This window comes from Dendrobates tinctorius, unplaced genomic scaffold (genome assembly GCF_039654945.1).
Source record: "Dendrobates tinctorius isolate UK_male_01 unplaced genomic scaffold, ASM3965494v1 ptg000173l, whole genome shotgun sequence".
Lineage (NCBI taxonomy): Eukaryota > Metazoa > Chordata > Amphibia > Anura > Dendrobatidae > Dendrobates > Dendrobates tinctorius.
Genome location: NW_027361840.1, coordinates 5,257,368 through 5,328,161, shown reverse-complemented (window position 1 = coordinate 5,328,161; position 70,794 = coordinate 5,257,368). Strand labels below are relative to the sequence as shown.

The following is a 70,794-nucleotide window of genomic DNA, read 5'->3' as shown; positions in this document are numbered from 1 at the left end:
TTTATTGCTGTTGATATTGGGGCCTATGGCTGCTCCAATGACTCTCAAGTTTTCAAACTGTCTGCCATGGGGCGTAAACTATATGGAAACACCTTCCAGTTCCCACCACCTAGACCGCTGCCGCAAACATCTGGTCCCCCTATGCCATTTGTCTGTGTAGGGGATGAAGCCTTCCAGCTGTCAGAACACCTTTTGAAACACTACTGTAGCAGAGGATTGACAAGAACAAAACGCATTTTTAATTACCGCCTAACAAGAGCAAGAAGAATGGTGGAATGCTCCTTTGGTATTCTGACAGCCAAATGGCGGGTCCTATTGACTGCGATCAACCTCAAGACAGAAACTGTGGACGAGGAGATCAAAGCTTGCGTGGTACTACATTTTGTTATGTGCAAGGAACCCATTTCCATTGAGGACTCGGAAGAAAGCACCTTGCAAGATTACCACAACATTACCAATCGAAGTTTTGTGACGGTGTCACGAATGAGGGACAATTTTGCACAATACTTTGTCACCCCAAGGCAGAATAGACTGGCAGGATGATAGAGTTTAATAAATTTCTGCCCTTAACCAAAGTTGTGTACCTTCTGTACCAACAGTATATACCTTTTCCAAACAAAGTTGGCTATCTTGTTGTCTATCTTGTCGTGGTTTAACTATTTTTACCTTTTGCCCACAGTTGTGTGTTAGGCAAAGTCTTTCACCTTTTAACCAAAGTTGTGTACATTGTTAGGAAATCGCCAACAAGATACCCAACTTTTGGTAAAAGGTGAAATACTTTGTGTAAAGCACAACCAGGAACACAACTGTGGGCAAAAGGTAAAATTTAATGACCTTTTACCCACTGTTATGTACCTTGTTTTGTATACCTTTTGACAGTTTGTCTACCCTGTACTTAACCTTTTTTTAAACCATATTTTGCCGCAGAAATAAAACACAGACAACCAGTGTAAACCAATAATTTAACTTTTATTGAAAACTTTTGTTTTTTATTAAACTGTAAATGTCCCAAAAAAATTTTCATTTTTATTTGAAGACACACATTTATAAGTTAGTGTAGTGTGGGGTGGAAATACTGCTGGAGGGGCTGCGGGACACTTCGACACTGGGAGTGTGTAGAGAGGACTGGGATCGTGGTGGGGAAGGAACAGTTAGAGGTGAAGGGGTGGAAAAAGCAAGAGAATGGGTGGACATGTGGGTAGCAGAACAGGTGGTGGGTGGTGGAGTGATGGGTTGGGCAGGGACTGGAGTAGCAGATGATGTGGTTGGGAAGTGGTAGGGGGACGGAGTTTGGTACGGGGAAGGAGCTTGGTAAGGGGCAGGTTGCTGGAAGTGGGGAGGTTGCTGGTACTGGGGAGGTTGCTGGTACTGGGTAGGTGTCTGGTACTGAGGAGGTGGCTGGTAAGGAATAGGAGGGGGAAGAAGGACAGTGGCTGGAGGGGGTGCAGGTCGAGGAACTACTGTGGTGGGAGGTGGAGGTTGGGAGGTAACCTGCTGTAGAGCACCGTGGCACGAATGCATTACATGCATCTGCTGGGTAGGAGATAGCATTGTCATGCGCTCCACAACAGACCTGAAAAAGGTGTGGTTTGGAGAAGATCTTGCTTCTGAATGCATTGTTTGCGGAAGTGTCTTCAACTCCAGAATGCCGGAGTTGAGCTGTTGAAAGCCTACGGAGATTTGCTCTGACAAGACTTTGAGACAGTTCTGGAAAGATGCATTCAGATGCAAGAACTCTGGGGCATAGCTCTTTTCCTGACCCCTCTGCCGCTGCCGCCCAGTACCCGCAGGTGTACTAGAGGTGGCAGGGGCAGAAGGGTGGGGTAAAGGGAAAGCGTTCTCCTCACCAGCAGCTTCATGTAATGTAGGTGGCCATGATGCTCCTGCGCTGGTGGATGGGAGAGATGGATCGAATGTGAGGGAAGGTTGGGAAGGTGCAGATGTGCCGGGGTGCTTGAAGTGTCCCTCTGTGCCGGTCTCCTCAGGGATCGCTGCAGAAGGGTCCAACCGTGCAGGCTCCCGAGTGCTGGTCACCGTGCTGTGGAATAAAGAGAAAAAAATTTAATTAATATAGTGACATGGCATGGCGCTGGCTGAAAAAAATTAGACATGTAAAAATTATTTTTTGACATGGGGTGTGTAATATTTACCTTCTGGTGACCATTGTCTCCCGGAGGAACGACAGGGCTCGGGCGTACCTGTACTTGCTCCTGCGTCCACCAGATCCACTCGGGGCCCGCATCTCTTTATTGAACTCCTTCTTGAAACGATCCCTCAGAGACCGCCACCGCTTCACAATTCTCTCCCCTGAAACAAGAAAGCACAAAGTGGTTAGTATACAACATCAGTGTTTCCCAAACTCCAGTCCTCGTGGTCCCCAGGGGTCATGTTTTCAGGATTTCCATAGTGTTGCTCAAAAGGAAAGCCTGAAAACATGACCCGTGGGTACCACGAGGACTGGAGTTCGGGAAACACTGCTTGACATCAAGCAGCTGAAACTGTATATACTTACGCTCTTGAATCTGGGCCCGAGCATCAAGGTCCTCCCAGCGGTCCACAAGGAGCGAACAGATTTCCTCCCAGAGCCGTCGGGTCACAATTAGATCAGCATGCCGGCGGTCAGCCATATTCCAAAGCGGTTCTTTCTCTAACAAGATCGATGAGGTGGTCCACATCAATCCCTCCATCCTCACCGTCAGAGTAGGGAGCACGCTGTGAAGGCTGTTAAAGAAAAAAAGAAAAATAGCATAATTAGCCTCCAGACTTAAAGAAATGAAATAAAAAGTGCAAAAAAAACAAAGCAAAAATATTATACTTACACGCTGGTGACCGCCGCGTCGCTGTCGCCGACGACCCTTGGAGGCACTGCGAGGACCTCTTGGCCGAGCACCAGATTGGGAAGACTAGAAAAGAAAAGCAAAAAAATTATGTTTGGATGTAGGCATATGTGTTTGCTGTGTGATATCTGCGCTACATTGTTTTCAATGTGTTGTGTGTAGTGTGATGCTGTGTTTCTGTATTTGATGCAGGAAACTTACCAATTGTGAGCCCACTCCAGGTGTCTGTCCACCCCTTCCTTCTTCATCTGGGAGTTCCTCTTCAGCTTGTGATTCCTGTTTTGAAATAAAAGCCAATGAATAGACATATATTACAGAGATGATGGATTTTGGAAATACAAACTTACCGTCAAACGCTGACGATGTGAGGGAGGGCTCCCAGAAGAAGATGTGGTGTCCTCCTGCTGGCCAGTCTCCACTCCTGCTGCTGCTGTTGCTGCTGCTGCTGCTGTTGCTGCTGGTGCTGCCGGTGCTGCTGCATCAATAGGGCGTCTTCTGCTGGTGAATAAAGAGAAACAAAGGGCCACTGAATATATTGATATTCCATGGCCCTAGTTTTGAGGAATGGGAGATTTGATAATTACCGTCTGTCATCTGCTGGTGGACTCCCCTCCGCATGGTCACCATGGTCCCTTCGCTCCATTTGGGGTGGTGGTGCTGGTGGTGCAGTTATCTCCTGCCATCTCCTGCGGCTGGCTCCTCTCTTGGGTGGCATGTTGGCTGTGGCTGAGGGTCCCACAGTCATGGTTTTATATATGTTTGCTGTGGGCAGGGCTACTGAGCATGCGCAGACCAAAAAACCGGATCCGGCACATTGCGGCGCTCATAGACTTTCATTGTGTGAAAAAGCCGGAAGCGCCGGATCCAGCGTGTACAGCTTTTTCGCCGTAGACAAAAAACGTTACAGTTGCCGTTTTTTCCAGACACTGGATTGCGACACATTGCCGGATCCGGCCAAAACCGGACGAAACGCATGACCATCCGGCGCGATCCGGTTTTCGTAAAAATAGCCGGATCGCGCCTGACGGCGAAAAACTGATGTGTGAAAGAGGCCTAAGCGATCACCTGGAGTGGGACGTCTGGTTTATTCATGGGTGGAAAGAGCAGGGATTTTGCCTTTACCCTCAGTAGGTCGGTAAGAGCTGTTTTTATTTAGGCTCTTAGCTGTGTATCTTATCTGATCTAAGCACCAATTCTTTTCATCGTACCCAATTTCTAGGGCCAGTTCGTCTTCATACATCAGGTGTACCTAACTGTGGGTCATAAGGATCCTAAAGTTGCTCCACCAGGGATTTCCATTTTTCGCTTCTTATTTATCTTATTGGCTTGGGGCTTTTGTACTTTTATGGAGAAGTGACCGATAGGCTATGTTCACACGTTGCATTTTTTCAGCTTTTTTTAAGGCAAATTTTCAGCTGCGTTTACAGTACCAGCAAAGTCTATGAGATTTCAGAAATCTCATGCAAGCACCTTATTTTTTTTTAATCTGAATTTTGTCAAAGAGCTGCATTTTTGCAAAATACAGCATGTCAATTCTTTCAGCTTTTTTGGAGCGGTTTTCACCCTTCGAAAGCAATGGGTAGTGCAAAAATGCTGCAAAAACGCCTAAAAAAAATGACGCAGGTGTCTGGTTTTGCTGCGTTTTTGCTGCCAAAGCCTGCTGAAGTTGAATTAGGTTATTTTTTTCTGCCCTAAACTTTATCAGCATTCACAAGAGACAAATGAACACTGACAAAACCGCAGTAGACAAACGCAGCAAAAACGCGTCAAAAAAACGAAGCAAAATCTGTTATTTTGTAGTTGCTTCTTTAATGCCAAGAGAGCAGGTTTTGCGTGCAGAAAAAAAATGCTGCAAAAACGACGCAACATGTGAACATAGCCATAGGGTCTGTACCTAATACATCGCCTTCAATGTCATGTAATCTTTGGTCTGTAATCTGGGGTTTCTTTAAAGTAATTCACAAATCATTACAATTATCTGCCTCTGTACAGGTATTATCTGGTGTGTTTGTGGGTATAAAGCAAATATATTTATCTGACTGTGTGAGTCTGGATGCTTGATTTTGATTTTTGCAATAACCATTCAATAATCTACAGAAATTTACTTGTACTGTAGATTCCTGTCCTTCAATAAATGTTATATTTGCTACAGGATACCCCATTCTAGTGTCTTTCCAGTAGGTGGGGCCCGAAGTCTAGATCCTCTGTACCCAACTCTGGGTGAAGGATCCAGTTCCCTGGAGGCACAAAGCACATCATGTGAATAATGTCATGCATTTATGTGTGTGTATATACTGTATATACACACCGCCAGGGCAACAAATCTCCTGGAGTGGCCTAGCCAGTCTCCAGATCTGAACCTCACAGAAAACCTTTGGAGGGATTTGAAAGTCCGTGCTGTCCAGCGACAGGCCCAAAACATCACTGCTCTAGAGGAGATCTACATGAAGGAATGGGCCAACATACCATCAACAGTGTGCGCCAACCGTGTGAAGACTTACAGAAAACGTCTGACCTCTGTCATTGCCAACAAAGGATATATAACAAAATACAGAGATGAACTTTTGTTAATGACCAAATACTTATTTTCCACCATAATTTGCAAAATAAATTTTCCCAAATCAGACAAGGTGATTTTCTGGATTTGTTTCCTCATTGTGACTCTCACAGTTGTGGTCGACCTATGAGGTCAATTACAGGCCGCTCTCATCTTTATAAGTGGGAGAACTTGCACAATTGGTGGCGACTAAATACTTTTTTCCCCACTATAAGTGTTGGGATTTGCCCGCAAGGGGAGGACTTAGTGAGAGAGACAGTGTAACAATGTAGCAGGGGGTGAAAAGAAGAGCCAAGAAACATGCTACATATCTGGGACCACCAATTAAATATTCAAAAGTGCAAAGTTTATTAGAGTCAACGCAACACCCAAAGATTAAAAACATTTAAAAACAGATCATGTGATACATACCCCATAATGTGGTCAGCTCCCCGGACATGAAAGCACCAAAATACAAAAGTCCATAAACAGGTAATATGATGATAATGATAATCCTATTCAATTTTTAGGATTATCATAATCGTCATCATATTACCTAGACATAGGCCTATTCACATAGACCCTTTCTCCAGTCTGGGCCTCCTGAATGAATCCATATCCTTTGGCCAAGTCGAGGTGCCAGACCACTCCGCTGGTCATTTAGCCAGCTACAACTCCCCCGCCGGGGCGCTTCAAGTCTCTGACAATGCAGCATTCCTGTCGCTTCTTTTCCCGGATCACACTCTGGATCCATTGAACCTCTTCTGCAACGGACCTCCGGGGCTCCTCCACATACGCAGCACTGGCACCGGCCAGAACAAGTGCAGGCCGGGAGGAAACAGGTGCCACCAACAACGGGGATGACGGTGGAGACGGGGCGCGACCAGAGAGGATGACAGAGCCACAGAGGGTGAAGAAACAGTGGTCAGGCCGGTAGGTCGTTCGGACAGAAACTTCCTACTCACTGCCACTGCATCTGTTTGTAAGAGGTTCATCGGATGCAGTGAACAGCAGGAGGCAGAGAAGGGGTTAACAAGGTTTACTAAGGCAATTATTGAATATGAGTTCAAGGAAATCTTCCGCGCAGGGAGGTGTTGAGACAGGCAGTGAAATATAAAATAAACACAATAAAAGTAAAAGTGAAGATAAGGACTTATCGATTGAAGATCTTATTGGAGAACGGTTGGTACAGTTCCCAACAGCGTTGTAGTCCATGAACAAAGTCTTTGCCTTTGTGGTGTAAAAATGAGATGCACTGTCTCCTGACCGTGCCAAAGTATCCCGCTGCGTTGGTCTTGGGTCCGTTTAACTTGGGTCCATTAAACTTCGGATAAAGTTCCTGCTGTGGGTCATTGAAGCGTGACGCGACACGCCGGGAGCATGATGTCGTACAGGCTGCAGGTATGACAAGGCCTCGTACAGAGTCACAGCCTTTAGGAAAGGTCGTTAAATCTGCTGCACTACCCGTTAAGGGTCTCGTACGTGGGGAGGAACTGGATACAGTACTCAAGTAGGGAACAGTCTGAAAAGGATTGGCTTCAGTGGCAGTAGATGAGGAGAGGGAGTCAACCTTCGTCCTGCTCTGCAGTCGCCTTCCCGCCAAGTCTCTCCCCTTCCCGCGCTCCTCTCCTTTTAAGTCCCCCATGCCCCCTTCGGTCAGGTGCTCGCGCTCTTCCCGCCCAGGCAAGTCAGGCACGTCAGGCAAGTCACCCCCCTGCAACAGTGGTGACAGCCCTGATCGTTCCGGCTCCAGAGCGTATTTCTGTCTGCTGGCACTATTCCTGTTCACCCCCTTACATGGTGACAGTCCTCCTGCGTGGCCATGGAATACAGGGATGGTGACCGCAGCAAATACCCTGCAGCTTCTAATGTCCTCCGGGCTCCTTCCGCTTCTCCAGTTCCGCGGGTTCCTCATTCTCTACTGGCCGCTTGTCTGACTGCCGGAAAGGATGCCATTCCTCAAACTCCTCCACCAGGCTTCAAAGCTCAGGCCGATCTCTGCCCAGGCCACGGATCGCCTCCAGTCCTGATGGCCAATGCCACCATGGAAAGATGTGCTGCGCCTCTCCATCACGTCCAGCAATGGCATTTCTTCCATTAACAGGTAGTCTCTCTTTGCCAGACTATTCCCGTTCGTGGGTGGAGTCACTTCCTGCTGCTCCACCCATTTTTCCAGACTCTGCTGCGAGGAAGGGAACTCTCTCTTCACCCACACCCATTTTGGGTGGGCATCCATCACAATGGGGTGCCGCCTTCTCTCTCCTGGCGCCAAATCTCTGGCATGACGCCAACGAAAGGCGGCACCCTCCGTCATTTCCACGCCACTGACCTCTGTCATCTTGCCAGTGTTCGGCACCATTTTACAGTCAGTGTCAGCTGCCATCTTTGACTCTCTCACGGCGGTCAACATTTCAAAATCATTGTCAACTCTTTCACGATGGACAACAATTCACAAAGCTCGAGAGTCTTCTCCATCAGCATCTCAAAATCACTTTCAGCTTCTCGTCTGGTTCCAATTGGGAAAGTTGCAGGGAACGCCATCTCAGCTACTCCCACCCTGGTCACAGACCCGTATCCTTCTCTGTTTGTCAGTCTTGGGGTTTCAGGGCTGCTGAATCGATCCTGCCGACTACGCCAAATGTAAAATGGTGGTACATGGTGGTAGTCGCGGGCGAGTCCACTAAGGCATAGTCAGTCCACTCTCCGGCCCCTTGCACATGAAAAGGCAGTCCTAGTCCCACACCCAGGTCACAGTGGGTTACCTCAGATGGATGGCTCCACTCCATGCCAAAATGGATGCACCACACATCACACTCTTTAGGGCCCAACAGTGGCAACTTGGTTTTAATGAAGGTGTAGTAAACAAAACGATAATGGTTTCTGATTTGTTCCAATTCACAGCAATGGCTGCAGCAGCAAAGTCCATAACTCCCAGGGAGATCCCAGAAGCTGAAAGTCTCTCAGAGGACACGTATACAGTCCTTGTGAATGCTGCCCAATGGTCCCCTGGCTGCTCTGTCCACTTCAGGGGTAAGGCAAGCTCCCAGCAGGAGAGCATATCCTGCCACAGGCATGCCTGCCCTGCCTCTGCTCTGGAGACAGGGACTTCCTGTCAGCTTGGAGGCTGCTGGCTCAGTCCCCTAAATTAACCCTATCTTTCCCTACTCCAAACACATCTATATATTACATGGTACACTGGTAACACATTAAAACATGGCAAACACAGCACATGCATTAATATACATAGCAAACATTACAGTACAACACGCATAAATGACCACATACAGGGAAGGAGAGAGGGAAGGCAGGGGAGCGTGTCTGCCACCTCCTTACACCAGGACTGTGCTTCTTGAATAGAGTTAGATAGATTTGGGGTTGTTAGAAGTGTGCATTGCTGCCAAGGAGTGATCCACAGCTGGAAGAGAAGAGACTGGAGTGAGGAATAGTGAGATCGTAAAGAGAGCTACTGAGAGACCTTCCTGAAGGCGATATCAGATGAGACGCCGAGTTACTAGAAACCTGAGAGCTTGCTAGTGCCAAATGTGATGGACCTAAGGAGGACTGAGAGCGTGGGACCAGCGGGGGTTCCGAGTGGTAGATCCAGAACGTCTATAGTGGTAGGACGTAGAACAGATGGGTGAGTAGCAAGAAACTCGCTCATCAGGACTGCGGCCTAGAAGCTGGGTTATGGTGACATACAGGCGAAACGATAAGCTGCAGAGCCCTGAAGTAGCCAACAGAGGAAGGATACAGTGTGAAAGAACCCTGCTTAAGGCTGTGCACCCGCTATCCCTTGTACATATCAAGTTCAGTAAATTCCCCATGTTTGAACAGATGTCTCCTGTATTATGGTAATCTGTGGAACTTGTGGTCCTGGCCAGCCAACACCATGTGCTAAAGGCGACCTACATGGGCGCAAGGCCCACACAACAGCAGCGCAAATGCAGAGACTGGTGGCAGGCTGGGGCGGAGGATAGCGTGCTGTGGGTATTTAGGAGATGTGGCTGGTAGGCGGCGGAGGTGTGCTGTACTCACAGGAATGGGGGGTGACCCGCTTCTTGACATCCACAGGCAAGAGACAGAGGCAGGAAATGTATTCAACAGGGTTTGCTTTTATTGGCCGCCCTTACGACGACCAGCACCATTTATGACAGATGGTTTACACTGTTTTACCACTGCAGACAGGCCCGGGCACCTTCACTTGTTCACTTTCTCCATCAGGCGTACTTCGTGGCTCTATCCACCGTGGCTGCCCTAGGCCAATCCACCACGGCGTTTCACCCTACAAAGTCCACCGTACACCAGACCCTCACAGGCCGTCTCTGCCTGTGAGCAATGTGCTGTAGGGTCACCCCCCGTTACCGTTTTCTGCTGTCAGAAAGTCTCTGAGGGGTCTCCTCTGTGTGACAGACCCTGCTTCTTTGTGAGCTCCCCTGGCTGACTGAAGCTTCTAGAAGCTCACCTCAGTATTTATCCAGTCAGTCCAGGTAGCCCCGCCCTCTGTCACCTGACAGTCACCTTCGCCCAATCAGAGTCACCTTGACCTCTGGCAGTTATGTAACCCTCATATGACAGTTACATAACCATTGCCGTCGGTGCTCTCCAGTGACCTCTGATGGCGGACTGCCACATGACACCTGCTGTCAATCACTCTGTCTCCTATTACAGACAGAACCGTACCCAGCTCAACCTCCCCACACTGACACCCCGCCGGGATCCACGCTTTCATGTGGCACGCCGAGATGTGACTGCTAGATATATATATTTTGTTTATTAATTGATTTGCGACTTCTTACAAGATGAAATTCTCCAAAGAAAATGTCACGATAATTCTTAGAAAAAATGTAGTGCTTTATTGGATTGTCCACCAAAAAGCATCATTGCAGTCAAATAGAAAATACGTGAAATAGAAAGAAATTGTTCATTTGTCGATAATTAGCTCATTAGATTAGTTGAAATTCACCCATCTTTTCCTGGATTCTGAATGGATATTTTTGTCTGTCCATGTCTATATCATGGCTCCAGATGTTGCAGGAATAGCAGGTGTCAAGCCTTTAGAAGCACATGTCAGCTGTGGCATGTAGACCCTGTAATGAATGAAGAGAAGAGCCCGCTCTGTGTCTCATGTGGTTTATGCAGTTGTGTGAAAAAGTGTTCACCCCCTTCCTGATTTCCGATTCTTTTGCAAGTTTGTGACACTTAAATGCTTCAGATCACCGAGCAAATGTTAATATTTAATAATAAAGCCCTTCATTTAAAAACTGCATTCTGTGATTATTTGTCTTATTTTTGGCTAATATTTATATTTGTTCGATCTAAAAAGTGTGAGAAACATGCAAAAGAATAGGAAATCAGGAAGGGGACAAACATTTTTTCATACCACTCTACACCAGGATGGGGGCATATATCAGGTTTGGAGGATATATACCAGCATCAGGAACATGTACCGGGATGGGGAACATGTACCAAGATAAGGAACATATACCGGGATGGGGAACATGTACCAAGATAAGGAACATATACCGGGATGGGGAACATGTACCAAGATAAGGAACATATACCGGGATGGGGAACATGTACCAAGATGAGGAACATATACCGGGATGGGGGACATATACCAAGATAAGGAACATATACCGGGATGGGGAACATGTACCAAGATAAGGAACATATACCGGGATGGGGAACATATACCAAGATAAGGAACATATACCGGGATGGGGGACATATACCAAGATAAGGAACATATACCGGGATGGGGAACATGTACCAAGATAAGGAACATATACCGGGATGGGGAACATGTACCAAGATAAGGAACATATACCGGGATGGGGGACATATACCAAGATAAGGAACATATACCGGGATGGGGGACATATACCAAGATAAGGAACATATACCGGGATGGGGAACATATACCAAGATAAGGAACATATACCGGGATGGGGGACATATACCAAGATAAGGAACATATACCGGGATGGGGGACATATACCAAGATAAGGAACATATACCGGGATGGGGAACATGTACCAAGATGAGGAACATATACCGGGATGGGGAACATGTACCAAGATGAGGAACATATACCGGGATGGGGGACATGTACCAAGATAAGGAACATATACCGGGATGGGGAACATGTACCAAGATAAGGAACATATACCGGGATGGGGAACATATACCAAGATAAGGAACATATACCGGGATGGGGGACATATACCAAGATAAGGAACATATACCGGGATGGGGAACATGTACCAAGATAAGGAACATATACCGGGATGGGGAACATGTACCAAGATAAGGAACATATACCGGGATGGGGGACATATACCAAGATAAGGAACATATACCGGGATGGGGGACATATACCAAGATAAGGAACATATACCGGGATGGGGGACATATACCAAGATAAGGAACATATACCGGGATGGGGAACATGTACCAAGATAAGGAACATATACCGGGAGGGGGAACATATACCAAGATAAGGAACATATACCGGGATGGGGGACATATACCAAGATAAGGAACATATACCGGGATGGGGAATATGTACCAAGATAAGGAACATATACCGGGATGGGGAACATATACCAAGATAAGCAACATATACCGGGATGGGGAACATGTACCAAGATAAGGAACATATACCGGGATGGGGAACATGTACCAAGATAAGGAACATATACCGGGATGGGGAACATGTACCGGGATGGGGAACATATACCGGGTTGGGGAACATGTACCAAGATAAGGAACATGTACCGGGATGGGGAACATGTACCAAGATAAGGAACATATACCGGGAGGGGGAACATATACCAAGATAAGGAACATATACCGGGATGGGGAACATGTACCAAGATAAGGAACATATACCGGGATGGGGAACATGTACCAAGATAAGGAACATATACCGGGATGGGGAACATGTACCGGGATGGGGAACATATACCGGATTGGGGAACATGTACCAAGATAAGGAACATGTACCGGGATGGGGAACATGTACCAAGATAAGGAACATATACCGGGAGGGGGAACATATACCAAGATAAGGTACATATACCGGGATGGGGAACATGTACCAAGATAAGGAACATGTACCGGGATGGGGGACATATACCAAGATAAGGAACATATACCGGGATGGGGAACATGTACCAAGATAAGGAACATATACCGGGATGGGGAACATGTACCAAGATAAGGAACATATACCGGGAGGGGGAACATATACCAAGATAAGGTACATATACCGGGATGGGGAACATGTACCAAGATAAGGAACATGTACCGGGATGGGGAACATATACCAAGATAAGGAACATATACCGGGATGGGGAACATGTACCAAGATAAGGAACATATACCGGGATGGGGAACATGTACCAAGATAAGGAACATATACCGGGATGGGGAACATGTACCAAGATAAGGAACATATACCGGGATGGGGAACATGTACCAAGATAAGGAACATATACCGGGATGGGGGACATGTACCAAGATAAGGAACATATACCGGGATGGGGAACAAGTACCAAGATAAGGAACATATACCGGGATGGGGAACATATACCAAGATAAGGAACATATACCGGGATGGGGGACATGTACCAAGATAAGGAACATATACCGGGATGGGGAACATGTACCAAGATTAGGAACATATACCGGGATGGGGAACATGTACCAAGATAAGGAACATATACCGGGATGGGGAACATGTACCAAGATAAGGAACATATACCGGGATGGGGAACATGTACCAAGATAAGGAACATATACCGGGATGGGGACATGTACCAAGATAAGGAACATATACCGGGATGGGGAACATGTACCAAGATAAGGAACATATACCGGGATGGGGAACATGTACCAAGATAAGGAACATATACCATGATGGGGAACATGTACCAAGATAAGGAACATATACCGGGATGGGGAACATGTACCAAGATAAGGAACATATACCGGGATGGGGGACATATATCAGGATGAGGGTTACATATCAGGATGAGGCACATATACCGGGATGGAGGACATACACTACCGTTCAAAAGTTTGGGGTCACCCAGACAATTTTGTGCTTTCCATGAAATCTCATACTTTTATTAATCACATGAGTTGCCAAATGAATGTGAAATCTCGTCCAGACATTGACAAGGTTCGAAAAAAAGATTTTTATCTGAAATAATGTAGAAAAATATATATATATATATCTTCTTGCACGGTTGAGAATCAAAAGTAAAGGCAATGTTGAATTGAGGATAAAATAAATCTTGTTTTTAATTATTCATTTCAAAAAGTGATTACAAAAATGAAGAAAAGTAAGTTCATGACATGCAGTAATTATTTGAAGAGAAAACGAGCATTGTTCTTACATATAGTCTTGAGCAGCTGTCCGGGTGTTCGAGAGTCTCAAGGGATATGAGATCTCCTGAACAAGAGTTAGACCAGCTTTATATACTATTCTGACCTATAAAGTACAACCACATATGGTGGCTTGCCACTATGTTCATAAGTTCTTCCATATTAAGTGAACCGTAGTTATTTTAACAATATGCATACAGTTATTTATGCATTACCTTAGTCTGAGATATTTAAGCCTAAAGTCTGAGATCTTTAGAACCATTCATTATCTCTAAATAGTCACATTTTGACAGCTTTGACTATTTTGACCTATACATTTGACAAGAGAGACAGCTGTGTGAGCCAAGGAACTCAGAATAACTCAGTCACTTCTCTAAAGTAAGCAAAGCCTGTTAGCTATTCTGTATGAGAGAATTAATCCATATATTTTTTTATTATAGAAATACTGATATTTTACAGTCCCCCCTGATTATGATTTGAGAAATATCATAATCAATCCTAACTCATTCTCTCACCATTCGTATCACATTCATTCTTTATTCTGAAAACCTTGTATCACATCTGCCCTGAATGTCATCTGAATTTTCAAACCTATTGTAAAAACAAAAATTAGATCAGAGAGTTATATTTTTTTCGTTTTAACATCTCTCTTAAAATATCATCTTCCTTTTTCATTTCTATCTTTATATTCTTATAAATTCTCCTAATTTTACACATAATAATTATTTGATATATTATACACAGCAAAACTATGATAAATAGAATAACAATCGGATTAGACAATACATTTCCTGCTGCCATTTTCGCTGAAGACTGTGACCAACTAGTTACAGATTTTCCTAAATTTCTCCACCATGATGAGCCTGACATACTCGTCCATTCATGTTCAATATCATTTAGATTACCTTGTTCATGTCTAAATACAATTTCAGCTTCTTTTAATTGTTTTGTCAGCAGATTTAATAAACCCTTGTCTTTCTTTATTTCATTTGTCCACAAATCCCAAGGGAATTTATTGACTTGTGACAAATTGAACTGGATCGGAAGGATTTTCAGACGTCTTGAGCCTATTGACGTAATATTAATACTTCCTTCCTTCTTTGTGAGAGTTTTAACATTTCCCTCAATACAATATAAACCCATTGTCAGATTTTCGACATGTACACAAGATGAGAAGAATGCAGAAACTGCTTCTCTTCCTGACATGACTTGGAAACAAGTTTTGTTAGCGCTTATTGGTGTCACCGGGTCATGTATCGTGTGGACATTCTCAACTCTGGCATGACAAGAAGTATGATTATGGAAACATGAATGATAAATGACTTTATCCTGTCCAGGTAGACACATTACCTTGGAAACAAAATTTAAGCATGACGAAATGTCTAATTGTTCAATGTTTGTACCATCAAATGCAAAATCTGTGTACTGTAATTGATAATATAGCAATTGTGTAGGGCTGACAGGAATTCCCAGAACACCCATAGGAACCAGGGTTTCTTCTCTTCCTGACACTGGAATCAGTGATGTTCCTACACAAATGTTCTGTTCACATCCTAACCACTTATTTACCCACAAATCTGTATGGTTTAACGCAAAGTTATATTCTATGGGCAAATTTCTTATTAGCCCTAAAGGGGTAATTCCACTTTGTAAGGCTTGTGCAATCATTTTCAGATTGGTGGAATATTCAATCTGAATTTCTAGACATGTTTTGGCCACTTGAGATTCCTGTTCACTTTCCATTAAAGCTAAAGTAGCATCTTGAAGATGTGATACAGAAGATCCCAATACAGTAGCAGTGTTCAAAACCATCTTTTCAAGGACTTGATTCAAGCTTTTCTGAATCTCTACCCCTTTTCCTCCAATATACCCAATATTTTCCAGATCTGATTTAAGTGTATGAATGTCCATAGTGTTAATTAAACTTCCTACTGTTCCTAATCCCCCCAAAATACCTTCAAACACTCCCCTCTTACTTCTAACCTGTGTTGAAGTTCTTTTCCCAAACCATTGTTCTATTCCCATCTCCATGTTAGTGAGATGTGGTTGACACTGGGGATATCTAGAAGAGATTTTCCAGTTAGACATGTTAAAGGTCCATACCATGGTCAGAAACACTCCATCTCGTAACAGAGGTTTAGTTTGGAACTGATTGATCTGAAAAGGAGTAGATGGTTGAAATCTTGTCTGTGTGCATACATTATCTACTGCTGACCATATATTTACCTTTACATCTCTACATTGTTTGTAGTTATATTTCGTTAAAATGCAACATTGGTAAGGTCCAGAATCCTTAGGAGATGGATTATCTACAGAAAAAATAAAATCCTTATTTAACCATCTCACGTTACCGGATTGACCTCTGTGTATAACATTTGTTGGACCATTTGAAAAACTTCCCAAAAATGATTTATCTTTGGTCCATATTAACAAAGATTCTGAAGGTAGCTCTAACCTCGTGTTGCATTTTAATAATAAAGGAGACATATTTTCTTGACTATATACTGCTTGTGGTGTAACCCTTACTTCTGGAGCTATAGTATTTGAAACTGTAAAAACTACAGATACCTGTACTTGTACTGGTTCTCTGGTTATCTGAAAATTCCATGTTTTTACCCAATCCTCGTCTCCTTCTGTAATAGAAAGAAATGCAGGATCTAAAACTTTCCCAAATAGTTGTGTCCTTAACCAAGCATCTGTTTTGGATGTTTCAACTTTCCCTTTTGCGATCATATCATTTGTAATATCTCCTGACCACACAGCTCTCTCTTCACCTCTTATCTCTATATTCCAGAATAACACATCTGTAGGACTACATTCCCATGTGCCTGTCTTATTATTGTGTATATAATCTCCTTGTAACTGTGTGAACTTCGTCTTAGGTCCTGTGGCTGCATGTAATATTATGTCAGTGTCATGTATAAAGTGTAGCTCAATACAGCATTTTGCACCAAAACCCATGCAAATGTTTCCAGTAATATCTACTGAATCGTCCGGTATGTCCTCATCTATTAAGCTTTGTAGATTCGTTCCTCTTGGTTTCCTTGGATGTAAAGTTCCTTTGAAAAGTTCCTTCACTTCACTAGTATTTGTTCCATGGTGTGAAATATCTTCAGCGTAGATCACAGTTGAAACAGTACAAAACAGCAGAAATGTGATTCCCATCAGATAGTAGCTTTTCCTGGGCAACGTCTTTTTCTCCTGAAGGATTGGTGTTGAATCCCTTCCGTCAAAGACGTGGAGTTTCATATTCCAGTTCTTATTGGAATCCATTTCTTCCTAAAAGAAATGCAGTATCATTATTTTGCAATATACAGTTTGCATTGATCAACATGTACCCACAATTTTTGTTGTCTGCGGGTATTTTTAACCACCTTAGATGCTCGTTGCACAAGAATCATCACTTGTCCCATGGTTTCGATAATTTCAAAGGGACCTTCCCAATTACTTTCCCAAGGTCCATTCTTCCTGAAAGTTTTAATCATCACTAGAGCCCCTTTCTTGAATTTGGATACATATGGTGGCTCCATTCTCTGCATTCTTGATGCAGCATGTGGAAGAATTGTTTTCAAATTTTCCTGCAACAATTGCAACCATTTGGACCTTGCAACAGCATCTTTTTGTGGTGTAGACAAAAATGGTTCATGAGGAAAAATCAATGGCATTTTTCTTCCTGTCATCAGTTCAAAAGGAGTAAACTGAGTTGTGGCAGAGGTTGTTCCTCTTACACTCAACAGTACAAAAGGTACTGCATCAACCCAAGTATTGCCTTTGTCCAATAACATCTTGGCAATTCTGGATTTTATTGTTCTATTCATCCTTTCCACAATACCAGCAGACTGTGGATGGTAGGGTACATGAAACTGTTGTCGTACCCCTAGAATAGCACAAACGGCTTGCATGATTTTTCCTGTAAAGTGACTTCCTCGATCAGAGGTGATCATTCTTGGGATCCCCCAAGTACAAAAGACATGATTAACTAATGCTCTAGCTGTAGACAAAGCATCATCTTTCCTGACAGGTAAAATTTCAACCCACTTAGAAAAAACATCTACTACAACCAATGCATACCTGAGACCATTTTTACCTGATGGTAACGGTCCAATGTAGTCGATTTGTAACGTAGACCATGGACCCTCTGCAGGTGCGATTCGGAGTAGTGGCGGTTTCTGTCCTTTTGGTCTTGGATTAATTTGGGCACAAATGAGACATGATTGAACAACACTTTGCACTGTCTCTTCCATCTTTTCCCAGTAAAATTTCTCTCTGAGAATGCCTAACAATTTTTGTTGGCCCAAATGACCCAAACTTTCATGATTGTATTTTGTGAACTCAACCTGTAGATGTCTTGGGACAACAGGATGCAACTCCCCGTTTAAGTCATGACACAAAACCCCGTTTTCACAAACAAAGGGAGGTTTTGGATCAACCCGGGAAGCAACAAGAGATGAGTCTTTTTCTTGTTCTTCCACAAAAGAAGGGATATGCGTGTCTGTTCTTTGAACTGCTGAAACCTCGAGCGGTTCAGGTTCAAACACCTCTTCTCCTGTCAGGGCTGCCTCTTTGGCTAGCATATCTGCGGTTGCATTTCCAACAGATAATTCATCATCAGATTTTTTATGGGCCGGAACCTTGACAATAGCAAAACCATTAGGGTTTTTTGATGCTATCCTGAAAATTGTCTTCAGTGTGTCACTGTGAACAAGAGTCTTATTAGATGAATCTACATAGCCTCTTTTTTCCCAAACTGACAAGTAATCTGTCAGTGATCTTACAACATAAGAGCTATCACTGTAGATCACAATGGGACACTGATCATCTGCTTCATTCAGCTGTAGTACCATTTTTACTGCTTCTAGCTCTGCTCTTTGAGCTGAAAAATGACTCGGTAATTTGTGCTTCACAACCTGTCCTCTGTTGGGATAAAAAATGGCATATCCTGAATAATAGTGCCCATCTGAATAGAATCTGGAACCATCTACAAAAATTGGTTCGTCTGTTACCTCTGCTTTCCGTCTGAAAAGTGATGGACTTGGATCCTGAAAAGACTGTAAACAATCATGAGTTTGTCCTTCATATTGCATCAGCTGAGGAAGAACATATTTGGCCTTGTAATCTACCTCAATTTGTTTGGGAGACAATGACAATAACCAATGAGCAAATCTCTGATGTGACACACCTGGGATATTATTCTCAAAGAGAAGTTTTAGTGTAGAGTGAGGAGTTTGCAAAATGATTTTGTTGAACCCGACAATATGTTTGGTTGCTTTGACTGCAAAGTACACACCTACCAAGTGTCTTGCACAGGTCTCAAAACCTTTTTCAACAGGTGAGAGAAGTTTTGAAAAATAGCCCAAAATTCTCCACTCTTCTCCCTGTAATTGCAGCAATACAGCAGAAACAGAAATCTCCGATGTGTGCACTTGCAAAGCAAATGGAGCCGAAGGATCTACTGTGGACAAAGCAGGTGCATTTTGTAAATTAATTTTCAATTGTTCAAATGAGGTTTGCTGTTCATCACCCCAAGGACCAAAGTAATCACTGTTTTCACCTTTCAAAAGATCATATAAAGATCTGGCCTTATCTGCAAAATTCTCAATGAAATCCCTTGAATAATTCATAAGACCTAAAAAATGTCTCAATGCCTTGTGTGATGTCGGAATTGGTAGGGAAGCAATTGCCTCAATTCTTTCCTGCAGTGGCTGCCTTTTTCCTGGACTCAACAGCACCCCTAAAAATCTGACCTCAGTCTGCATCAATTTGACCTTTTTGGTGTTCAATTTCAACCCTGCATCATGCAGCAACTCAAACAATTCTGTCAGAAGAGAAACATGTGTCTCTTTATCCTCTGTAGACAATAAAATATCATCCACATATTGCAGAATGCAATCAGGCCTCGAAAATCTGGATAATACCTTTGCCAATGCCTGATGAAAAACACTAGGTGACAAATGTGCTCCTTGAGGTAACCTGCAAAACAGATATTGCTCGTCCAAGAAAGTAAATGCAAACTTATACTGACAACTCTTTTCAAGAGGTATACTGAAAAAACCATTGCTAATGTCCAGTACAGAGAAGTATTTGGCCTTTGCATTTAACCTTGCCATCATGTCATGAGTATCTGCCACAATTGGTGCGACATTGGGTGTATGCTTATTGAACATCCGTAAATCCAATATCATTCGATAAGAACCATCAGATTTCAAAACACACCACAAAGGATTGTCCGAATTTCTGCATAAAATCTGTGCCAAGTATATTTTCAGAATCACGACAATACCAGATGTCAATTTCTGTTTTGAAAGAACTAGGTATTTCCAAAATCACATTGGGAACTAAGGTTGCTTTAGTTCCACCTTTTCCACTGAAACCGACAATTGTACAAACTGGTGAATCTGGGTTTAGCTTCAAATCAAGGTTTGGAACACTTAACTGAGCTCCTGTGTCAATGAGGAATACAACATTCTGGCCTGCTAAACTTACTTTGATAAATGGTCTTCCACAGTCATCCAATGTAACTCGAGTCACAAATTCCAATGGATGTGGTACAGGAATAGTCTGTGATTGTCAGAAAGATGAAGGAGATGGGAGAAGACCAGTGTCCTTTTTAAAAGACCTTGGAATTCTATCCCTTGACTCTGTTTCCTTCACTGTCATTTCTCTGATCTGTCTGATTAATGGTGCATATGGTGACTGTGTTTGTCTGTTGGCAGTATGAGCAGGTGCAGATAATTGTAATGCAGGTGCGGAAGGTGTGGTGTATGATTTTGGCATGAGTCCGTTTTCCCTTCCAAGCTTACCTGTTCCTTGTGTACCCATCTCTGATTCTGCTCTCAAAAATTTCCTGCACTGCCACTTCAAGTGTCCAGGTATACCACAAAAATAACAATGGATATTGTTCCTTTGTGTAGTATTTTTACCTCTATGCTCAATGTGATCCCTGCTCTTGGAGAATACTGTGGCTCTAGGTTTCAGTTGACTGTCTTCCTTCTCATGAACTACCGCTATTTTAGCCTTGACCTGATTTTGTTTCATGGATCTCCTTATTCTGTCAATAAAAACTGTTGCTTCTTGCAATGATGGCTGAGTGTTAGCCAATTGCACTGAGGCAGGATCTAAGTACTTGAACTTCTTTACAAAAAATTTGATCATGGATGCTGGCTCTTCGTGAGGCCTGAGATCCATTACCATCCTATAGGCCTGTTCAAACTTTACCAAAAAAGAGAATGGGTCTTCAGAAATATTTGTTTGTAAACTCCCTAAAATATCAACTGTAGGCATGTCTTCTCCGGTTGTAAACAATACTAATTGTCTAAGTCTGTCTTCTTTTGTACTATGTGCCATTTCATTCTCATCATTTAATCTGGGTGTGATCTGTAATCTTTTTCCCATATGTGAAGGTAACCAAACTTTGAATATTTTATTCTTTTGCTCATCATTCAGATTGTATTTGTCTGTGTTTGATTCAAAAGTGTCCGCATTATAAAAGGCATCCATCTTATCATTGTAATTTGGAATGTCTTTTACAATTTTCATTAGCTGATCGTGTATTTTCAGATTAATGCGTGCTGCTCTGTCATGTAATTTTTTCCGTTGTAATTCTACTGCCTCTAATTCCTCTACTGAAGCATCTGGATTTTGCATATTTGGTACAAATGAAGAGGAAACACCGTCCTCCTGTTTACCTGTTGATCTTGTGTTAACAGAAACCCTTTTTATATCTTGTCGTAATTTAGACAATAACTCTGTCCTGGTATCTATTTGATCTTCCAATTGTTCTATATGTTCTGACAAAATCAAACAATTTGGACAATCAAAGTAATCCCCGTCAGACTCTTGTGTGTCACCTGGTGTGTCAGTGTGATTAATGTCTTGTGTGACAATGCATGTTTTATAGGTGTTAGGTTCAGTTTTCTCAAAGACTAGGCTATTATACACATGAACTAGCTGCATAACATTCTGAAGTTTCCTTTGTAATTTTCTAACTGAGAAAAACCTTTTGTCAATTTTAACATTTTCTGCCTCACATTGATTATACAAACTAGACCATAATTGGGCATCCGTATGATTATGAACAAACTTGAAATCTATGTTACTTTTCTTAGCATAATCATGTATAAAATCCATTATATTTTTTTCTCACCTATTGAGAGTCTTTCCCGTCAATGGATGGTCCTCTGTGTCCTTATGCAATCCTCAGATCTCCGTCTGGATGAGACGCATGCAGCTCTTTACGATCCTCACCCGTCGTCTCCAGGTTCAGTGTGATCCTTGTGCCGTGAAATAGTGGAATTCGTGAGGAGGCTTGTACAACAGGTGGTTTTTTAGCAGAGTTCGTGCTCCCCCCTTGCACAATCGAGGAAGGAATGCCAGCCAAAATTAGCACAAAAGATCAGTCTGGCTAAGGCTCACCAAAATGTAGAAAAATATATATATATATATATCTTCTTGCACGGTTGAGAATCAAAAAGTAAAAGCAATGTTGAGGATAAAATAAATCTTGTTTTTAATTGTTCATTCAAAAAGTGATTACAAAAATGAAGAAAAGTAAGTTCATGACATGCAATAATTATTTGAAGAGAAAACGAGCATTGTTCTTACATATGGTCTTGATCAGCTGTGTTGTCCGGGTGTTCGAGAGTCTCAAGGGATATGAGATCTCCTGAACAAGAGTTAGGCCGGCTTTATATACTATTCTGACCTATAAACTACAACCACATATGGTGGCTTGCCACTATGTTCATAACTTCTTCCATATTAAGTGAACCCTAGTTATTTGAAACAATATGCATACAGTTATTTATGCATTACCTTAGTCTGAGATATTTAAGCCTAAAGTCTGAGATCTTTAGAACCATTCATTATCTCTAAATAGTCACATTTTGACAGCTTTGACTATTTTGACCTATACATTTGACAAGAGAGACAGCTGTGTGAGCCAAGGCACTCAGAATAAGTCAGTCACTTCTCTAAAGTAAGCAGCCTGTTAAATAGATTCTGTATGAGAGAATTAATCTATATTATAGAAATACTGATATTTTAAATGCAGTCACTGTGTGCAGTCTCCTACTCCTGTGCAGTCACTGTGTGCAGTCTCCTCCTCCTCTGCAGTCACTGTGTGCAGTGTCTTCCACCTGTGCAGTCACTGTGTGCAGTCTCCTCTTTCTGTGCAGTCACTGTGTGCAGTCTCCTCTTTCTGTGCAGTCACTGTGTGCAGTCTCCTCTTTCTGTGCAGTCACTGTGTGCAGTCTCCTCCTCCAGTGCAGGCACTGTGTGCAGTCTCCTCCTCCTGTGCAGTCACTGTGTACATTCTCTTCCTCCTGTGCAGTCACTGTGTGCAGTCTCTTACCCTGTGCAGTCACTGTGTGCAATCTCTTCCTCCGATGCAATCACTATGTGCAGTCTCCTCCTCCTGTGCAGGCACTGTGTGCAGTCTCCTCCTCCTGTGCAGTCACTGTGTACAGTCTCTTCCTCCTGTGCAGTCACTGTGTGCAGTCTCTTACCCTGTGCAGTCACTGTGTGCAATCTCTTCCTCCGATGCAATCACTATGTGCAGTCTCCTCCTCTTGTGCAGTCACTGTGCGCAGTCTCCTCCTCCTGTGCAGTCACCGTGCGCTGTCTCTTCCTCCTGTGCAGTCACTGTGCGTAGTCTACTTCCTCCTGTGCAGTCACTGTGTGCAGTCTCCTCCTCCTGTGCAGTCACTGTGTGCAGTCTCCTCCTCCTGTGCAGTCACCGTGTGCAGTCTCCTCCTCCTGTGCAGTCACCGTGTGCAGTCTCCTCCCCCTGGCAGTCACCGTGTGCAGTCTCCTCCTCCTGTGCAGTCACTGTGTGCAGTCTCCTCCTCCTGTGCAGTCACTGTGTGCAGTCTCCCCCTCCTGTGCAGTCACTGTGCGCAGTCTCCTCCTCCTGTGTAGTCACTGTGTGTGCAGTCTCCTCCTCCTGCGCAGTCACTGTCTTCAGTTTCCGCCTCCTGTGCAGTCCCTGTGTGCAGTCTCCTTCTCCTGTGCAGTCATGTGTGCAGTTTCCTCCTCCTGTGCAGTCACTGTGTGCAGTTTCCTCCTCCTGTGCAGTCACTGTGTGCAGTTTCCTCCTCCTGTGCAGTCACTGTGTGCAGTCTCCTCCACCTGTGCAGTCACTGTGTGCAGTCTCCTCCACCTGTGCAGTCACTGTGTGCAGTCTCCTCCTCCTGTGCAGTCACTGTGTGCAGTCTCATCCTCCTGTGCAGTCACTGTGTGCAGTCTCATCCTCCTGTGCAGTCACTGTGTGCAGTCTCCTCCTCCTGTGCAGTCACTGTGTGCAGTCTCCTCCTCCTGTGCAGTCACTGTGTGCAGTCTCCTCCTCCTGTGCAGTCAGTGTGTGTGCAGTCTCCTCCTCCTGTGCAGTCACTGTGTGCAGTCTCCTCCTCCTGTGCAGTCACTGTGTGCAGTCTCCTCCTCCTGTGCAGTCACTGTGTGCAGTCTCTTTCCCTGTGCAGTCTCCTCCTCCTGTGCAGTCTCCTGTGCAGTTACTGTGTGCAGTCTCCTGTGCAGTCACTGTGTGCAGTCTCCTGTGCAGTCACTGTGCACAGTCTCCTCCTCCTGTGCAGTCACTGTATGTGCAGTCTCCTCCTCCTGTGCAGTCACTGTATGTGCAGTCTCCTCCTCCCGTGCAGTCACTGTGTGCAGTCTCCTCCTCTTGTGCAGTCACTGTGTGCAGTCTCCTCCTCCTGTGCAGTCACTGTGTACAGTCTCTTCCTCCTGTGCAGTCACTGTGTGCAATCTCTTCCTCCGATGCAATCACTGTGTGCAATCTCTTCCTCCGATGCAATCACTGTGTGCAATCTCTTCCTCCAATACATTCACTGTGTGCAGTCTCCTCCTCCTGTGCAGTCACTGTGTGTGCAGTCACTGTGTGCAGTCTCCTCCTTTTCTCAGTCACGGTGTGCAGTCTCCTCCTCCTGTGCAATCACTGTGTGCAGTCTCCTCCTCCTGTGCAGTCACTGTGTGCAGTCTCCTCCTCCTCTGCAGTCACTGTGTGCAGTGTCTTCCACCTGTGCAGTCACTGTGTACAGTCTCTTCCTCCTGTGCAGTCACTGTGTGCAGTCTCTTACCCTGTGCAGTCACTGTGTGCAATCTCTTCCTCCGATGCAATCACTATGTGCAGTCTCCTCCTCTTGTGCAGTCAATGTGTGCAGTCTCCTCCTGTGCAGTCACCGTGCGCAGTCTCTTCCTCCTGTGCAGTCACTGTGCGCAGTCTACTTCCTCCTGTGCAGTCACTGTGCGCAGTCTACTTCCTCCTGTGCAGTCACTGTGTGCAGTCTCCTCCTCCTGTGCAGTCACTGTGTGCAGTCTCCTCCTCCTGTGCAGTCACCGTGTGCAGTCTCCTCCTCCTCCTGTGCAGTCACCGTGTGCAGTCTCCCTCCCTGGCAGTCACCGTGTGCAGTCTCCTCCTCCTGTGCAGTCACTGTGTGCAGTCTCCTCCTCCAGTGCAGTCACTGTGTGCAGTCTCCTCCTCCTGTGCAGTCACTGTGTGTGCAGTCTCCTCCTCCTGTGCAGTCACTGTCTTCAGTTTCCTCCTCCTGTGCAGTCCCTGTGTGCAGTCTCCTTCTCCTGTCCAGTCACTGTGTGCAGTTTCCTCCTCCTGTGCAGTCACTATGTGCAGTTTCCTCCTCCTGTGCAGTCACTGTGTGCAGTTTCCTCCTCCTGTGCAGTCACTGTGTGCAGTCTCCTCCTCCTGTGCAGTCACTGTGTGCAGTCTCCTCCTCCTGTGCAGTCACTGTGTGCAGTCTCCTCCTCCTGTGCAGTCACTGTGTGCAGTCTCCTCCTCCTGTGCAGTCAGTGTGTGTGCAGTCTCCTCCTCCTGTGCAGTCACTGTGTGCAGTCTCCTCCTCCTGTGCAGTCATTGTGTGCAGTCTCCTCCTCCTGTGCAGTCACTGTGTGCAGTCTCCTGTGCAGTCACTGTGTGCAGTCTCTTACCCTGTGCAGTCTCCTCCTCCTGTGCAGTCTCCTGTGCAGTTACTGTGTGCAGTCTCCTGTGCAGTCACTGTGTGCAGTCTCCTGTGCAGTCACTGTATGTGCAGTCTCCTCCTCCTGTGTAGTCACTGTATGTGCAGTCTCCTCCTCCTGTGCAGTCACTGTATGTGCAGTCTCCTCCTCCCGTGCAGTCACTGTGTGCAGTCTCCTCCTCTTGTGCAGTCACTGTGTGCAGTCTCCTCCTCCTGTGCAGTCACTGTGTACAGTCTCTTCCTCCTGTGCAGTCACTGTGTGCAATCTCTTCCTCCGATGCAATCTCTGTGTGCAATCTCTTCCTCCGATACAATCACTGTGTGCAGTCTCCTCCTCCTGTGCAGTCACTGTGTGTGCAGTCACTGTGTGCAGTCTCCTCCTTTTCTCAGTCACGGTGTGCAGTCTCCTCCTCCTGTGCAATCACTGTGTGCAGTCTCCTCCTCCTGTGCAGTCACTGTGTGCAGTCTCCTCCTCCTCTGCAGTCACTGTGTGCAGTGTCTTCCACCTGTGCAGTCACTGTGTGCAATCTCCTCTTTCTGTGCAGTCACTGTGTGCAGTCTCTTCCTCCTGTGCAGTCACTGTGTGCAGTTTCCTCCTCCTGTACAGTCACTGTGTGCAGTTTCCTCCTCCTGTACAGTCACTGTGTGCAGTCTCCTCCTCCTGTGCAGTCACTGTGTGCAGTCTCTTCCTTCTATGCAGTCACTGTGTGCAGTCTCCTCCTCCTGTGCAGTCACTGTGTGCAGTTTCCTCTTCCTGTGCAGTCATTGTGTGCGGTCTCCTCCTCCTGTGCAGTCACTGTGTGCAGTCTCCTCCTCCGGTGCAGTCACTGTGTGGTCTCTTCCCCGTGCAGTCACTGTGTGCAATCTCCTTCCTTCGATGCAATCACTGTGTGCAGTCTCCTCCTCCTGTGCAGTCACTGTGTGCAGTCTCCTCCTCCTGTGCAGTCACTGTGTGCAGTCTCCTCCTCCTGTGCAGTCACTGTGTGCAGTTTCTTCCTCCTGTGCAGTCTCCTCCTCCTGTGCAGTCACTGTGTGCAGTCTCCTCCTCCTGTGCAGTGACTGTGTGCAGTCTCCTCCTCCTGTCAGTCACTGTGTGCAGATTCCTCCTCCTGTGCAGTCACTGTGTGCAGTTTCTTCATCTTTTGCTGTCACTGTGCAGTCTCCTCCTCCTGTGCAGTCACTGTGTGCAGTCTCCTCCTCTTGTCAGTCACTGTGTGCAGTCTCCTCCTCCTGTCAGTCACTGTGTGCAGTCTCCTCCTCCTGTCAGTCACTGTGTGCAGTCTCCTCCTCCTGTCAGTCACTGTGTGCAGTCTCCTCCTCCTGTCAGTCACTGTGTGCAGTCTCCTCCTCCTGTCAGTCACTGTGTGCAGTCTCTTCCTCCTGTCAGTCACTGTGTGCAGTCTCCTCCTTCAGTGCAGTCACCGTGTGCAATCTCTTCCTCCTGTGCAGTCATCGTGTGCAGTCTCCTTCTCCTGTGCAGTCACCGTGTGCAGTCTCCTCCTCCTGTGCAGTCACCGTGTGCAGTCTCCTCCTCCTGTGCAGTCACCGTGCGCAGTCTCCTCCTCCTGTGCAGTCACCGTGCGCAGTCTCCTCCTCCTGTGCAGTCACCGTGCGCAGTCTCCTCCTCCTGTGCAGTCACCGTGCGCAGTCTCCTCCTCCTGTGCAGTCACCGTGCGCAGTTTCATCCTCCTGAGCAGTCACCGTGCGCAGTCTCTTCCTCCTGTGCAGTCACCGTGCGCAGTCTCTTCCTCCTGTGCAGTCACCGTGCGCAGTCTCTTCCTCCTGTGCAGTAACTGTGCGCAGTCTCCTTCCTCCTGTGCAGTCACCGTGTGCAGTCTCCTCCTCCTGTGCAGTCACCGTGTGCAGTCTCCTCCTCCTGTGCAGTCACCGTGCGCAGTCTCCTCCTCCTGTGCAGTCACCGTGCGCAGTCTCCTCCTCCTGTGCAGTCACCGTGCGCAGTCTCCTCCTCCTGTGCAGTCACCGTGTGCAGTCTCCTCCTCCTGTGCAGTCACCGTGTGCAGTCTCTTCCTCCTGTGCAGTCACCGTGTGCAGTCTCCTCCTCCTGTGCAGTCACCGTGTGCAGTCTCCTCCCCCTGGCAGTCACTGTGTGCAGTCTCCTCCTCCTGTGCAGTCACTGTGCGCAGTCTCCTCCTCCTGTGCAGTCACTGTGCGCAGTCTCCTCCTCCTGTGCAGTCACTGTGCGCAGTCTCCTCCTCCTGTGCAGTCACTGTGTGCAGTTTCCTCCTCCAGTGCAGTCACTGTGTGCAGTTTCCTCCTCCTGTGCAGTCACTGTGTGCAGTTTCCTCCTCCTGTGCAGTCACTGTGTGCAGTTTCCTCCTCCTGTGCAGTCACTGTGTGCAGTTTCCTCCTCCTGTGCAGTCACTGTGTGCAGTTTCCTCCTCATGTGCAGTCACTGTGTGCAGTTTCCTCCTCATGTGCAGTCACTGTGTGCAGTCTCCTTCTCCTGTGCAGTCACTGTGTGCAGTTTCCTCCTCCTGTGCAGTCACTGTGTGCAGTTTCCTCCTCCTGTGCAGTCACTGTGTGCAGTTTCCTCCTCCTGTGCAGTCACTGTGTGCAGTTTCCTCCTCCTGTACAGTCACTGTGTGCAGTCTCCTCCTCATGTGCAGTCACTGTGTGCAGTCTCTTACCCTGTGCAGTCACTGTGTGCAGTCTCTTACCCTGTGCAGTCACTGTGTGCAGTCTCCTCCTCCTGTGCAGTCACTGTGTGCAGTCTCCTCCTCCTGTGCAGTCTCCTGTGCAGTCACTGTGTGCAGTCTCCTGTGCAGTCACTGTGTGCAGTCTCCTGTGCAGTCACTGTGTGCAGTCTCCTGTGCAGTCACTGTGTGCAGTCTCCTGTGCAGTCACTGTGCACAGTCTCCTCCTCCTGTGCAGTCACTGTATGTGCAGTCTCCTCCTCCTGTGCAGTCACTGTATGTGCAGTCTCCTCCTCCTGTGCAGTCACTGTGTGTGCAGTCTCTTACCCTGTGCAGTCACTGTGTGCAGTCTCCTCCTCCTATGCAGTCACTGTGTGCAGTCTCCTCCTCCTATGCAGTCACTGTGTGCAGTCTCCTCCTCCTGTCAGTCACTGTGTGCAGTCTCCTCCTCCTGTCAGTCACTGTGTGCAGTCTCCTTCCTCCTGTGCAGTCACTGTGTGCAGTCTCTTCCTTCTGTGCAGTCACTGTGTGCAGTCTCCTCCTCACGTGCAGTCACTGTGTGCAGTCTCCTTCTCCCGTGCAGTCACTGTGTGCAGTCTTCTCCTCCCGTGCAGTCACTGTGTGCAGTCTCCTCCTCCCGTGCAGTCTCCTCCTCCCGTGCAGTCACTGTGTGCAGTCTCTTCCTCCTGTGCAGTCACTGTGTGCAGTCTCTTCCTCCTGTGCAGTCACTGTGTGCAGTCTCTTCCTTCTGTCAGTCACTGTGTGCAGACTCTTCCTTCTGTGCAGTCACTGTGTGCAGTCTCCTCCTCCTGTGCAGTCACTGTGTGCAGTCACTGTGTGCAGTCTCCTCCTCCTGTGCAGTCACTGTGTGCAGTCTCCTCCTCCTGTGCAGTCACCGTATGCAGTCTCCTCCTCCTGTGCAGTCACCGTGTGCAGTCTCCTCCTCCCGTGCAGTCACTGTGTGCAGTCTCCTGTCTGGTGTGAGGCTGTGATGAGAGTCAGACACAAGGGTCGTTTCGTGCCCCCCAGGATGTAGAGAGACTGGATGCGGTTGAGAGTTGGGTGAATTACCGCCACAGCTGTGGTTACAACACAGAACATCAGTGTGAACTGGGTTCGGTGATTTCACCAAGTCAGATTTCGGAAAACCTGATTGGGGCTTCTATTTTTGCAAAGATCTGTAAGACAGTAATGGGACAGATCTCTCCCTCCCGTCCGTGTCTTGTTTCCTGCAGGTACGGGTTGGGTGGGTCAGTTTTTGGTCTCATGTCCAGCAGAGCTGGAGGTTGAGTGTTTGCCTGGCAGTATGAGACTGAGCACAGACCAGAGACCTGGGCCGAGCCAACACAGCCCCCGAGATTCCCACAGTGGTGCAGGCGCCCACGGCACCGGACTGTACACGGACACATCCAGCTGCGATCTGGATGGGAACGGAAATTGGCAAATACCTGGGTCACTGCCTCACTACCTTACATTTGGTGGAGAATGCGGGCAGTGTGAATTGAGGCCTACAACAAAGAAAACTGCAGGCATGTGATGAAGCCCGCAACGCTACAACTCAGGACCGCAGACAAGATGGAGGAATGACTAAAGCAGCTGGCCCTCTAAAATGCAGCAGACAGTCAGGACAACAAACTGCGACCCTAAGAGAGATACCCCCACCGAAGACCCCAGATCATCACAAGGCCCTGGACAAAGTCAGGCCGGCGCGGAGAAAGGGAGAATTTGCCCATCAAGCAGACCAGTGGGCTGAAGCGCTGGCTCCATTCTTGATGGGAGATGCCTAGAAACCATACTTCACCCTCAGCCGTGAGGATGCTTGGAATTATGGAAGATTCAAAGGTGAGATCTTTGTCTGAATGGGGGTCAACACGCTGGTATGGCAGAGCGGGTACACCAATGGTCCTTTGTGGAGGCCCGACCCGCTAGGTCTCAGGCATATGACTTACTGCATCTCATAAAAAAATGGCTCCATCCCGAGACCTGGAGCCCAGTCCAGATGGCTGAGAGGGTAGTAGTCGACTAGTTTGTAGAAACTCTGCAGATCACCATACAAGGGGACCTGGGCAACCTAGGTCAAGTGCTTAGCCCGACTGAACGCTATTTGGCCACCCAGGACCTGGTACAGGACTGTGTCCGACTGCTGCTATCAAGCTGGCTCCTTCAAGTAAATAAGCCAGGGAAAGGGACATGACCCTCTGCTGGGTTTAGTCAGAACCAAGCCCAAACTGAGGGTACCAGAAGCCCAGCTTCTGTACACTTGTCTCGTGGATGAGCAGTGCCACCGCTATCAGGTGCTTGTGGTGCCAAGAGATGAGCCTGCCAACCGCCGCTTGAGCCCATGGAAAAGAGGGGTAATCTGCATACATGGGGAACTGCAGGAGTAATTGACGCGGAGGTTACCCTTTTCACACTGAGCGGGGGGATTAAACATGTAGTGGGAGTAGTGAACAACCTTTCCTTATGGGACGATTTTGGGAAGAGACTTGCCCCTGTTCTGGTCCCTATAGGAGAGCAAAGTCAACTTTCCCAAGGTAAAGGTCTGTCCGGGCGTGGAACCCAAAGATCCCAAGTCAGGGATACCTGCAGCTGGAGCAGAGGCGGTATTTCCTCATATGGCAATTGCTATACTGGGTTAACAAAATTCGAGAAGTAGAACAGCTGGTAGTGCCCCAATCTAACCGCTGGGCGGTGCTGCTTGAGATGGCCCACAAACACGTGCTGGGTGGTCATCTAGGGGTTAAAAAGACACGAGCGTATTCTGCAGCTTCTGGGCCCGGGGTTTATGCCGAGGTTTTGTGAGTTTTGCCCAGAGTGTCAGCTAACCACAGCCACCGCAAATTTCCACTGGTTCCTCTGGCTTTTATCGAGGTTCCTTCTGAGCAGGCTGCCATGGACCTGGGAGGGCCGATAGTAAAATCAGCCCGTGGCCACCAAAACAAATTAGTGGTGGTGAATTATGCTACTCACTACCTGAAGGCAATGCCTATTCGTCCTACCTCGGCAAACCGTATTGACCGGGAGCTAAGGAGATCCCTACAGATGAGTGGACTCCTTTTATGTCCAACATGACAGCGGAGTTGTGCGCCGCCCACAGACAGGTGGTTCAGTGGAGAGACTTAACAAAACATGAAAATCTGGGTTGAAAAAAATAGTATCCAAAGCTGGGAAGGATTGGGACATGTTGCTGCCCTACTTAATGTTTGCCATCCGGGAGGTATCGCAGTCATCAACAGGGTTCTCTCCGTTCAAACTATTATATGGCAGACATCCCAGAGGCCTGATGGACATTGCCAAAAAGGCATGGAAAGGGGAGGCGACGTGTGGTGGACTCTAGTACAGTCCCAGCAAATACACAAGATGGTGCAAATTACAGTCTCACCCTTCCGCTGGCTCGCCGGGATAAGAGCAGCTGCGACTTTGGGGTTTTCAGAGCCAACTACCCCCACCAGTGGCACCCGCTTTGACAGGCACCCACAGAGAGGAGATAATGACAGGCTTAGGAAGATGACAGTCCATTGGTGCCAGCTGATCTGATTGTCTCAACCTAGCTTCTTTGAACGTCTCCATGGGGCCTGGTGACCTGATTGTCACAACTTGGCTTCTCTGAAATTCTCCATGGGTTCAATGATGCTCAATTGATCAGATCTCTATTCCTCCAGCTGGGTCCACGGTCCCTTAAGCTGTCATGCTGTACAGTGTCTCAAATCTGTTTTCCTCTGGTTGGAGCCATGGTGTCTTGGCTACTGTCATGAAGAGTCATAAATCTATATTCCTGCAGTTGGAGCCATGGTTTCAGGCTGTTGTTCTGTAGTGACTCTCTGCGGAAGTATAGAGGTCCCTTTTAATACACACATCTGTCCTTAAGGCCATCATCCACAGGTTCAGGGCAAGGATACATAAGGTCAACTGTCATTGTTCAAGAATTCAATCTGCAATCTTCGAGGGTCAATAAGCTGCATGGACTGATACAATGGATAATCAACAAATTAGCAAACATCGATTGTTCGATGACCCTGCATTCCTGTGCGCCAAGGATAGCAGAACAATAAGCTGCAACACACATCAATTCAAGAGTCAACATTCAGGCTCATATGAAAAATGGCCTATGTCTCTTGACCTACTAGAAAAAATGAATTAATGCTATTTAATCACATTGCCCCCCTCTTAATTAGCCAGACATGATAGGCTTCCAATCATCCTCCTGATCCCCGGCTTGACCTGGGTAACTGCTCATGTAATCCACGAGAACTGATCTCGTATCCATTGCATCCACACATAGCATCCTCTGCATCCTGTGGTTTCTGGAAGCTGATGAAAGCAAAAGATGTAGCCCTACCTCCCTCGTGATTCTTCAACTTGATGGTACGGATCTGCCCATACCAATAGAATAACTACTCCAGCTCCTTTTCCCGCTTGAGGCTTCAGGTCCCAATGTGACCAACAACTCATGGATTTGGGTTGCTTGGGACTGAGTATTTGATTCCAGATTACCACTGGATCCTTGATTTGGCAGGCAGTTCAATTCCTCTTCGTCAAGCTCATCGTCCTCCACAATGTTCTTGCCATCCCAAAGGACCAATTTCTGTATCAAATCCGACTTGAGTGTCAGTGGCCCTGCATTTGATCTGCCGAAGCTGCCACAACTCCTGTAGTCCCCATTTCTTGTTGTACCTGCATATCCCCTGTGGTTCTGCTCCCAAGGCCGAGCTTGTTGGGTTGGACATGGTGGTGTCCAAAACCTGCTGTGTATGCCTCACCTATGGTATGCTGGGACTGTATCTGCCTCCCTGGTTGTGGAGCACTTGATCGGTGTCTACGAACACAAGTCCCCTGCAGCTCTCCCGGATCCGCCTGCCTGAGTAGTATCTCCCCACTGTCATCAAGTGTGGAGACACGAGGGTCAGTGGGTGGTCTTGTCCTCTGGCCCGGATCCCTTTAGAAAGACCGCATGGACCAGGGCTCATCCCACTGACGACCGCACTCCTTCCCTATGAGCATAATGCTACTCAGGCAACACAAGGTGAGCCGGTTGTTAACAGAGTGGTGGTAAAACTTTACTGAATCACCAACAGACAAGAACATACAGAACAGTCCAAGCAAATACACAAGATGGGGCAAATTACAGAGTCTCACCCTTCCACTGGCTTGCCGGAATTAGAGCAGCTGTGACTTTGGGGCTTCCAGTGCTGACCACCTCCACCAGTGGCTCCCTGCTTTTGGTGGGCACCCACAGAGAGAAGGTAATGACAAGCTTAGGAAGCTGACAGTCCATCAAGGTACGTGGCCAGGTGACCTGATTGTCCCAACTTGGCTTATCCGAACGTCTCCATTGATTCAGAGATGGTCAACGGATCAGATCTGTATTCCTCCAGCAGGGGCCATGGTCCTCTGTTATCCTGCAGAGTGTCTCAAATCGGTATTTATTTGGTATTCCTCCGGTTGGAGCCATGGTGGCATGGCTACTGTCATGTAGAGTCTTAAATCTGTATTTCTGTGGTTGGAGCCATGGTTTTTTGGCTGCTGTTCAATTGCGTGTCTCTGCAGAAGGATAGAGGTCCCTTTTTATACCCACATCTGTCCTCCAGGCCATCAGGTCAGGGGGAATATGGGATGAGGTCTACTCTCATTGTTCGAGTATTCAATCAATCTGCATAGTTTGTCCTTCAATGTTTGCAGGTCAACAAGCTGCATGGACTGGGACAATAGGTAATCCACATATTAGCAATCATTGATTGTTCAATGACCCTGCGTCCCTGTCCACCAAGGATAGCAGCACAATCAGCGGTAACAAACATCACTTCAAGAGTCAACATTCAGGCTCATATGAACAATTGTTCTCCTGTCCTATTGGGAAATATGTCTGGTATAATTAAGAACACACGCTGTGTCATCACAGTCCGAATTCCAAAGCTGGACGGACCGTTATGGTCACAATTTGACCTTTGTCCAATTCCCCAGGTAGATGAAGAAATTAAGAGACTGGGTCAGGCCCGTACTTCACAACACCCCATCTGATCAATGGTCACTGGCAGGTGCCTTTGACAAAGTTGGCGAGAGAAGACCACCTTCTAACCCCGGAGGGTCTCATCACCATGTTGACTTGCCTTTTGGGTTACATGGGGCCTCAGCCATGTTTCACAGGCAGATGGACATAGTTTGAGAATCCCATGTTAAGCATGCGTCGGCGTACCTGGGCCATGTCATCATCTACAGTGACGACTGTCAGAATCACTTATCTTGTACAAGTGGGAGTGGCTCAGAGCCACAGGCCTAACAGCAAACCCCAAAAAATGTGTAAAAGGTCTTGAGAAAGCACGTTACTTGGGGGTACGTGACTGGTCGAGGGCTCATTATGGGGGTTGGTCATTCATGGAGCGATTACTGAGACATCAATCATTCCAGGGTGATCACCGAGGTGTCGATCATTCATGGGTCGATCATCGAGGCGTCGATCATTCAAAGGGCGATGACTGAGTCATCAACATCAAAGAGGCTCCATGATGAACGTCCTCATGGCCACAAGGACAAACCAGTCAATACGGGGAGGCTTCCGGCTCATGTGTGCAGCATGCGGTTGTGGACGGCGGATGGTTAATGATTGTCGGCCGCATCCTCATTAAAAGCAGGAGAAACTTCTGCACAAGCTAATGAGTAACTGCGTGCGCGGAGGCGCGAGGTCATGTGACTGCCACCCGGGGATCGGGACTAAGGTAGAAAGGACTGAGCCAGCGGACAAAGAACTAAAGGGGGAACGGAGTGAGCAGCTCTGCGGCTTTGTGATTGGCTGCTTCGGTTCTTCGTCTCTGTTTACACTAATTGGTTACAAAACTCTAATTTCACATAACCACTTACACTCCAATCACATCCAGAGCTGCGCTCATAGTTCTGCTATTCAGAGTCAGAGCTCTAAATTATTTACAGATGCTGCTTTGTGTGTGACTGGAGATGAGATAAAGGATTTACAGGGACTTTCTGCAGCAGTCTCGCCTCTCATGTCTCCCCTCTCATGTCTCTCTGCTTTCTGGGGTTAAAATGATTTGTCCTCAGAAAGCCAATGAGCCTTGTGTGATACTGGGGCGCCATCTACTGGTCAGAAGAGGAAGTGCAAGGGGACTTTCTAACCAAAGCTCTGTAGGTGACAGATAAGGCCTCTTTCACACATCAGGTTTTCGCCGTCAGGCGCGATCCGGCGCTTTTGACAGAAACCGGATCCGGCGAAATGCAATGCCGGATCCGGTTTCCCCCCCATTGACTTGCATTTGCGCCGGATCGTGCCGGATGGCCATGCGTTTCATCCGGTTTTCGCCGGATCCGGCAAAGTGTCGCGATCCGGCGTCTGGAAAAAACGGCTACTATAACGTTTTTTGTCTCTGGCGAAAAAGCCGGACACGCCGGATCCGGCGCGTCCGGCTTTTTCACACAATGAAAGCCTATGAGCGCCGCAATGCGCCTGATCCGGCGAAAGCCGGATCCGGTGGCCAGATCCGGTTTTTTTGGTCTGAGCATGCTCAGTAGGCCACAAGGGTCAATTTTAAAAACCAGATCCGGCGTAATCCGTCGAAAAACGGATAGAAAAACGGATGAACCGGATGAGACGGATCCGGTTTTGTCTGTCAAGAACAAGACGGATCCGGCAGAAAACCGGATCCGGCACATCAGGTTTTACAAAACATTTGCCGGATCCGGCATTCCGGCACAACGCCGGATCGCGCCTGACGCCGAAAACCTGATGTGTGAAAGTAGCCTAAGACGACATGTGACAGCAGAATAGTGACTGCAGCTCTGGAGGTGAGTGGAGTATAAGAACGCAGGATAGTGAGTGCAGCTCTGGGTATGAGTGGAGTATAAGAGCGCAGAATAGCGTGTGCAGCTCTGGGTGTGAGTGGAGTATAAGAACCCAGAATAGGGAGTGCAGCTCTGGGTGTGAGAGGAGTATAAGAACGCAGAATAGCGAGTGCAGTTCTGGGTGTGAGTTGAGTATAAGAACGCAGAATAGTGAGTACAGCTCTGGGTGTGAGTGGAGTATAAGAACGCATAATAGTGAGTGCAGCTCTGGGTGTGAGTGGAGTATAAGAGCGCAGAATAGTGTGTGCAGCTCTGGTTGTGAGTGGAGTATAAGAACACAGTAGTGTGTGGAGCTCTGGGTGTGAGTGGAGTATAAGAACGCAGAATAGTGAGTGCAGCTCTGGAGGTGACTGGAGGATAGAGCACGCCCAGGAAGAGGAGGAGCATCTGTGCTGAGCATCTGCAGGCTAGGGCCTTGCTGAGCTCCTGGGAAGGGAGGTTTTTTCCTGCAAGGACTTTCCATCTGCCCCCTTCCCAGGAAAGAGGACTTTCCCTGGGACTGAGCGCCGGGGCTGTGCCCCTGGCTCCCACCCTCCGGCAAGCCAGCTGGGGGTGGGGGGCCTCAGCACCATCCAGAGGCCAGGGTGCAGCCAGCCAGTCCCAGGGAGATGGGGAAGAGACGGAGCCAGGAGAGAGGGGGTCGCAGGACCCAGGAGCCCCGGGACACCGGGCCCCCCGAAGCTGGTACCGTGGCGGCTCCTCCTCCCGGAGGAGTGGCGGCCCAGAGCAGAGGTGCAGTGGCAGAGCCCCCCAACATCTGGGGCTCCAGAGCTGAGGGAGAGCCATCCACCATCTACGCCTCCCGCATCCATGCGCACCTCTGCGAATATGAGGAGGCCGCCAAACAGCTGAGAAAACTCCGGGAGGAGTTAAGGGGAGCACGAGCGGTGGCTAAGAACCGGCTCCCCGCCTCGAGACGAGCTGAGGTCTCCGCCACGGTGGAGAGGCTGAAGGGGGCTATCAGGGCCTTGGAGGAGATACGGGCGGCTATCCTGAGTGGGAGCGGCCCCTTTGCAGAGAAACTGAAAAACGATGACCGGTTTAGAGCCATGACCGGAGGGTCTCCTGGGGGGTCGGGAGGCCCCTGCCAGGTGGAGGGCCAAGAGGAGGAGGATGGCGGAACATCTACGCCTGCCCCACCTGAAGGCCTGGTGAGCAACAACACCCAGGTAACATGCAGCGGGGTGGCCCCTGAGCAAGTGGCTCTCCCACCGGACTCCAGTTACTCGGAGGAAAGTGGGGGCGAGGGGGAGGCTGGTGGGAGTGGGGACAGTAGTAGTGAGGGGGGCTGCCTCGTCCTACAACAGGTGAGGCAGATCGAGTCCCCAGAGCGGTTTGGCACACTGCTCTTTGGGGATGAGGTCTGCCCTGAGGACGAGGCAACCGGAAAGAGGAAAAAGAAAAAAAACAAGCGCAAGCCAAAAAACACCGTGGCTGACAAACTTATGTTTGTCCCTCTTTCCGGGGTCCCTCTGTCCCGCTGTATGGAACCCGCTGCCCACCCCGGCTCGGGCCCTGTGGTGGGTCCGCAGCGGGGGCGCGGGCAGAGTGATGTGTGCCTGGACCTTACCGTCACATCTGGTGGTGGCGGTGAGGGTTCAGGCAGCGACATGGAGGTCGGTGCTGGTGCCAGTGGTGTAACAGCCGCTGGCGGTATTGGCAGTAGTGGTGTCCGGGCTCAGTCCCCGGTGGCAGGGGGGGCTGTCCTGGCGCTCAGCACGGGTACAGCCAGGACCGCACCTCCGGCGGTGAGTGCTGGGGTCTCTGGATCCCCCACGCACGGGTCCGTTAAGTCTGGTCCACTTATGGGGGTCCAGAGACCTAGAAAGGGCGTGGAGGCTGCTGTGAAGCAGCAGCTAAAAAAATGCAAGGGGCTGGTAGCTCCTCTGACGGCGCCCGTGGCAAGAGCGGGGTCCCCGGCGCGTAGACCCAAAAAGGGGTCCGTGCTGTGGGCACCGCCGCCGCTGGGCGATGAGGGGGAGTGGCCAGCCCTGCCAACATCAAGTGGTGGGTTCAGGGGCGCAGTGACAGTCCGTGAGGGGGGCGTGGCCTCCCCGAGTGTTGCCCAGCCTGCAAAGGCTGCGGCATGCGGGGGGGGCGTGTCCTCGGCCGCTGTCCCGCCCGCTGTGCCCGCGTCACCTGGGGAGGGCGTGGCCTCGCAAGGGGTCACTGCTCTGCCCGGGGTGGCTGCGGCCGGCGGGGGGGGCGTGGCCTTGGCGGGCCCACTGCCTCCTGTCCCGCCTACCCCCTCAAGCAGCATAGTGCCCCCAAAAGTCGGTAGGGAGTTGTCGGGGTCCCCAGCCCGCTTACCTCCATCTGGTGGTGCGGGGGCTCTGGCGCTCCTTGGGAAGCCGGCGGGGGCGAACAGCAGAGGGCAGGGTGCGGTGGCAGTGGCCGTCCCTGTCCTCAGTGCAAAGACACCACAAAAAGAAAAAAAAGTGGAGCCAGAGAACCCAGGAGCTGCTGCTGCTCCCAGGCTCGGGCAGGGCGTACTGAGTGCGCTCTGCTCGGAGGTATTTAAAGGGGCAGCGGCACTCCTGGACAAGAGTTGGAGCAGTGCCAGCAGCTCCAAGGAGCAGAGCACTGGCCAGTCAGGGCCCCCAGCAGGCAGGCAGGGGTACTGCAACACCAAGTCTGCTAATGTAAATAGTGGTCTATCTGGAAGTGAGAGTGGGAGTGAGATAGGAGATATTTTTGAAGAGCTGTTTGAGGACATAAATGGTGATGTGAGCGATATGGATGAGGGAGTGAGTGCGAGTGTGAATGTGGCAGTAAATGCTGGAGTGAGTGCCGGAGCGAGTGGAAATAATAAAAGAGTGAACGGGAGAGTGAATGAGGGTGCTGGCACAAGTGGTGGTAGTGGTGGGAGGGCTGGCCCGTCTGCCCCCCCAGCCGCGAGGCCCCAACGTAATTATGCGGGGGTCGCGGCTGGGGGTCGGGGTGGTTCCGGGGGGGTCTCCTCGCCTCCGGGCTCCGGGGACGGCGGTTTGCACCGCCGTTTCCTGGAGGCCCTCCAAAGGGGAGAAAGATCGATCATGGTAGAGGGGAGGACAGTGGACCTGTCTTTCTGGATAGAGAGACATGGCCTAGCAGCCTTCCAAAATCAAAGGGAGGGAGGGACTGTTTGGTCTCTCCCCACAGCCGGGCAGGGGCCGCCAAGAAGGAATGTGGTCCGTCTTAGGTGGGGGGGCAGTGAAGCTTGTCCACCTAGGAGCAAGGTGGTGGAGCTCCTCCTTAAGATGGGCTTCGGGGCGAATGACATCTTTGCCCTGATACACCCTTCGGCGTCCCGCTTCTTCGACGTCAGCTTCGTGCGGCCAGAGGGGCTTGAGCTCTTCTGGTCAAACTACGAGCTGGTGCGAGAAGAGCCCGGATGGCGAGACTTCGTGGCTCAAGCGGTGTCTCGCCAAAATTCCGTCAAGCGAGTGACCGTGGTTACATGTAACGAGTCACTCGCAGGCGTGGACATCATGACGTGGCTTTCCCGTTACGGGGAGGTCACCGAGGTCCCAAAAAAGAACAGGGACGAGTTTGGCATCTGGTCGGGGGGCTGGACCTTCATGGTCAAATTGAAGGTTTCCGGCGGCACGGTCACCCACATCCCTTCCTCGGCGTTCCTGGGAAGGGACAGGATCCTGGTCTTCTACCAGGGGCAACCGAAGGTCTGCCACAAGTGCGGCGACCCCACTCACTTCAGCGCCAACTGCAAGGTGCAGAAGTGCGCGTTGTGTGGTGGGGTAGGTCACCTGGCTGCCTTGTGCAAAGACATTCGGTGCCACCTGTGTGGTGACCTGGGTCACCCTCTCAGCCGCTGCCCTCGCTCTTTCTCTAATGCCGCCACAGGCCCGGTGGGGGGAGACCGCGGGGGGGCAACCCCCGGTGGCGCTGCTTCTGCTGTGGCAGGTGGTGGCGAAGGGGGAAGGGCTGAGGGGCCAGTGAGGAAGGGCAATGCTGCAAGGGGCCCCGCGTACCAGCGGAGGCAGGAAAAACGCCAGGGAGGTAAGGGACAGGTGGAGCCTCGGGCAACCGGGGTGATGCCTGCTCCTCCCTCCAGGCCCGTGGCCAAAGCCTCTGAGGCCCTGGGGGAGAGTGCGGTGAGTGAGGAGATCAGGAGGATGGAGAGAGAGGAGAAAGCGGCTGACTCGGACAATTCCTCTCAGTATGAAAGTGTTGATGAGGATGTCCAAGAGCAGCCTACAGCACCAGGTGGCAAAACCAGGCGTGCCAAGCGCAAAGCGGTGGGGAGGAAGGCTGACAAGCCTTCAAAGTCCCCCCCGCCCCCGACCACAAGGGTGCATACGGAAGGGCCCGCTGACCCCCCTCTGATCAGACTCTCCAACCGGTTCAGCGCCCTCGGGGGTTCAGATGATGAACCGCAAGACGAGGGTACTGGGCCGGGGGTAACACCGGAGGGTCCTTCGGGGGATGGCGGAGTCCGTCCCTCAGGGGGCATTGCTCCTCCTGAGGGGGGGACAGACCTGGAACCCGGGGGCGAGGACACCGGGGGGGGTGGGATGGACACGTCGGGAGCTTCCCTGAAAAGGAAGGTGTCTGACCCCTCCCCAGGAGGAGGTAATAGCGGGGTAGGGAAGAAATTGGCCATCCAACTCGATCACCCATGATGGCTGAACTCGCCCCGTTGACGCTGGCGTCTATTAATGTCGCCAGCATTAAGTCAGATGCGGCTCGCTTCACGGCCTTTGATTTTTTCTCCCGGATTGAGGCAGAAATTTTATTCTTGCAAGAGACCAGACTAACAGACATGGGGGCCATCTATAAATCACGGAGGGAGTGGAGGTGCGGGCCCTCATACTGGTCTCTTGCGGCCGAGCCGTATAGCGGGGTGGCAGTCCTTTTTAAGACTGCAGCAGTTGAATGCCGACGGGTTACTGAGTTGGAAATGGGGAGGTGCCTGATCCTAGATGTCTTCATGAGGGGACAAGAGCTCCGGCTCATCAACATCTACGGCCCGCAGTCCAAGTGGGACCGCAAATGTCTCTTCCTGAGGATCAAGCCCTTTCTTTTTACGAGCCGACAGGTGGTCTTCGGTGGGGACTTCAACACCATTACGAGGTCCCGTGACCGGGGGGGTCCCGGAGACCGCCTGGCTTATGATAGCGTCGCGTTGAATAGCATAGCCAGTGAAGCTCGCCTGGTGGATGCCCACATCCGGCACACCCCAGGTCACGGAGGTTTCACCTACCATAGGGGTAGCTGTAGGTCTAGAATAGACAGGTTTTTTTTGAAGGAGGACGCCATCTTTTCTGCTGTGTCCGCCGTTGAGGTGGAGTTCTCCGATCACTGTCTAATTTTCTTTTCTCTGAATGTTGCAGAGACTCCTCGGATGGGAAGAGGGCTGTGGAAGCTCAATTCGTCCCTGCTGGAAGAAGCGGAGGTGAGACAATCCTTCGAGGATTTTCTTCAGAGCCAGGTACCACTGTTGGATCTCTGTAGTAGTAAGTCAGAGTGGTGGGAGATCTTCAAAAAGCGGGTGGCGGGGTTCTTCCGTCAGCTCTCGAGCCTCAGGAGTCTGAACAGGCACCGCTTGTACCAGGCTCTGGGGAGGAAACTCGAGCAGCTTGTCTCGACTGGAGGTGACCGAGAGGAAATCTCCAGAGTGAAATCTTTGCTCAAGAGGTGTCAGTATGATAGGCACACATCTTTGGTTTTTGAGAGGGACTTCGGGAAGTACCGCTCGCCCGACCCTTACAGAAACTGTAAGATGTCAGTGAATTGTAAGATGGTGACAGGACTGATCGACAGTACGGGGTCCCTGAACAGATCCAAATCAGGGATCCTGGAGGTGGTCAGATCCTTCTACTCACACCTCTTGGAAAAGAAGGATCTGGATCGGGACAGGATGTCGGCTTTCCTGGCTGAAGCCATCCCTGAGCCAGGGGGTGACCCCTCTCTTGGTGTTTTGGCAGAAGAAATCAGGGAAGAGGAAGTGAGACTGGCCATTGATGGGCTTCGGCTCAAGAAATCGCCAGGTCCGGATGGCTTAACATCTGAGTTCTATAAGACTTTTAGGGACTCCTTGGTCCCCCTCTTGACAGGGGTCTTTAATGAGTGTCTCTCCTCGGGCACTCTTCCCGGCTCAATGAGGAAGTCAGCCCTCATTATTCTGTCAAAGGGTAAGGATCCGTCCCGAATCGAGAACTGGCGTCCCATAGCGCTTCTCGATACGGACCGGAAGGTTCTGGCCAAGGTGCTGTTTAATCGGCTGGTGAAGTTTGCACCCCAGCTCCTTTCAGGGGCCCAGCATTGCTCTGTTCCAGGCCGCAGTACTTTTAGTGCTGTGCTCGGTGTCCGAGAGGCAGTGGAGCAGGGTAGGGCAGGTCACTGGAAGGGGTACTTGCTGTCATTAGATCAAGCGAAAGCCTTTGACCGGGTCAACCACGAGTACCTCTGGTCCGTCCTTTTGAGGTATGGTCTGCCTGGGAGGTTTGTAAAATGGTTAGAGATCTTGTACCAAGGGGCTGAGACTTTTCCGCTGGTGAATGGTTGGTCAGGTCGTCCTTTTGAGGTGGGTTATGGGGTCCGTCAGGGCTGTCCGCTGAGCCCGCTTTTATACGTGTTCGCGATCGATCCCTTCTTAAGGAGGGTAGATCGTGGACCGTTGGCGGGAGTCGGGATGGACCGGGCGGGCTCTGGCTCCTCTCTGAGGGTGGTGGCGTACGCCGATGATGTTTCCCTGTTCGTATCCTCGAGAGGGGAGGCGGACTGGGTCATGTCGGAGGTAGTGCGCTACTCGGAGGCATCCGGGTCCATGATCAACCGGGATAAGTGTGAAAGTCTCTGGCTGGGAGGGGGAGATCCTAGTTTTGATCTCCCGGACACCCTTCCAGGGCCCCAGGCCACCGCCAAAATTCTAGGCATCGAATTTGGCCCCGGGGACTACCCCCAGCAAAATTGGGAGGGCAGACTTAAGATCGCCGCCCAAAAGGTGGACCAATGGAAGGGTTGGTCTTTAACCCTGAGGGAAAGGGTTGCCCTGGCTAAAGGCTATCTGCTACCTTTATTGATATACCTGGGCAGTGTGTGCATCTTGCCGGAACCTCTCTGGACGCGGGTCTATAGCCTGTTCTTCCAATTGTTATGGGGGAATAGGCTTAACCTAATCAAGAGGGAGGTTACATACCGTACGAGGAGACTAGGCGGGTTGGGTATGGTCAACCCGGTGGTGTTTCTAGTAAACACCTTTCTTAAGACTAACATCTCTAACCTCTGGCTAGAGAGGGCTCCTCCGTGGGTAGTCTCCTGCAAGGGTTGGCTTTGGCCTTTCTTCCAGGAATGGGAGACAGGAGGGCGGGTGAAGGACCTACGCACACCTCATGGGCATCTTCCGGCTTACGCTACCCCGGTTCTGAAGGTGATCCGCCGGTGGGGTCTGGGAGTGTGGGAAATCAGGACCATGTCGAGGCAGTGCCTTGACAGGAGGGTCCTGTTGACCCATTTCCAGAAGCCCCTGGCCCTTAAGGATTGCCCAGGCCGGGATCTGGAGGTCGGGCTGGGGCTTTTAAATTCTAAGCGGATCCCCATGAAGTTTTGGGACTTGACCTGGCGTTGCTTCCACGGGAGGCTGTATGTAAGGGACAACTTGAAGTGCAGGAACTCCGATGACCGGGGTTGCCCTCGTGAGGAGTGTGGCGACGTGCTGGAAAGCATGGAGCACTTCCTGCTTCATTGTCCCTTTAATGCAGAGGTTTACAACAGGGTGGGTGCCTCCATACGTTGGCCGCGCCTGGCGTCCCTCTCCTACGCTGAATGGGCCTATGGAGCGTTCAGATCCCTGGGTGGCCGGGACCCGTGCACTTTATTCCTAGTCAGTGCAGTGGTTAGGTTCCACACTTGGAATGCACGGTGCCTAGTTACGACGCGGAAAAAAACCCTCCCAAGGGATGAGGTGGTAGGAAACATCTTGGGTGACCTGGTGAAGGTCCGTTCTTTGGAGTTCGAAAGGTTGGGTGTGAGGAAGGCCTCTTGGCTTTGGAGAGGCCTCTCATTTTAAAAACGCACTCAAGGGAGAGCTAGCTCCGTGTGAATGAGGGTAGGGATAGCATAAGTTTCACTGGGTGTGTTAGGGACAGAAGTAGGGGCAGATAGGGACAGGGAGGGACAGGCACTGAGGGACAGATAGAGAGTTAGTTATGATAAGTTAGGTAGAGTAGGGGCAGGTAGGGACAGATAGGGACAGGTTTCTTTTTTTAGGGACAGAAGTAGGGACAGTCTTAGTTCTTGAGGGATAGGATGAATGTGTTAGTGAGGGATGGAGCCTCTAGAACCCCGTTTTCCTGGTGGTGGGCTGGTGCATGCCACCTTAGCTTTTTGTTTTAAAAACAGGACATATAATGGATATTGGGCTTACAGGTGCCAAACTTGGGCCTTGGGTATGTAAATGCTGTGTTTAGTTTGTATATTAATGCGTAAGTAGATGGGATGGTATTGAGAGTTTTGGAAAATGTCTTTTGGTTGTGCTTTGGTAAAAGGAAAAACATATAACACACGTTTTTTTTGTTTTTTTAGTTAGAATGTGTGGATGGGGTGTAGTCAGGTTGGGAGGGGGGTGCATGGGGGGTGGTGGATGGATGACCGGATGCCAAGAGCAACATGAAGGAGCAGAGGAGCAGGGCAGGAGAAGTAGACTCTGCGGACCCTGGAAATAATTTTTGTGTGGAATCAAAAGGCCATAAACTTTCGTGGACCAGATTTTGCAGTGACAAGGCTACAAACTTGTAGGACCTGCGGTGCAAGGTGGTGGGAAAAAAAAGGCTGCGAACTTGTTGCCATGTGTGGGAGAGGAAAAAAAAAAAAAAAAAAAAAAATCTTTGCTGTGTAATAGGAGGTAAGGTTTGACGGCCAAAGTGGCAGAGTTCTTGTTTTTTTCAAGGCGGAGGGCCAGGAAAGGGTTATTTTCGTTTCTTTTTTGTAAATAGTAAAATTGTAAATAGTAAACTAGTAAAATCGGTGAGGTGTGAATGGGGGTGAATGGGGGTGAATGGGGGTGAATGGAGTGAGAGTGGGGAGAGGGGTTTATGTTTCTTTGTATTCTCTTTTCAGTGGATTCCTGCTGGGGGACCCTAAGCTGCCGAGCTTAGTGGAGGACAAGGAAAGGATTTGGACTTTCAGTTGTTTGCGCATGTTTTGCACATTTTATGTCTATGTTGGTTTTCTTTAGTTTATGTATTGTGGTTTGTTTCTGAGTGTAATTTTGATAATTTTGTAAAATAAAAGAGTTGGAGTATAAGAACGCAGGATAGTGAGTGCAGCTCTGGGTATGAGTGGAGTATAAGAGCGCAGAATAGCGTGTGCAGCTCTGGGTGTGAGTGGAGTATAAGAACCCAGAATAGGGAGTGCAGCTCTGGGTGTGAGAGGAGTATAAGAACGCAGAATAGCGAGTGCAGTTCTGGGTGTGAGTTGAGTATAAGAACGCAGAATAGTGAGTACAGCTCTGGGTGTGAGTGGAGTATAAGAACGCATAATAGTGAGTGCAGCTCTGGGTGTGAGTGGAGTATAAGAGCGCAGAATAGTGTGTGCAGCTCTGGTTGTGAGTGGAGTATAAGAACACAGCAGTGTGTGGAGCTCTGGGTGTGAGTGGAGTATAAGAACGCAGAATAGTGAGTGCAGCTCTGGAGGTGACTGGAGGATAGAGCACGCCCAGGAAGAGGAGGAGCATCTGTGCTGAGCATCTGCAGGCTAGGGTCTTGCTAAGCTCCTGGGAAGGGAGGTTTTTTCCTGCAAGGACTTTCCATCTGCCCCCTTCCCAGGAAAGAGGACTTTCCCTGGGACTGAGCGCCGGGGCTGTGCCCCTGGCTCCCACCCTCCGGCAAGCCAGCTGGGGGTGGGGGGCCTCAGCACCATCCGGAGGCCAGGGTGCAGCCAGCCAGTCCCAGGGAGATGGGGAAGAGACGGAGCCAAGAGAGAGGGGGTCGCAGGACCCAGGAGCCCCGGGACACCGGGCCCCCCGAAGCTGGTACCGTGGCGGCTCCTCCTCCCGGAGGAGTGGCGGCCCAGAGCAGAGGTGCAGTGGCAGAGCCCCCCAACATCTGGGGCTCCAGAGCTGAGGGAGAGCCATCTACCATCTACGCCTCCCGCATCCATGCGCACCTCTGCGAATATGAGGAGGCCGCCAAACAGCTGAGAAAACTCCGGGAGGAGTTAAGGGGAGCACGAGCGGTGGCTAAGAACCGGCTCCCCGCCTCGAGACGAGCTGAGGTCTCCACCACGGTGGAGAGGCTGAAGGGGGCTATCAGGGCCTTGGAGGAGATACGAGCGGCTATCCTGAGTGGGAGCGGCCCCTTTGCAGAGAAACTGAAAAATGATGACCGGTTTAGAGCCATGACCGGAGGGTCTCCTGGGGGGTCGGGAGGCCCCTGCCAGGTGGAGGGCCAAGAGGAGGAGGAGGAGGATGGCGGAACATCTACGCCTGCCCCACCTGAAGGCCTGGTGAGCAACAACACCCAGGTAACATGCAGCGGGGTTGCCCCTGAGCAAGTGGCTCTCCCACCGGACTCCAGTTACTCGGAGGAAAGTGGGGGCGAGGGGGAGGCTGGTGGGAGTGGGGACAGTAGTAGTGAGGGGGGCTGCCTCGTCCTACAACAGGTGAGGCAGATCGAGTCCCCAGAGCGGTTTGGCACACTGCTCTTTGGGGATGAGGTCTGCCCTGAGGACGAGGCAACCGGAAAGAGGAAAAAGAAAAAAAACAAGCGCAAGCCAAAAAACACCGTGGCTGACAAACTTATGTTTGTCCCTCTTTCCGGGGCCCCTCTGTCCCGCTGTATGGAACCCGCTGCCCACCCCGGCTCGGGCCCTGTGGTGGGTCCGCAGCGGGGGCGCAGGCAGAGTGATGTGTGCCTGGGCCTTACCGTCACATCTGGTGGTGGCGGTGAGGGTTCAGGCAGCGACATGGAGGTCGGTGCTGGTGCCATTGGTGTAACAGCCGCTGGCGGTATTGGCAGTAGTGGTGTCCGGGCTCAGTCCCCGGTGGCAGGGGGGGCTGGCCTGGCGCTCAGCACGGGTACAGCCAGGACCGCACCTCCGGCGGTGAGTGCTGGGGTCTCTGGATCCCCCACGCACGGGTCCGTTAAGTCTGGTCCACTTATGGGGGTCCAGAGACCTAGAAAGGGCGTGGAGGCTGCTGTGAAGCAGCAGCTAAAAAAATGCAAGGGGCTGGTAGCTCCTCTGACGGCGCCCGTGGCAAGAGCGGGGTCCCCAGCGCGTAGACCCAAAAAGGGGTCCGTGCTGGGGGCACCGCCGCCGCTGGGCGACGAGGGGGAGTGGCCAGCCCTGCCAACATCAAGTGGTGGGTTCAGGGGCGCAGTGACGGTCCGTGAGGGGGGCGTGGCCTCCCCGAGTGTTGCCCAGCCTGCAAAGGCTGCGGCATGCGGGGGGGGCGTGTCCTCCTCGGCCGCTGTCCCGCCCGCTGTGCCCACGTCACCTGGGGGGGGAGTGGCCTCGCAAGGGGTCACTGCTCTGCCCGGGGTGGCTGCGGCCGGCGTGGGGGGCGTGGCCTTGGCGGACCCACTGCCTCCTGTCCCGCCTACCCCCTCAAGCAGCATAGTGCCCCCAAAAGTCGGTAGGGAGTTGTCGGGGTCCCCAGCCCGCTTACCTCCATCTGGTGGTGCGGGGGCTCTGGCGCTCCTTGGGAAGCCGGCGGGGGTGAACAGCAGAGGGCAGGGTGCGGTGGCAGTGGCCGTCCCTGTCCTCAATGCAAAGACACCGCAAAAAGAAAAAAAATTGGAGCCAGAGAACCCAGGAGCTGCTGCTGCTCCCAGGCTCGGGCAGGGCGTACTGAGTGCGCTCTGCTCGGAGGTATTTAAAGGGGCAGCGGCACTCCTGGACAAGAGTTGGAGCAGTGCCAGCAGCTCCAAGGAGCAGAGCACTGGCCAGTCAGGGCCCCCAGCAGGCAGGCAGGGGTACTGCAACACCAAGTCTGCTAATGTAAATAGTGGTCTATCTGGAAGTGAGAGTGGGAGTGAGATAGGAGATATTTTTGAAGAGCTGTTTGAGGACATAAATGGTGATGTGAGCGATATGGATGAGGGAGTGAGTGTGAATGTGGCAGTAAATGCTGGAGTGAGTGCCGGAGCGAGTGGAAATAATAAAAGAGTGAACGGGAGAATGAATGAGGGTGCTGGCACAAGTGGTGGTAGTGGTGGGAGGGCTGGCCCGTCTGCCCCCCCAGCCGCGAGGCCCCAACGTAATTATGCGGGGGTCGCGGCTGGGGGTCGGGGTGGTTCCGGGGGGGTCTCCTCGCCTCCGGGCTCCGGGGACGGCGGTTTGCACCGCCGTTTCCTGGAGGCCCTCCAAAGGGGAGAAAGATCGATCATGGTAGAGGGGAGGACAGTGGACCTGTCTTTCTGGATAGAGAGACATGGCCTAGCAGCCTTCCAAAATCAAAGGGAGGGAGGGACTGTTTGGTCTCTCCCCACAGCCGGGCAGGGGCCGCCAAGAAGGAATGTGGTCCGTCTTAGGTGGGGGGGCAGTGAAGCTTGTCCACCTAGGAGCAAGGTGGTGGAGCTCCTCCTTAAGATGGGCTTCGGGGCGAATGACATCTTTGCCCTGATACACCCTTCGGCGTCCCGCTTCTTCGACGTCAGCTTCGTGCGGCCAGAGGGGCTTGAGCTCTTCTGGTCAAACTACGAGCTGGTGCGAGAAGAGCCCGGATGGCGAGACTTCGTGGCTCAAGCGGTGTCTCGCCAAAATTCCGTCAAGCGAGTGACCGTGGTTACATGTAACGAGTCACTCGCAGGCGTGGACATCATGACGTGGCTTTCCCGTTACGGGGAGGTCACCGAGGTCCCAAAAAAGAACAGGGACGAGTTTGGCATCTGGTCGGGGGGCTGGACCTTCATGGTCAAATTGAAGGTTTCCGGCGGCACGGTCACCCACATCCCTTCCTCGGCGTTCCTGGGAAGGGACAGGATCCTGGTCTTCTACCAGGGGCAACCGAAGGTCTGCCACAAGTGCGGCGACCCCACTCACTTCAGCGCCAACTGCAAGGTGCAGAAGTGCGCGTTGTGTGGTGGGGTAGGTCACCTGGCTGCCTTGTGCAAAGACATTCGGTGCCACCTGTGTGGTGACCTGGGTCACCCTCTCAGCCGCTTCCCTCGCTCTTTCTCTAATGCCGCCACAGGCCCGGTGGGGGGAGACCGCGGGGGGGCAACCCCTGGTGGCGCTGCTTCTGCTGTGGCAGGTGGTGGCGAAGGGGGAAGGGCTGAGGGGCCAGTGAGGAAGGGCAATGCTGCAAGGGGCCCCGCGTACCAGCGGAGGCAGGAAAAGCGCCAGGGAGGTAAGGGACAGGTGGAGCCTCGGGCAACCGGGGTGATGCCTGCTCCTCCCTCCAGGCCCGTGGCCAAAGCCTCTGAGGCCCTGGGGGAGAGTGCGGTGAGTGAGGAGATCAGGAGGATGGAGAGAGAGGAGAAAGCGGCTGACTCGGACAATTCCTCTCAGTATGAAAGTGTTGATGAGGATGTCCAAGAGCAGCCTACAGCACCAGGTGGCAAAACCAGGCGTGCCAAGCGCAAAGCGGTGGGGAGGAAGGCTGACAAGCCTTCAAAGTCCCCCCCGCCCCCGACCACAAGGGTGCATACGGAAGGGCCCGCTGACCCCCCTCTGATCAGACTCTCCAACCGGTTCAGCGCCCTCGGAGGTTCAGATGATGAACCGCAAGACGAGGGTACTGGGCCGGGGGCAACACCGGGGAGTCCTTCAGGGGATGGCGGAGTCCGTCCCTCAGGGGGCATTGCTCCTCCTGAGGGGGGGACAGACCTGGAACCCGGGGGCGAGGACACCGAGGGGGGTGGGATGGACACGTCGGGAGCTTCCCTGAAAAGGAAGGTGTCTGACCCCTCCCCAGGAGGAGGTAATAGCGGGGTAGGGAAGAAATTGGCCATCCAACTCGATCACCCATGATGGCTGAACTCGCCCCGTTGACGCTGGCGTCTATTAATGTCGCCAGCATTAAGTCAGATGCGGCTCGCTTCACGGCCTTTGATTTTTTCTCCCGGATTGAGGCAGAAATTTTATTCTTGCAAGAGACCAGACTAACAGACATGGGGGCCATCTATAAAGCACGGAGGGAGTGGAGGTGCGGGCCCTCATACTGGTCTCTTGCGGCCGAGCCGTATAGCGGGGTGGCAGTCCTTTTTAAGACTGCAGCAGTTGAATGCCGACGGGTTACTGAGTTGGAAATGGGGAGGTGCCTGATCCTAGATGTCTTCATGAGGGGACAAGAGCTCCGGCTCATCAACATCTACGGCCCGCAGTCCAAGTGGGACCGCAAATGTCTCTTCCTGAGGATCAAGCCCTTTCTTTTTACGAGCCGACAGGTGGTCTTCGGTGGGGACTTCAACACCATTACGAGGTCCCGTGACCGGGGGGGTCCCGGAGATCGCCTGGCTTATGATAGCATCGCGTTGAATAGCATAGCCAGTGAAGCTCGCCTGGTGGATGCCCACATCCGGCACACCCCAGGTCACGGAGGTTTCACCTACCATAGGGGTAGCTGTAGGTCTAGAATAGACAGGTTTTTTTTGAAGGAGGACGCCATCTTTTCTGCTGTGTCCGCCGTTGAGGTGGAGTTCTCCGATCACTGTCTAATTTTCTTTTCTCTGAATGTTGCAGAGACTCCTCGGATGGGAAGAGGGCTGTGGAAGCTCAATTCGTCCCCGCTGGAAGAAGCGGAGGTGAGACAATCCTTCGAGGATTTTCTTCAGAGCCAGGTACCGCTGTTGGATCTCTGTAGTAGTAAGTCAGAGTGGTGGGAGATCTTCAAAAAGCGGGTGGCGGGGTTCTTCCGTCAGCTCTCGAGCCTCAGGAGTCTGAACAGGCACCGCTTGTACCAGGCTCTGGGGAGGAAACTCGAGCAGCTTGTCTCGACTGGAGGTGACCGAGAGGAAATCTCCAGAGTGAAATCTTTGCTCAAGAGGTGTCAGTATGATAGGCACACATCCTTGGTTTTTGAGAGGGACTTCGGGAAGTACCGCTCGCCCGACCCTTACAGAAACTGTAAGATGTCAGTGAATTGTAAGATGGTGACAGGACTGATCGACAGTACGGGGTCCCTGAACAGATCCAAATCAGGGATCCTGGAGGTAGTCAGATCCTTCTACTCACACCTCTTGGAAAAGAAGGATCTGGATCGGGACAGGATGTCGGCTTTCCTGGCTGAAGCCGTCCCTGAGCCAGGGGGTGACCCCTCTCTTGGTGTTTTGGCAGAAGAAATCAGGGAAGAGGAAGTGAGACTGGCCATTGATGGGCTTCGGCTCAAGAAATCGCCAGGTCCGGATGGCTTAACATCTGAGTTCTATAAGACTTTTAGGGACTCCTTGGTCCCCCTCTTGACAGGGGTCTTTAATGAGTGTCTCTCCTCGGGCACTCTTCCCGGCTCAATGAGGAAGTCAGCCCTCATTATTCTGTCAAAGGGTAAGGATCCGTCCCGAATCGAGAACTGGCGTCCCATAGCGCTTCTCGATACGGACCGGAAGGTTCTGGCCAAGGTGCTGTTTAATCGGCTGGTGAAGTTTGCACCCCGGCTCCTTTCAGGGGCCCAGCATTGCTCTGTTCCAGGCCGCAGTACTTTTAGTGCTGTGCTCGGTGTCCGAGAGGCAGTGGAGCAGGGTAGGGCAGGTCACTGGAAGGGGTACTTGCTGTCATTAGATCAAGCGAAAGCCTTTGACCGGGTCAACCACGAGTACCTCTGGTCCGTCCTTTTGAGGTATGGTCTGCCTGGGAGGTTTGTAAAATGGTTAGAGATCTTGTACCAAGGGGCTGAGACTTTTCCGCTGGTTAACGGTTGGTCAGGTCGTCCTTTTGAGGTGGGTTCTGGGGTCCGTCAGGGCTGTCCACTGAGCCCGCTTTTATACGTGTTCGCGATCGATCCCTTCTTAAGGAGGGTAGATCGTGGACCGTTGGCGGGAGTCGGGATGGACCGGGCGGGCTCTGGCTCCTCTCTGAGGGTGGTGGCGTACGCCGATGATGTTTCCCTGTTCGTATCCTCGAGAGGGGAGGCGGACTGGGTCATGTCGGAGGTAGTGCGCTACTCGGAGGCATCCGGGTCCATGATCAACCGGGATAAGTGTGAAAGTCTCTGGCTGGGAGGGGGAGATCCTAGTTTTGATCTCCCGGACACCCTTCCAGGGCCCCAGGCCACCGCCAAAATTCTAGGCATCGAATTTGGCCCCGGGGACTACCCCCAGCAAAATTGGGAGGGCAGACTTAAGATCGCAGCCCAAAAGGTGGACCAATGGAAGGGTTGGTCTTTAACCCTGAGGGAAAGGGTTGCCCTGGCTAAAGGCTATCTGCTACCTTTATTGATATACCTGGGCAGTGTGTGCATCTTGCCGGAACCTCTCTGGACGTGGGTCTATAGCCTGTTCTTCCAATTGTTATGGGGGAATAGGCTTAACCTAATCAAGAGGGAGGTTACATACCGTACGAGGAGACTAGGCGGGTTGGGTATGGTCAACCCGGTGGTGTTTCTAGTAAACACCTTTCTTAAGACTAACATCTCCAACCTCTGGCTAGAGAGGGCTCCTCCGTGGGTAGTCTCCTGCAAGGGTTGGCTTTGGCCTTTCTTCCAGGAATGGGAGACAGGAGGGCGGGTGAAGGACCTACGCACACCTCATGGGCATCTCCCGGCTTATGCTACCCCGGTTCTGAAGGTGATCCGCCGGTGGGGTCTGGGAATGTGGGAAATCAGGACCATGTCGAGGCAGTGCCTTGACAGGAGGGTCCTGTTGACCCATTTCCAGAAGCCCCTGGCCCTTAAGGATTGCCCAGGACGGGATCTGGAGGTCGGGCTGGGGCTTTTAAATTCTAAGCGGATCCCCATGAAGTTATGGGACTTGACCTGGCATTGCTTCCACGGGAGGCTGTATGTAAGGGACAACTTGAAGTGCAGGAACTCCGATGACCGGGGTTGCCCTCGTGAGGAGTGTGGCGACGTGCTGGAAAGCATGGAGCACTTCCTGCTTCATTGTCCCTTTAATGCAGAGGTTTACAACAGGGTGGGTGCTTCCATACGTTGGCCGCGGCTGGCGTCCCTCTCCTACGCTGAATGGGCCTATGGAGCGTTCAGATCCCTGGGTGGCCGGGACCCGTGCACTTTATTCCTAGTCAGTGCAGCGGTTAGGTTCCACACTTGGAATGCACGGTGCCTAGTTTCGACGCGGAAAAAAACCCTCCCAAGGGATGAGGTGGTAGGAAACATTTTGGGTGACCTGGTGAAGGTCCGTTCTTTGGAGTTCGAAAGGTTGGGTGTGAGGAAGGCCTCTTGGCTTTGGAGAGGCCTCTCCTTTTAAAAACGCACTCAAGGGAGAGCTAGCTCCGTGTGAATGAGGGTAGGGATAGCATAAGTTTCACTGGGTGTGTTAGGGACAGAGGTAGGGACAGATAGGGACAGGGAGGGACAGGCACTGAGGGACAGATAGAGAGTTAGTTATGATAAGTTAGGTAGAGTAGGGGCAGGTAGGGACAGATAGGGACAGGTTTCTTTTTTAGGGACAGAAGTAGGGACAGTCTTAGTTCTTGAGGGATAGGATGAATGTGTTAGTGAGGGATGGAGCCTCTAGAACCCCATTTTCCTGGTGGTGGGCTGGTGCATGCCACCTTAGCGTTTTGTTTTAAAAACAGGAAATATAATGGATATTGGGCTTACAGGTGCCAAACTTGGGCCTTGGGTATGTAAATGCTGTGTTTAGTTTGTATATTAATGCGTAAGTAGATGGGATGGTATTGAGAGTTTTGGAAAATGTCTTTTGGTTGTGCTTTGGTAAAAGGAAAAACATATAACACACGTTTTTTTTTGTTTTTTTAGTTAGAATGTGTGGATGGGGTGTAGTCAGGTTGGGAGGGGGGTGCATGGGGGGTGGTGGATGGATGACCGGATGCCAAGAGCAACATGAAGGAGCAAAGGAGCAGGGCAGGAGAAGTAGACTCTGCGGACCCTGGAAATAGTTTTCGTGTGGAATCAAAAGGCCATAAACTTTCGTGGACCAGATTTTGCAGTGACAAGGCTACAAACTTGTAGGACCTGCGGTGCAAGGTGGTGGGAAAAAAGGCTGCGAACTTGTTGCCATGTGTGGGGGAAAAAAAAAAAAAAAAAAAAATCTTTGCTGTGTAATAGGAGGTAAGGTTTGTCGGCCAAAGTGGCAGAGTTCTTGTTTTTTTCAAGGCGGAGGGCCAGGAAAGGGTTATTTTCGTTTGGTTTTTGTAAATAGTAAAATTGTAAATAGTAAACTAGTAAAATCGGTGAGGTGTGAATGGGGGTGAATGGGGGTGAATGGAGTGAGAGTGGGGAGAGGGGTTTATGTTTCTTTGTATTCTCTTTTCAGTGGACTCCTGCTGGGGGACCCTAAGCTGCCGAGCTCAGTGGGGGACAAGGAAAGGATTTGGACTTTCAGTTGTTTGCGCATGTTTTGCACATTTTATGTCTATGTTGGTTTTCTTTAGTTTATGTATTGTGGTTTGTTTCTGAGTGTAATTTTGATAATTTTGTAAAATAAAAGAGTTGGAGATAAGAACGCAGAATAGCGAGTGCAGCTCTGGGTGTGAGTGGAGTATAAGAATGCAGAATAGTGAGTGCAGCTCAGGGTGTGAGTGGAGTATAAGAACGTAGAACAGCGAGTGCAGCTCTGGGTGTGAGTGGAGTATAAGAACACAGAGTAGCGAGTACAGCTCTGGGTGTGAGTGGAGTATAAGAACGTAGAATAGCGAGTGCAGCTCTGGGTGTGAGTGGAGTATAAGCGCATAATAGCGAGTGCAGCTCTGGGTGTGAGTGGAGTATAAGAACGCAGAATACCGAGTGTAGCTCTGGGTGTGAGTGGAGTATAAGAATGCAGAACAGTGAGTGCAGCTCTGGGTGTGAGTGGAGTATAAAAGCGCACAATAGTGTGTGCAGCTCTGGGTGTGAGTGGAGTATAAGAATGCACAGTAGTGTGTGCACCTCTGGGTGTGAGTGGAGTTTAAGAGTGCAGAATAGTGTGTGCAGCTCTGGGTGTGAGTGGAGTATAAGAACGCACAGTAGTGTGTGCAGCTCTGGGTGTGAGTGGAGTATAAGAACGCAAAATAGTGTGTGCAGCTCTGGGTGTGAGTGGAGTATAAGAACGCAGAATAGTGTGTGCAGCTCTGGGTGTGAGTGGAGTATAAGAACGCAGAATAGTGTGTGCAGCTCTGGGTGTGAGTGGAGTATAAGAACGCAGAATAGTGTGTGCAGCTCTGGGTGTGAGTGGAGTATAAGAACGCAGAATAGTGTGTGCAGCTCTGGGTGTGAGTGGAGTATAAGTACGCAGAATAGTGTGTGCAGCTCTGGGTGTGAGTGGAGTATAAGAACGCACAGTAGTATGTGCATCTCTGGGTGTGAGTGGAGTATAAGAACGCAAAATAGTGAGTGCAGCTCTGGGTATGAATGGAGTATAAGAGCGCAGAATAGTGAGTGCAGCTCTGGGTGTGAGTGGAGTATAAGAACGCAGAATAGTGAGTGCAGCTCTGGGTATGAATGGAGTATAAGAGCGCCGAATAGCGTGTGCAGCTCTGGGTGTGAGTGGAGTATAAGAACGCAGAATAGTGAGTGGAGCTCTGGGTGTGAGTGGAGTATAAGAATGCAGAACACTGAGTGCAGCTCTGGATGTGAGTGGAGCATAAGAACGCAGAATAGTGTGTGCATCTCTGGGTGTGAGTGGAGTATAAGAACGCAGAATAGTGAGTGCAGCTCTGGGTATGAGTGGAGTATAAGAACGCAGAATAGTGTGTGCATCTCTGGGTGTGAGTGGAGTATAAGAACGCAGAATAGTGTGTGCAGCTCTGGGTGTGAGTGGAGTATAAGAACGCAGAATAGTGAGTGCATCTCTGGGTGTGAGTGGAGTATAAGAACGCAGAATAGTGTGTGCATCTCTGGGTGTGAGTGGAGTATAAGAACGCAGAATAGTGTGTGCATCTCTGGGTGTGAGTGGAGTATAAGAACGCAGAATAGTGAGTGCAGCTCTGGGTAAGAGTGGAGTATAAGAACCCAGAATAGTGAGTGCAGCTCTGGGTATGAGTGGAGTATAAGAGCGCAGAATAGTGAGTGCAGCTCTGGGTATGAATGGAGTATAAGAACGCAGAATAGTGAGTGCAGCTCTGGGTGTGAGTGGAGTATAAGAATGCAGAACAGTGAGTGCAGCTCTGGGTGTGAGTGGAGTATAAGAGCGCACAATAGCGAATGGAGCTCTGGGTGTGAGTGGAGTATAAGAACGCATAATAGTGAGTGCAGCTCTGGGTGTGAGTGGAGTATAAGATCGCAGAATAGTGAGTGCAGCTCTGGTTGTGAGTGGAGTATAAGAACGCACAGTAGTGTGTGCAGCTCTGGGTATGAGTGGAGTATAAGAGCGCAGAATAGTGTGTGCAGCTCTGGGTGTGAGTGGAGTATAAGAACGCAGAATAGTGAGTGGAGCTCTGGGTGTGGGTGGAGTATAAGAACCCAGAATAGTGAGTGCAGCTCTGGGTATGAGTGGAGTATAAAAGCGCAGAATAGCGTTTGCAGCTCTGGGTGTGAGTGGAGTATAAGAACGCAGAATAGTGAGTGCAGCTCTGGTTGTGAGTGGAGTATAAGAACGCAGAATAGGGAGTGGAGCTCTGGGTGTGAGTGGAGTATAAGAACGCAGAATAGCGAGTGCAGCTCTGGGTGTGAGTGGAGTATAAGAACGCAGAATAGCGAGTGCAGCTCTGGGTGTGAGTGGAGTATAAGAACGCAGAATAGTGAGTGGAGCTCTGGGTGTGAGTAGAGTATAAGAACCCAGAATAGTGAGTGCAGCTCTGGTTGTGAGTGGAGTATAAGAACGCATAATAGTGAGTGCAGCTCTGGGTATGAGTGGAGTATAAGAACGCAGAATAGCGAGTGCAGCTGTGGGTGTGAGTGGAGTATAAGAACGCACAGTAGTGTGTGCAGCTCTGGGTGTGAGTGGAGTATAAGAGCGCAGAATAGTGAGTGCAGCTCAGGGTGTGAGTGGAGTATAAGAACCCAGAATAGTGAGTGCAGCTCTGGGTATGAGTGGAGTATAAGAGCGCAGAATAGTGTTTGTAGCTCTGGGTGTGAGTGTAGTATAAGAGCGCAGAATAGTGAGTGCAGCTCTGGTTGTGAGTGGAGTATAAGAACCCAGAATAGTGAGTGCAGCTCTGGGTATGAGTGGAGTATAAGAGCGCAGAATAGTGAGTGCAGCTCTGGGTGTGAGTGGAGTATAAGAACCCAGAATAGTGAGTGCAGCTCTGGGTATGAGTGGAGTATAAGAGCGCAGAATAGTGTTTGTAGCTCTGGGTGTGAGTGGAGTATAAGAGCGCAGAATAGTGAGTGCAGCTCTGGTTGTGATTGGAGTATAAGAATCCAGAATAGTGAGTGCAGCTCTGGGTGTGAGTGGAGTATAAGAACACAGAATAGTGAGTGCAGCTCTGGGTATGAGTGGAGTATAAGAGCGCAGAATAGTGTTTGTAGCTCTGGGTGTGAGTGGAGTATAAGAGCGCAGAATAGTGAGTGCAGCTCTGGTTGTGAGTGGAGTATAAGAATCCAGAATAGTGAGTGCAGCTCTGGGTATGAGTGGTGTATACGGACCCAGAATAGTGAGTGCAGCTCTGGGTGTGAGTGGAGTATAAGAACGCATAATAGTGAGTGCAGCTCTGGGTATGAGTGGAGTATAAGAACGCAGAATAGTGAGTGGAGCTCTGGGTGTGAGTGGAGTTTAAGAACGCAGAAGAGCGAGTGCAGCTCTGGGTGTGAGTGGAGTATAAGAGCGCAGAATAGTGAGTGCAGCTCTGGTTGTGAGTGGAGTATAAGAACGCATAATAGTGAGTGCAGCTCTGGGTATGAGTGGAGTATAAGAACGCAGAATAGCGAGTGCAGCTGTGGGTGTGAGTGGAGTATAAGAACGAAGAATAGTGTGTGCATCTCTGGGTGTGAGTGGAGTATAAGAACGCAGAATAGTGAGTGCAGCTCTGGGTGTGAGTGGAGTATAAGAGCGCACAATAGCGAATGGAGCTCTGGGTGTGAGTGGAGTATAAGAACGCATAATAGTGAGTGCAGCTCTGGGTGTGAGTGGAGTATAAGAACGCAGAATAGTGAGTGGAGCTCTGGGTGTGAGTGGAGTATAAGATCGCAGAATAGTGAGTGCAGCTCTGGTTGTGAGTGGAGTATAAGAACGCACAGTAGTGTGTGCAGCTCTGGGTATGAGTGGAGTATAAGAGCGCAGAATAGTGTGTACAGCTCTGGGTGTGAGTGGAGTATAAGAACGCAGAATAGTGAGTGGAGCTCTGGGTGTGGGTGGAGTATAAGAACCCAGAATAGTGAGTGCAGCTCTGGGTATGAGTGGAGTATAAGAGCGCAGAATAGCGTTTGCAGCTCTGGGTGTGAGTGGAGTATAAGAACGCAGAATAGTGAGTGCAGCTCTGGTTGTGAGTGGAGTATAAGAACGCAGAATAGTGAGTGGAGCTCTCAGTGTGAGTGGAGTATAAGAACGCAGAATAGCGAGTGCAGCTCTGGGTGTGAGTGGAGTATAAGAACGCAGAATAGCGAGTGCAGCTCTGGGTGTGAGTGGAGTATAAGAACGCAGAATAGTGAGTGGAGCTCTGGGTGTGAGTGGAGTATAAGAACCCAGAATAGTGAGTGCAGCTCTGGTTGTGAGTGGAGTATAAGAACGCATAATAGTGAGTGCAGCTCTGGGTATGAGTGGAGTATAAAAACGCAGAATAGCGAGTGCAGCTGTGGGTGTGAGTGGAGTATAAGAACGCACAGTAGTGTGTGCAGCTCTGGGTGTGAGTGGAGTATAAGAGCGCAGAATAGTGAGTGCAGCTCTGGGTGTGAGTGGAGTATAAGAACCCAGAATAGTGAGTGCAGCTCTGGGTATGAGTGGAGTATAAGAGCGCAGAATAGTGTTTGTAGCTCTGGGTGTGAGTGGAGTATAAGAGCGCAGAATAGTGAGTGCAGCTCTGGTTGTGAGTGGAGTATAAGAACCCAGAATAGTGAGTGCAGCTCTGGGTATGAGTGGAGTATAAGAGCGCAGAATAGTGTTTGTAGCTCTGGGTGTGAGCGGAGTATAAGAGCGCAGAATAGTGAGTGCAGCTCTGGTTGTGAGTGGAGTATTAGAACCCAGAATAGTGAGTGCAGCTCTGGGTGTGAGTGGAGTATAAGAGCGCAGAATAGTGAGTGCAGCTCTGGGTGTGAGTGGAGTATACGGCGGATGTTCTCGGCGCGGGCTGCTGTGCTTACCCGTCTGCCACCCCGGACTCCTGTCGCTGGGGGGTGCGCGGCCCTTGTCTCGGACCACGGCTGCCTCCTCCAGGACCTCCATCTTGCCCTTGTACTGCAGCTCCAGCAGGGGGAGGACGTCCGGCAATCTGGCGGAGATGACGCTGCAGGTGACGTCCGGCCGCCCGATGAACCTCTGCCGGACCCTCATCTCGTGGCCGCTCACCACCCTGATGTCGTCCACGTCCTGCCGCTGGTAGCGCTGCACCGGCCGGAGGTCGCAGTCACAGATCTCCAGGGCGGACAGCAGGAGCGTCAGGTGTCCCGGGCGGAGGGTGACGTCGGGGTGACGGGAGAAGACGATGGGGATGACAGTGATGACGCCGTCCTTCCCGCGGCTCAGGGCGGACGCCGCAGCTTCTGTACTCGTCGTCCTCTTCCAAGGATTCCTGCTGAACGGCCACCAGGACGGAGACTCCAGGACTGACAGCATCCTGCGGGGACGACAACCAGAGAGCGTCGCTGCAGACCATCGCACCCGACCCCTAGGGTCACCGTACCAATGCCGGCTGTGCTGGAGGCGACTGCCGGACCACCATAGATCGTGCTCATCCTGCACCTCCTGGTTCATGAACACAAGGCCAGAACATAATATAGCAAGGGGTTAATGGTAGATCCTCTGCTCAGTATCCCCGGTCCTGCACTCATGAGGCTCGGGATGAGCCGTGCAGGCAGCAGGGGGTTAATGGTAGATCCTCTGCTCTCCATCCCTGGCCCTGATCTCGTGCACCAGGAGGCACAGGATGAGCAGTGCAGGCAGCAGGGGGTTAATGGTAGATCCTCTGCTCTCGATCCCTGGCCTTGCTCTCCTGCAGCAGGAGGCACAGGATGAGCAGTGCAGGCAGCAGGGGGTTAATGGTAGATCCTCTGCTCTCGATCCCTGGCCTTGCTCTCCTGCAGCAGGAGGCACAGGATGAGCAGTGCAGGCAGCAGGGGGTTAATGGTAGATCCTCTGTTCTCCATCCCTGGCCCTGATCTCGTGCAGCAGGGGGCTCAGGATGAGCAGTGTAGGCAGCAGGGGGTTAATGGTACATCCTCTGCTCTCCATCCTTGGCCTCGTGCAGCAGGGGGCTCAGGATGACTCTTACCTGTCGGCGGTGGCCATGTCGCCCTCTATCTTGCTCAGGCCGCTCGTGATGTTGCCCAGCTGCTCCCCCTGGTGGTGCAGGACCCGGGTGGTGTCCTCCAGGCGTCTCTGGGAGCCGGACATGATGGCGATGAGCTCGGCCCCCCGGGAGGTGTTGGGGGTCCCCTGCTCCCCTCGCGGTGACAGGAGCTGCTCCCTCCAGAAGTGCTCCAGCACGGTGAAGACGGCGTTCCTGCTGGGCGCCAGCGAGCTGAACCAGTGCTTGTGCCCGCCGCGTGCCAGCACCGTGATGGCGCTGAAGATGTAACTGGACGACTCCTTCTTCATCTCATTGATGCAGGACAGCGGGACGCTCACTGCGCAGTGCTCGGCTCCGTCCAGCTGGAGGCGCAGGTGAGTGGCGGTCAGCGACAGCCGCCCCGGACGCCATCGCTTCTCGCTGGCCAGGTAGTAGGAGCAGCTCCAGCTCCGGACGGCGGGATCCTTACTCATCAGGGTCCGAGATCAATCTGCAAAATCAACAGAGAACTGCTGAGTCTGCACGAACACAAATCAGGAGAGCAAGGCTGCAGTGTAAAGCAATCAACCCAAAACCCCAAACATTAATGTGCCTCCCACAATGACATCAAACCCATCTGTTCTATGTTGTTGTAGATAAAACAGAAATGAGCACAAGGTTCAAACAATGAAAAAATCATTTTTATTATTCCACATGGAAAAAATCTTTAAATAATTACAACACAAATTATCATACAAGCTGACGTAACCTGTATGGCAGGAGTAATGACATGGATATCAACGCGCCATTATTAACCTTCACCGACCCTTTAATGTTACTAGTGCGGCCCGGCGCCATCATTATTTTGGCCTCCAATCAATGTATGAAGTCCGGCAAAGCCGCAGCCCGTCCACCTCCAGAACAAGGGAGAGATCCAAGCACAATTCACTCCAGCAAGGAACCAGTGCCCGTCCAATGATTATATCATAGCTCACATGTATATAGCCTGGTGCCACATCCCTCACCCCGACGCGCGTTTCGTCCTCTTCATCAGGGGGCGTATCAAGGAAGAGGGAAAGTGGGTTTTTATATTGTTAAAGCACCAATGAAAATGTATAGAATTGGAACAGCCAAACTAAAGGCGGCGCGCAGCATAACATCACCGCTGGCTCTCAAAAGCCCCGTCATCTCCGGCTGGTGAGACGCCAGCACTCAGGCTGCCATCGTGACAGGCCTGCATGGGTGTCAGCGTACTCCTAATGGCCGGGGAGATCAGAGTCCCAGCAATGGTGAAGGAGAACCGTGTGCTCTATGGTGGCGATTCCAATAGGACCCCACAGAATGACGGTCTGATAAAGTGATCGTCATCTGCCTGATAAATGCAGACGTGAGCGACGTTATTATAATTATATTCTCCAAGACATGAAAACGCGTCATTGCATAAAAGCCGATAATACTATACAAGGCATCATCAATCTCAGGGGCAAACATGCACTGTGAAGAGAAGACTAATCCATACTTTACTCCATATATCACAACGGTCCTAAAGTCCAGACTATACCGTCAGCTCCGTCACACCGCTGCACTACGATGACAGAGCCACATACACTATGCAAAAGGGACTGACAAGACACCAAGCCATAAACACTAAATACACGAATCTATACAGTGCAAACACAAAAAGGCTAAACTAACATGTACAGATAGATTTATTTTGAACATTATGAACTTTCTTCTTTATGTAGTAAAATATGGATTAGTATTATAGTCCAGTTCCGTGCGGGGTTGAATTGTGCTTGGATCTCTCCCTTCTTCTGGAGGTGGACGGGCTGCGGCTTTGCCGGACTTCATACATTGATTGGAGGCCAAAATAATTATGTCGCCGGGACGCACTAGTAACATTAAAGGGTCGGTGAAGGTTAATAATGGCGCGTTGATCTCCATGTCATTACTCCTGCCATACAGGTTACGTCAGCTTGTATGATAATTTGTGTTGTAATTATTTAAAGATTTTTTCCATGTGGAATAATAAAAATGATTTTTTCATTGTTTGAACCTTGTGCTCGTTTCTGTTTTATCTACAACAACATAGAACAGATGGGTTTGATGCAGTGTAAAGCAGGCAGGAACACAGCAGCAGCCTGAGCCGAGACGCAGATACACAACGCAGCTAAGCCCGAACCGCTGATCACCACTGGGCCCCAATTGAGAAAGGCTGCAGTGTAAAGCAGGCAGGAACACAGCAGCAGCCTGAGCCGAGACGCAGATACACAATGCAGCTAAGCCCGAGCCGCTGATCACCACTGGGCCCCAATGGAGAAAGGCTGCAGTGTAAAGCAGGCAGGAACACAGCAGCAGCCTGAGCCGAGACGCAGATACACAACGCAGCTAAGCCCGAGCCGCTGATCACCACTGGGCCCCAATGGAGAAAGGCTGCAGTGTAAAGCAGGCAGGAATACAGCAGCAGCCTGAGCCGAGACGCAGATACACAATGCAGCTAAGCCCGAGCCGCTGATCACCACTGGGCCCCAATGGAGAAAGGCTGCAGTGTAAAGCAGGCAGGAATACAGCAGCAGCCTGAGCCGAGACGCAGATACACAACGCAGCTAAGCCCGAGCCGCTGATTACCACTGGGCCCCAATGGAGAAAGGCCGCAGTGTAAAGCAGGCAGGAATACAGCAGCAGCCTGAGCCGAGACGCAGATACACAACGCAGCTAAGCCCGAGCCGCTGATCACCACTGGGCCCCAATGGAGAAAGGCTGCAGTGTAAAGCAGGCAGGAATACAGCAGCAGCCTGAGCCGAGACGCAGATACACAATGCAGCTAACCCCGAGCCGCTGATCACCACTGGGCCCCAATGGAGAAAGGCTGCAGTGTAAAGCAGGCAGGAACACAGCAGCAGCCTGAGCCGAGACGCAGATACACAACGCAGCTAACCCCAAGCCGCTGATCACCACTGGGCCCCAATGGAGAAAGACTGCAGTGTAAAGCAGGCAGGAATACAGCAGCCGCCTGAGCCGAGACGCAGATACACAATGCAGCTAAGCCCGAGCCGCTGATCACCACTGGGCCCCAATGGAGAAAGGCTGCAGTGTAAAGCAGGCAGGAATACAGCAGCAAGCAGCAGCCTGAGCCGAGACGCAGATACACAATGCAACTAACCCCGAGCCGCTGATCACCACTGGGCCCCAATGGAGAAAGGCTGCAGTGTAAAGCAGGCAGGAATACAGCAGCAGCCTGAGCCGAGACGCAGATACACAATGCAGCTAAGCATGAGCCGCTGATCACCACTGAGCCCCAATGGAGAAAGGCTGCAGTGTAAAGCAGGCAGGAATACAGCAGCAGCCTGAGCCGAGACGCAGATACACAATGCAGCTAAGCCCGAGCCGCTGATCACCACTGGGCCCCAATGGAGAAAGGCTGCAGTGTAAAGCAGGCAGGAATACAGCAGCAAGCAGCAGCCTGAGCCAAGACGCAGATACACAATGCAGCTAACCCCGAGCCGCTGATCACCACTGGGCCCCAATGGAGAAAGGCTGCAGTGTAAAGCAGGCAGGAATACAGCAGCAGCCTGAGCCGAGACGCAGATACACAATGCAGCTAAGCATGAGCCGCTGATCACCACTGAGCCCCAATGGAGAAAGGCTGCAGTGTAAAGCAGGCAGGAATACAGCAGCAGCCTGAGCCGAGACGCAGATACACAATGCAGCTAAGCCCGAGCCGCTGATTACCACTGGGCCCCAATGGAGAAAGGCTGCAGTGTAAGGCAGGCAGGAACACAGCAGCAGCCTGAGCCGAGACGCAGATACACAATGCAGCTAAGCCCGAGCCGCTGATCACCACTGGGCCCCAATGGAGAAAGGCTGCAGTGTAAAGCAGGCAGGAACACAGCAGCAGCCTGAGCCGAGACGCAGATACACAACGCAGCTAACCCCAAGCCGCTGATCACCACTGGGCCCCAATGGAGAAAGACTGCAGTGTAAAGCAGGCAGGAATACAGCAGCCGCCTGAGCCGAGACGCAGATACACAATGCAGCTAAGCCCGAGCCGCTGATCACCACTGGGCCCCAATGGAGAAAGGCTGCAGTGTAAAGCAGGCAGGAATACAGCAGCAAGCAGCAGCCTGAGCCGAGACGCAGATACACAATGCAGCTAACCCCGAGCCGCTGATCACCACTGGGCCCCAATGGAGAAAGGCTGCAGTGTAAAGCAGGCAGGAATACAGCAGCAGCCTGAGCCGAGACGCAGATACACAATGCAGCTAAGCATGAGCCGCTGATCACCACTGAGCCCCAATGGAGAAAGGCTGCAGTGTAAAGCAGGCAGGAATACAGCAGCAGCCTGAGCCGAGACGCAGATACACAATGCAGCTAAGCCCGAGCTGCTGATCACCACTGGGCCCCAATGGAGAAAGGCTGCAGTGTAAAGCAGGCAGGAATACAGCAGCAGCCTGAGCTGAGACGCAGATACACAACACAGCTAAGCCCGAGCCGCTGATCACTACTGGGCCCCAATGGAGAAAGGCTGCAGTGTAAAGCAGGCAGGAATACAGCAGCAGCCTGAGCCGAGACGCAGATACACAACGCAGTTAAGCAAGAGCCGCTGATCACCACTGGGCCCCAATGGAGAAAGGCTGCAGTGTAAAGCAGGCAGGAATACAGCAGCCGCCTGACCCGAGACGCAGATACACAACGCAGCTAAGCCCGAGCCGCTGATCACCACTGGGCCCCAATGGAGAAAGGCTGCAGTGTAAAGCAGGCAGGAACACAGCAGCAGCCTGAGCCGAGACGCAGATACACAACGCAGCTAACCCCGAGCCGCTGATCACCACTGGGCCCCAATGGAGAAAGACTGCAGTGTAAAGCAGGCAGGAATACAGCAGCAGCCTGAGCCGAGACGCAGATACACAACGCAGCTAAGCCCGAGCCGCTGATCACCCCTGGGCACCAATGGAGAAAGGCTGCAGTGTAAAGCAGGCAGGAATACAGCAGCAGCCTGAGCCGAGACGCAGATACACAATGCAGCTAAGCCCGAGCCGCTGATCACCACTGGGCCCCAATGGAGAAAGGCTGCAGTGTAAAGCAGGCAGGAATACAGCAGCAGCCTGAGCCGAGACGCAGATACACAATGCAGCTAAGCAAGAGCCGCTGATCACCACTGGGCCCCAATGGAGAAAGGCTGCAGTGTAAAGCAGGCAGGAATACAGCAGCAGCCTGAGCCGAGACGCAGATACACAATGCAGCTAAGCCCGAGCCGCTGATCACCACTGGGCCCCAATGGAGAAAGACTGCAGTGTAAAGCAGGCAGGAATAGAGCAGCAGCCTGAGCCGAGACGCAGATACACAATGCAGCTAAGCATGAGCCGCTGACCACCACTGGGCCCCAATGGAGAAAGACTGCAGTGTAAACCAGGCAGGAATACAGCAGCAGCAGCCTGAGCCGAGACGCAGATACACAATGCAGCTAAGCATGAGCCGCTGACCACCACTGGGCCCCAATGGAGAAAGGCTGCACTGTAAAGCAGGCAGGAATACAGCAGCAGCAACCTGAGCCGAGACGCAGATACATAATGCAGCTAAGCCCGAGCCGCTGATCACCACTGGGCCCCAAGGGAGAAAGGCTGCAGTGTAAAGCAGGCATGAATACAGCAGCAGCCGCCTGAGCCGACATGCAGATACACAATGCAGCTAAGCATGAGCCGCTGACCACCACTGGGCCCCAAGGGAGAAAGGCTGCAGTGTAAAGCAGGCAGGAATACAGCAGCAGCAGCCTGAGCCGACATGCAGATACACAATGCAGCTAAGCATGAGCCGCTGACCACCACTGGGCCCCAAGGGAGAAAGGCTGCAGTGTAAAGCAGGCAGGAATACAGCAGCAGCAGCCTGAGCCGAGACACAGTTAAACAATGCAGCTAAGCATGGGCCGCTAATAACCACCGGGCCCCAATGGAGAAAGGCTGCAGTGTAAAGCAGGCAGGAATACAGCAGCAGCAACCTGAGTTGAGACGCAGATACACAATGCAGCTAAGCATGAGCCGCTGACCATCACTGGGCCCCAAGGGAGAAAGGCTGCAGTGTAAAGCAGGCAGGAATACAGCAGCAGCTTGAGCTGAGACGCAGATACACAATGCAGCTAAGCATGAGCCGCTGACCACCACTGGGCCCCAAGGGAGAAAGGCTGCAGTGTAAAGCAGGCAGGAATACAGCAGCCAACTGAGCCGAGATGCAGATACACAATGCAGCTAAGCATGAGCCGCTGACCACTACTGGGCCCCAAGGGAGAAAGGCCGCAGTGTAAAGCAGGCAGGAATACAGCAGCAGCCTGAGCCGAGACGCAGATACACAATGCAGCTAAGAATGAGCCGCTGACCACCACTGGGCCCCAAGGGAGAAAGGCTGCAGTGTAAAGCAGGCAGGAATACAGCAGCAGCAGCCTGAGCCGAGACGCAGATACACAATGCAGCTAAGCCTGAGCCGCTGATCACCACTGGGCCCCAATGGAGAAAGGCTGCAGTGTAAAGCAGGCAGGAATACAACAGCAGCCTGAGCCGAGACGCAGATACACAATGCAGCTAAGCATGAGCCGCTGACCACCACTGGGCCCCAAGGGAGAAAGGCTGCAGTGTAAAGCAGGCAGGAATACAGCAGCAGCAGCCTGAGCAGAGACGCAGATACACAATGCAGCTAAGCACGAGCCGCTGATCACCACTGGGCCCCAATGGAGAAAGGCTGCAGTGTAAAGCAGGCAGGAATACAGCAGCAGCCTGAGCCGAGACGCAGATACACAATGCAGCTAAGCATGAGCCGCTGACCACCACTGGGCCCCAATGGAGAAAGGCTGCAGTGTAAAGCAGGCAGGAATACAGCAGCAGCCTGAGCCGAGACGCAGATACACAATGCAGCTAAGCATGAGCCGCTGACCACCACTGAGCCCCAAGGGAGAAAGGCTGCAGTGTAAAGCAGGCAGGAATACAGCAGCAGCAGCCTGAGCAGAGACGCAGATACACAATGCAGCTAAGCATGAGCCGCTGACCACCACTGGGCCCCAATGGAGAAAGGCTGCAGTGTAAAGCAGGCAGGAATACAGCAGCAGCCTGAGCCGAAACGCAGATACACAATGCAGCTAAGCATGAGCCGCTGACCACCACTGGGCCCCAAGCGAGAAAGGCTGCAGTGTAAAGCATGGGGGTGTGCAGAGCAGACGTGAGACGGGGGTCCTGTGCGGTGACTAGTGGCGCCTCCCCGGCTGACGGCCTTCTGATTAGGGGAGGTCCTGATGACTATACGTGGCCCGGGCGGTTCACATCTGGAGAAACGGGTGAAACGTCCATTTATAAGAAATGAGTTTTTGCAGACTTACAATAAAACCTCGGCAGCTCTTCTGGAGGGCGAGTTACCCGTCAGCTAGAGCTCTCTGCGGTCAGCCGAATCTGAAGAGGCATTGACCTCAGGGGTCTATCATCTGGAGACGTCATGTGACCGGGAGACGTCATGTGACCGGGAGCCGCCAAGGTTTTATCTCATCTGTAAACGACACCACACAGCCACCGACTCGTGACATCATCATCATCATCATACCGGAGGGCAGGCCTGTGGAGTCGGAGTCGTGGAGTCGGAGCTCATTTTGGTGGCGTCAGAGTTGGAGTCGGTATAAAATGGACCGACTCCAACTCCTAAAATATATAATAAATTGGGTGCAGTAATTCAGTGCAGAATGTGCTGAATATTTTTTCATAGGAATTTGGGAAAGTTATGAAATGTCCTATAAATGGCTGTTCTATTCCTGATCTAAGGCGACATTCACACACAGCGTTTTTCCTGCGTTTTTTGAGGATACGTTTTTCAGCTGCAAAAGCCGATCAGCTTTTTAAAAAACCGCATCACCTGAAATGTTTTTGAGCTCATAATGTTTTCAATAGCAAAAGCAGATTATAAATCTGCTCTATCTATATATCCATTTATCCATATCTGTCTATCCATATCATATCTGTACCAAAAAGAATGAAAGCCGGGTAGCACACAGACTAACACTCCTTTTTTTTAGCACCAGTCAGGTACACCTCATAGCGGCCCAAGGACGCCCAGGACAGGCATTGCTCGTCTTCAGTAACATCAACTGATAGTTGGAATAAATAGACGGCATTCATCACCACATCTTCTTAAGGTGCAGGCTTTATTTTCAAGTGTAGGGGTGTGCAGTATGAGGTTCTGCAGCAGCTGAGGTGTGCAGTATGAAATTCTGCGGAACAGTATGAGGTTCTGCCCCCCCCCAGGTTTGATCCTGGATACGCCCATAGTGTGAATGTAGCCTGAGGATCTAGGGTTTATCTTAGCTGAGATAAGTCATAGTGTGTGTGTAATATATATATATATATATATATATATATATATATATATACAGTATATGCAGTACAGACCAAAGTTTGGACACACCTTCTCAAAGCGTTTTCTTTATTTTCATGATCATGAAAATTGTAGATTCACTCTGAAGGCATCAAAACTATGAATTACCACATGTGGAATTATATAATTAACAAAAAAGTATGAATCAACTGAAAATATGTCTTATATTCTAGGTTCTTCACAGTATTCACCTTTTGCTTTGATTACTGCTTTGCACACTCTTGGCATTCTCTTGATGGGCTTCAAGAGGTAGTCACCGGAAATGGTCTTCCAACAGTCTTGAAGCAGTTCCCAGAGATGCTTAGCACTTGTCGGCCCTTTTGCCTTCACTCTGCGGTCCAGCTCACCCCAAACCATCTCGATTGGGTTCAGGTCTGGTGACTGTGGAGGCCAGGTCATCTGCGTAACCCCCATCACTCTCCTTCTTGGTCACATAGCCCTTACACAGCCTGGAGGTGTGTTTGAGGTCATTGTCCTGTTGAAAAATAAATGATGGTCCAACTAAACACAAACCGGATGGAATAGCATGCCGCTGCAAGATGCTGTGGTAGCCATGCTGGTTCAGTATGCCTTCAATTTTGAAGAAATCCCCAACAGAATGCCAAGAGTGTGCAAAGCAGTAATCAAAGCAAAAGGTGGCTACTGTGAAGAACCGAGAATATAAGATGTATTTTCAGTTGTTTCACACTTTTTTGTTAATTATATAATTCCACATGTGATAATTCATAGTTTGATGCCTTCAGAGTGAATCTATAATAATAATAATAATAAATTTTATTTCTATAGCGCCAACATATTCCGCAGCACTTTACATTTCAGAGGGGATTTGTACAGACATTAGACATTACAGCATAACAATAATCACATAGATCATAACAGATACCAAGAGGAGTGAGGGCCCTGCTCGCAAGCTTACAGTCTATGAGGAAAGAGGGAGACACGAAAGGTGGGTGGTAACAGTTGCCCTGATTGTATGGACCAGCCATAATGTTAAGTGTGTATCAGTACAGACGCAGAGAGCTAATGGATGCATAAAGCATGTGGGAACATGATGCGGGGATCCTAGTTATGGTAAAACTTTTGGCTGTGCCACACAGGGATAGATTAGGTTAATGTGTTGAGGCGATAGGCCAGTCTGAATAAATGCGTTTTCAGGGCACGCTTAAAATTGTGGGGATTGGGGACTAATCGTATTGACCTGGGAAGTGCATTCCAAAGAATTGGCGCAGCACGTGTATAGTCTTGGAGACGGGAGTGGGAGGTTCTGATTATTGAGGATGCTAACCTCAGGTCATCAGCAGAACGGAGGGCGCGGGTAGGGTGGTATACTGAAACAAGGGAGGAGATGTAGGGTGGTGCTGAGCCATGGAGGGCTTTGTGGGTGAGGGTAATAAGTTTATACTGAATTCTGGAGTGGATGGGTAGCCAGTGTAATGACTGGCACAAGGTAGAGGCATCGGTGTAACGATTGGTGAGGAATATGATCCTGGCTGCAGCATTCAAGACAGATTGGAGAGGGGAGAGTTTGGTAAGAGGGAGGCCGATTAGAAGAGAGTTACAATAGTCGAGACGAGAATGAATAAGAGAAACAGTAAGAGTTTTTGCAGAGTCAAAAGTAAGAAAAGGTCAAATTCTAGAAATGTTTTTGAGGTGCAGATGACAAGAGCGAGCCAGTGATCGGATGTGGGGGGAAAAGGAAAGCTCGGAATCAAGTATGACCCCAAGACAGCGGGCCTGTTGCTGGGGAGTAATAGTGGAACCACACACAGAAATGGCAATGTCGG

At 50.5% G+C, this 70,794-nt stretch overlaps 2 protein-coding genes across 3 annotated transcripts; both read right to left on the bottom strand.

Annotated features, from left to right (window-relative positions):
* Positions 1-13,655: 13,655 nt before the first annotated feature.
* On the bottom strand, positions 13,656-34,374 carry LOC141053957 (uncharacterized). 2 transcript variants are annotated; one of them, XM_073551114.1, is made up of 2 exons: positions 20,248-34,374; positions 13,656-17,043 (listed from the first exon to the last, which is right to left on the bottom strand). In XM_073551114.1, the coding sequence occupies exon 2, from the start codon at positions 17,035-17,037 to the stop codon at positions 14,374-14,376; it is 2,664 nt and encodes an 887-aa protein (XP_073407215.1). In that variant the 5' UTR covers positions 17,038-17,043; positions 20,248-34,374; the 3' UTR covers positions 13,656-14,373. The 2 variants fall into 2 exon arrangements, with proteins under 2 accessions (XP_073407215.1, XP_073407214.1); XM_073551113.1 differs by having other exon boundaries at positions 21,908-34,374.
* A 23,448-nt stretch (positions 34,375-57,822) lies between these two features.
* Positions 57,823-61,106, bottom strand: LOC141053959 (uncharacterized). The gene is made up of 2 exons (XM_073551116.1): positions 60,611-61,106; positions 57,823-59,956 (listed from the first exon to the last, which is right to left on the bottom strand). Exons 1-2 carry the CDS (start codon positions 61,099-61,101, stop codon positions 57,961-57,963), a joined length of 2,487 nt encoding a protein of 828 aa, XP_073407217.1. The 5' UTR covers positions 61,102-61,106; the 3' UTR covers positions 57,823-57,960.
* Between the last annotated feature and the right edge of the window lie 9,688 nt (positions 61,107-70,794).

Bases quoted from the DNA above. Each gene is read 5' to 3' on its own strand.
- LOC141053957 (XM_073551114.1), bottom strand. From the start codon at position 17,037: ATGGATTCCAATAAGAACTGGAATATGAAACTCCACGTCTTTGACGGA.
- LOC141053959 (XM_073551116.1), bottom strand. From the start codon at position 61,101: ATGAGTAAGGATCCCGCCGTCCGGAGCTGGAGCTGCTCCTACTACCTG. The intron at 59,957-60,610 runs GTAAGAGTCATC...TCGTCCCCGCAG, and splicing joins GACATGGCCACCGCCGACAG to GATGCTGTCAGTCCTGGAGT.